The 72,089-nt window shown below is 41.6% G+C and overlaps 1 protein-coding gene across 1 annotated transcript; it reads right to left on the bottom strand.

Annotated features, from left to right (window-relative positions):
• Positions 1 to 23,880: 23,880 nt before the first annotated feature.
• On the bottom strand, positions 23,881 to 68,891 carry LOC306754627 (neural cell adhesion molecule L1.1-like). Its single transcript, XM_079238651.1, has 26 exons — positions 68,702 to 68,891; positions 65,852 to 65,954; positions 64,642 to 64,811; positions 60,522 to 60,644; positions 59,408 to 59,578; positions 58,980 to 59,091; positions 57,033 to 57,217; positions 56,255 to 56,386; positions 54,099 to 54,242; positions 53,899 to 54,010; positions 52,773 to 52,933; positions 51,351 to 51,510; positions 50,254 to 50,381; positions 50,062 to 50,163; positions 49,103 to 49,309; positions 46,764 to 46,834; positions 46,450 to 46,675; positions 38,851 to 38,957; positions 34,847 to 35,096; positions 31,425 to 31,547; positions 31,085 to 31,261; positions 30,466 to 30,579; positions 28,979 to 29,122; positions 27,658 to 27,789; positions 27,505 to 27,577; positions 23,881 to 25,785 (listed from the first exon to the last, which is right to left on the bottom strand). The coding sequence occupies exons 1-26, from the start codon at positions 68,841 to 68,843 to the stop codon at positions 25,527 to 25,529; spliced, it is 3,828 nt and encodes a 1,275-aa protein (XP_079094777.1). The 5' UTR covers positions 68,844 to 68,891; the 3' UTR covers positions 23,881 to 25,526.
• Positions 68,892 to 72,089: the final 3,198 nt, after the last annotated feature.

Below are 72,089 nucleotides of genomic sequence, written 5' to 3'. Positions count from 1 at the left end.
TAATATTTCAAGTTTCACTTTTGTATTATTTATCTTAAACATTGCTGCGGACACACTCCTGCCAGGCCGCTTACCGGATTACTGATCGTCCACACCTGCATTCATTCAACTCCCAGCTTGCTGCTTTGCCCTCACACACTGTCGGACCTCGTGTCAACTATCCTGGACCTTTCTCCCTTCTCTTTCCTGGCTCTGACTTGCCTCATCCAGACCTCTAGGGAACATCTTGCTTTTGCCTTCATTGTGAGATTCTTGCTGATTTCCACAGTTGTGAATAAAATCCTGGTAAAACTTGATCTGTCTGTCTAAGATCCTTCCTTACAGTCTGTGACTTCTGGTTTCTATATGATTCATTTTTCTCAGATAATCAGTTTATATCAATTGCATGTATTTCTACCTTACCAGAAAATGCAGGTAAAAACCTCCACAACTGGTTTTCTGATGTCCAAACAAAGATACTAGTTCACGAGACAGATAGGTTGTTTGTCTGAGATGGTGGTCAGTAGCACCGAAGCACCACCAGGGACTGCACTCTGACCATTTCTCTCCACACTGTAACCCAGTCCTGCCATCTGCAGAAATACTCTAAATGCTCTGAGGGTATGGGGCTTATCAGTGATGGACAAGAAGATGAGTACAGGACATTCGTCAGTGATGGTGAAAATCGACACATTTTAAATGCAAATTAAAAACATTGTGGTAGATTTGAGGGACAGAAATAAACTAAGTGCTGTTAGATCTTGTGGAAGATGCTGAGGAATACCCTGGAGTTGAGTTAGACAGCAGAGGGGAGTGGAAAAGAAAGAAACTGACTTCGTCTTTAAGAAGCTACAGTTCTGGGACTGATGTTGCATATCGTCCTCTATCTGTTGTGTAAAATGCAACCATGTATGCAAAATCTGCTGAAGCATCAGCATCAGAGCCAGTGACAAGAAACCTGAAGGCATTTAGGTATACTGTAAGACAGACAGATGTCTTACATCACCCTGAGCAATATGGTTTGCAAATAATTACATCTTTGGAAACCAAAAATATAATTTTTCCTGATGGGATTAGTAAATATTTTTCCTTATTTCTGATCTAATTTAACCCATCTATCCAGATTTGTCAGTAAAATAGTCAAACTATCATGCTCCATGGGTCCAGTTGCCACAGTGGATTTGCAGCTTTTTGCCGTCAACATGAATAATATATCACACAGCACAGCTGGTTCTCATCAGAAATTTACATCATTAGACCAAAAATGTTCCTACAAAGGTAAAGCAAAATTTCAAAAGGGCACATACTAATGGAGGCACTTCAGACTTTTACATACCTGAACTGGGCATATGACAAATCAAATCTCTACCAGGAGAGAGAAGAATAGCTGTAAGAATACTGTCATCTCAAATGGGTTAGGAGACTTTCTCTAAATAAGCCATCCTTGTGCACTTTAAACCCAATTTCCTCTGACATAAACTGGTTCAGTGACTCCCACATGAATGCTGTGAGGGATATTTTTGTGTTAGCTAAAGCTTAACTTGAAACGCCTCATCAGAGGGTGAATGCTGGAGAAACCTTTAAGGCAAAAGGTGAAATATCCTCAAGAATCAAAATATCAGTCCAGTTGCCTTTGGTCAAGCTTTTGGATTACAATTACAAATAGTTTACACCAACATTATATACTTAATAACATTATGAACTTGCTTCAGTTTCATCCGGACAGAGCAAGCAGCACTGTGAGGGACATGTTCTTTAGTTTCTCTTAATGCATCTCTGCCTGCAATATTATATGAGAAGCTCCAGAAAATGAAAGGCGATGCCTCCAGGATCATGTGGATAATTGACCATTTGAACATTAGACCTATGATCAGAAAAACATGCATCTCATCAGTAGTACTGTAACAACTGCAACTTTGAAAAGATATGGAATTGTGTGTTTATGTATCTCAGGGTTTTTTTCACAAGTGAGGGAAGGATGGAGCGTGAGATCGACAGACGGATCGGTGCGGCGTCTGCAGTAATGCGGGCTCTGCGCCGGTCTGTTGTGGTGAAGAAGGAGCTGAGCCAGAAGGCGAAGCTCTTGATTTACCAGTCGATCTACGTTCCTACCCTCACCTATGGTCATGAGCTGTGGGTCGTGACCGAAAGAACGAGATCTCGTTTACAAGCGGCTGAAATGAGTTTCCTCCGCAGGGTGGCCGGGCTCTCCCTTAGAGATAGGGTGAGGAGCTCGGTCATCCGGGAGGAGCTCAGAGTAGAGCCGCTGCTCCTCCGCATCGAGGGGAACCAGTTGAGGTGGCTCGGGCATCTGGTCAGGATGCCTCCTGGACCTCTCCTGGTGAGGTGTTCTGGGCACGTCCCTCTGGGAGGAGACCCCGGGGAAGACCCAGGACACGCTGGGGGGATTATATCTCTCGGCTGGCCTGGGAACCCCTTGGGATCCCCCCCACAGATTTGGCAGATGTGGCTGGGGAGAGGGAAGTCTGGGCTTCCCTGCTTAGGCTGCTGCCCCCGCGACCCGACCCCGGACAAGCGGCAGAAGATGGATGGATGGACACCATTGTGTGTTATTTTAACCACTTTTCAGGATTGTTTTCTAACTCATTTGTGGCATAATTAAGTCAAAATTAAAATGTTTTATGATTTGTTTTACTATAAGAAATCTTCATTGTTCAACTTTTCAGGGAAGTTTCTTTTGTACGTTGTCTTTTCTAGGGTTCTACATTGTGAACCAGACACAGGAAGGTAGTGCACTTTCCCCTTTATGCAGATGCTGACACTAAAGATCAAACTGCATCAGAGCCCTGCATGCAGGATTTACTAAGGAAGTTATGCAATGCCACCCCCAGCCTGAGCCAGATGCACACTGAAGCATTTTATATGCTGACAGGAAAGAAAGACAAACCAGACAGAAGGACAAAATAAAGGGTGATAGAGGGGAAAGCCAATGAGATGACAGGAGGTAATCACATGAAATGTAAGGAAGAAGGGTAGATAATGACGGTATGACATGCAAACTGGAGACAGATGACTACATGCCAACACGTACTCTGACAAATATTCATCTCTGTTATTGCAGCAGGAGACACAGCAGTGTGTTCTTGTTATCTGAGAAACATGTGACCTTCACTTCTCTTCTTCTGTAGCATTGGTACACTGTGAGGAGGAAGGGACTTATTATGAATGCAATAAGCACAATGTATGAAAACAGAAAAAAATGCTGCAAAAATGCAACACATCAGCGTAACTGACTGAGCAGACTGCAGTGGTAATACATCTCACGACTTGCACTGCATCAGGTCAGAGTGGGGAAGGGAGGAGGTGTGCAGGAATGAAAGTGTGACTCACTCAGCTGTGCTTGAGAATCTCAGTCACATGGACTTACCCCCCCCCCCCCCCCCCATTTATACACATAAAAAGTATTTCAAGAATTTATGCAAAAATAAGTTGATCCTCTGCAGATTATTAAAGCTACATAAAACTGTTTGAGCAAGCTTTGTTTTGAGAATACACAATGCAAAAGTCCAAATCCTTTTCTACAGATTACAGAAGCCACACCGCCAAAACATCAAAAGGTGCAATGCCTGTTCCCAAAGCTTCATGAGCATCTGCACCATGTTTTGATGTAATATGTAATTCATTCCCAAAGATGAGGTTCCAACCCATATGTGGGATGCAGGCAAGCCCGGAGTGGCTAATCGGGAGGACCGGGATAATTCCCGGTGGGCCGGGCCTATGTTTGGGCCACAAGGGCCGGTGATTTTCCTTTTTTTCTTTTCTTTTTTCTTTTTTTTTTTCTATATTTTAAATTTTGGGCCCGGCCGGTATTCACTTATGGCACTGGCTGAATTGATCATGTATGCTGCTACCACTCTCAGTGGGTCGCCGTCATAGACTGTATATAAAAACTCCCTCCCACTCGCCTCCCACTGGGAGCTCAGCCTCTCTCGCGCTCGCTTTTTTTCTTCTTCTCCTATTTTTCAGACGCAACTATAGACCATATATGGACGCAAGGACGCAACACATCCGATCTCGCTCAGCGGGTGGTTTGAAAGATGGAAAGTAGAAAGAGCAAGGGTGGTGCGGAGAAGGTCAGAATTAAAAAGAGGAAAGCTCTAGAAACAGATGCTGCTAAATGTGCCAAAACTGGCAACTTTTTCACCAAAACAAGCTCGCAGTTTGCAATATCAAACGATCAAACGGGTAAGGCAAGATGTTAAACTTTGTCCGCAAACCACCGTTTACCTAATTTATTATCAAGACATTGACACACACACACAACAATGTGGCGTTGTGGGATGTAACATAATGTAGCAATCCCGCATAAACCTTCTTGTCAAGTGACTGTTAAAAATGTTATAAGTTAACGGCTGGAACGCGTGAGATGCGCGAGCAGCGGAGAGTTCTAGAAAGAGTCGTTTTGGTTGTTAAGGTTACAGGAGAGTAACCATTAAAGGTTAAAAAAAAAAAAAAAAAAGCCGTTGGAGAAACAGGCGCCGTCAATTCTTTAAAGCGCCCTGTCGGACGCTACAATATATTAGTTATAGTCTAATTTAAATAGTACTATGATGCTACAACGTCATATAACTGGGAAACTGTCTATGTAGTTGTCACATCTCTGCACCTCCCTGCTCTGCTGCTGCTACCACACCCCTCATTAACTTGACTACTCGCACCTGTTGCTGTCCTGCTCAGCTGCTTCTATCAAGCTGGTATATAAGCAGCTTCACTCCACTCAGTCATTGCCAGATTGTCTTTGCCTATGCCTGACTCTCCAGCGTTTGTTCACTGATTGTTTTCCTGTTGCCAACCCAGTTTGCCTCTGACCTCCGCCTCACATCTCTGCCCCGGTAACCCACCAGCCTTCTGTCTTTGGATTAGAGTTTTTGCCTGCTTGACTCCAGTTCTTGCTCTGTCTGCAGTCTGGATTGTGTTGGCTTGCTGCTGTTAATAAAGATGCTGCTGCTACAGAGGAACTTGATTCTGCGTGCTGCTATTGGGTTCACTCCATATCTGTTACAGTACAATCTGGCCAGTTATGGACCCAGCGCACAGCCCTACACCAGGGTGTCCTGCAGCGTCATGAGGCCATGATGACTGCATCTGCTGCTGAAGCCAGACAATCTGCTGAGATCCATGGACAGACACTAACGGCGTTAACTACACAGATGCAACAGCTAGCAGCTCAGTTTTCCCAGCTGTCTCCATCTGCTGCGTCAGCCCACCCATCTGGAGCATCTGCACCTTTACCAGCACCTCCATCACATGATGCCCCTGAGTCCCGGGTGGGAACCCCTGAGCCCCAGGTGGGAACCCCAGAGCGTTACGACAGTGATCGAGAGACTTGTGCCCCATTCCTCACAAACTGCTCTCTTCTGTTTGCCCTGCAGCCCCGCACTTTTTCCCCTGAATTGGCAAAGGTAGCCTTCGTCATCAACCACCTGACAGGCAGAGCCCGGCTGTGGGGGACAGCTGAATGGGAGAGGCAGTCTCCAGCCTGTGCTTCCTTTGACCTGTTTTCTGCTGAGCTTTGCAAGGTTTTTGGTTTCGTGAGGAGCGGTTCTGATCTAACAAAGGACTAATGGGAATAAAACAAGGCAAACGAACTGTGGCTGATTATTCAATCGACTTCCGCACCAGAGCGAGCCAAAGTGACTGGAACAGCTCGGCTCTCTGTGATGTATTTGTCCATGGTTTGGCTGACTATATTAAAGATGAACTGGTTTCACATGACACCCCCATTACCTTGGACGGAGTGATTGATTTGGCTGTTCGCATTGACCTTCGTATCCAGAGCCGTAAAAGAGAGAGACTCCAAGGGGGTTCAGGGCCTTTTCCACCTCACACCCGTGGCGGCCTGCTGCTGTCAACTCTGTCCCTTTGGGTCAGCAGACCGGGGATTCTGAGCCCATGCAACTGGGTCGCACTTCCCTCTCTTTGGAAGAGAAGGAGCGGTGCCGCAAGTCCAATCTCTGTCTCTATTGTGGGGCACCAGGACATTACATCTCCAGCTGCCCAGCAAACGCCAGAGCTCACCAGTAGCGGGAGAGATCCTGGTGAGCTCAACTATCTCGTCATCTCCCAAAAGCAAAAGACCTTTGTTCCAAGGCCGCCTATTTTCATTGTCTCTGGGGCTGATGCCTGTATTATCGACAAGGAGGTTGTCCTTCAGCTGGGACTCGAACGGATTCTTTTGCCCCATCCTCTTCCTGCTAGAGCTTTAGATGGACACATTTTGGGCACCGTCACACACCAGACCTCTCCTGTTCACCTGCTGCTTTTGGGTAACCATCATGAGACAATCCAGTTTCACATTCTGTGCTCTCCCTGCCTGCCAATCATCCTGGGGTATCCATGTCTCCACAATCCACACATCGACTGGGCCACCGGAGCTGTTCTAGAGTGGAGCTCCTCCTGCCACCACAGGTGCTTACAGCAAGCTTCAGCCCCGCTTCACTCTTCCACCTGTAGTTCCTTACCTGACCTCACTGGCGTGCCACCGGAGTACCATGATTTCCATCAAGTCTTCAGTAAAGCCAAAGCCACATCTTTGCCCCCACATTGCCCTTATGACTGCGCTATTGATCTCCTGCCTGGAACATCCCCTCCCAAGGGGCGCCTGTACTCCCTGTCTGAGCCCGAGAGAAAAGCCATGGAGACCTATATCAATGATTCTCTGGCTGCAGGCATCATCAGACCTTCTTCCTCTCCAGCTGGAGCTGGGTTTTTCTTTGTTGAAAAGAAAGACAAGACCTTGCATTGATTACAGAGGTCTGAACGATATCACAATAAAGAACCGTTACCCGCTGCCACTTGTCTCCTCTGCTTTTGAACTGCTTCAGGGGGCCACCATTTTCACTAAACTGGACCTGCGCAATGCCTATCATTTGATCCGTATCAGAGAAGGAGATGAGTGGAAGACTGCATTCAATACCCCAAATGGACATTATGAATACCTTGTCATGCCGTTCGGCCTCACCAACGTCCCTGCAGTCTTCCTGGCACTAATAAACGATGTTGAGACATGCTTAACCAATTTGTCTTTATTTACCTTGATGACATCCTCATCTTCTCCCGGTCCAAAGAGCGGCACATTCACCATGTTCAGTCTGTCCTCCAGCGCCTCCTAGAGAACGCTCTGTATGTTAAAGCAGAGAAGTGTGATTTCCATGTCTCTTCCGTGTCATTCCTGGGGTACATTGTGGGACAAGGCACTCTTCAAATGGATCCAGCCAAGGTCTCGGCTGTCGTTTCATGGCCTGTTCTGGAAAACCGCAAACAGCTTCAGCGTTTCCTGGGTTTTGCGAACTTCTATCGTCATTTTATCTGCAATTACAGCTCTGTGGCTGCCCCTCTCACCACCCTGACTTCCACCAAGGTACTTTTCCGGTGGTCACCCTCAGCTGCAGCTGCCTTCCAGACCCTGAAGGATCGTTTCACCTCATCACCCGTCCTCCAAGTACCAGACCCGAAACGTCAGTTCGTGGTTGACGTAGATGCCTCCGATGTTGGAGTAGGGGCCGTCTTATCCCAACGCTCTGACAAGGACCAAAAGCTCCACCCCTGTGCCTTTTTCTCTCGACGCCTTTCCTCCTCTGAAAGGAATTAAGACATTGGCAACAGGGAATTGTTGGCAGTGAAGATGGCTCTTGAAGAGTGGCGCCATTGGTTGAAAGGCACCAAGGAGTCATTTCTTGTGTGGACAGATCACAAGAACTTGGAATATATACGCTCAGCTAAGAGACTGAATCCTCGTCAGGCCCGCTGGTCTCTGTTCTTTGCCCGTTTTAACTTCACCCTCTCTTACCATCCTGGGTCCCGTAATTCCAAACCTGATGCCCTTTCCTGTCTGTATGATAGGACTGAGGACCCAGTTAAATCTGAGTCTATCATCCCTTCGTCATGCCTTGTTGCCACGTTGACCTGGGAGATAGAGGACAAGGTGAGAGCAGCCACGGAAGGGCAGCCAGGCCCGAGTTCCTGTCCCTCAAATTTTTTTTTTTGTCCCTCCGGCTTTAAGATCAGAGGTGCTACTGTGGGCCCACTCCTCAAAGCTCTCCTGCCATCCTGGTGTTCAACGGACACGGCAAGTCCTCCTGCAACGGTTTTGGTGGCCTACCATGCAGGAGGATGTTCAGGAATTCATCAAGGCCTGTCCTACTTGCAGTCAACACAAGACTTTCCACCAGCCTCCTGCTGGGTTACTTCAACCTCTTCCTGTTCCTCACCGCCCTTGGTCTCATATATCTTTGGACTTTGTTTCTGGCCTTCCCACATCTGACGGTTACACTGTCATACTGACTATTGTGGATCGTTTCAGCAAGGTGGCCCATTTTGTGCCTTTGCACAAGCTCCCCTCTGCCAAAGAGACTGCTCAGTTGGTTCTGCTCCATGTATTTCGACTGCATGGCCTTCCTGTTGATGTGGTGTCTGACGGTGGCCCCCAGTTTCCCTCTGTGTTTTGGAGGGAATTCGGCAATCTGCTGGGTGCCACTGCTAGCCTATCCTCTGGGTTTCACCCTCAGACCAATGGGCAAACGGAGCGCATGAACCAAGAACTGGAAACTGCATTGCGATGCATGGCCTCCCAGAATCCCTCTTCCTGGGCTTCCCAACTGTTGTGGGTGGAGTATGCACACAATTCCCTTATCTGTTCTGCCACTGGCCTCTCTCCTTTTCAGTGTGCTTATGGCTATCAACCCTTACTTTTCCCAGTCCAGGAACGGGAGGTTTCTTGTCCATCAGTCCAATCCTTCATTCGTTGTTGCCGCCGGACATGGCTCCGGGCTCGTTCCACACTCCTTGCTCTGTGAGTCGCTATGCTGCCACAGCCATCCGCAGGCGGCGGAGTGCACCTTCCTACCAAGTGGGTCAGCAAGTGTGGCTGTCGACTCAGAGTTTTCCACTCCAAGTAGAGTCCAAGAAGTTCATTGGGCCTTTCCCAGTCCAGAAGGTGGTCAATCCAATGGCAGTCAGACTGAACCTTCTCCGTACCTTGAGGGTCCACCCAACATTCCACGTCTCCAAGATCAAACCGGTTCATGACAGTCCTCTGGCTCCTGTGGCTCCTCCACCTCCCCCTCCTCGTATGGTCGATGGCAGGCCTGTATAAAATGTGCGTCACCTGGTTCACTCTCATCGGCGGGGTAGAGGGCTTCAATATCTTGTTGACTGGGAGGGAAATGGTCCTGAAGAGAGGTCCTGGGTCCCTGCTCGCCATATTGTGGACCCTAACCTCGTTGCTGAATTTCATCGATTGCATCCTGACCAACCAGCTTCTGGATCTGCATCTCGGGGGTCTTACGTCTTAGTGGACTGTGAGTCATCTACTGGCCAGTATTTTGCAGAGCTTCTGAAAAAGGTTCTACTAGAGCTCAATATTGATATTGGCACATGTGTTGGCAACTCCACAGATGGTGCAGCCAATATGCAGGGACAGTATCAGGGTTTTTCTGCACTCCTCTCTGAGCAGTCCCCCAATCAGATTCATGTTTGGTGTTATGCACATCTTTTGAATCTTGTACTGGCAGACACAACTGGCAGTGTTGTGGAAAGTGCATCCATTTTTTTGCTGCTTAATGATATAGCAGTTTTTCTTAGAGAGTCATACAAGCGCATGCAGAGGTGGGAGGGGATTAGTCATCACAAGCCTCACAGACGACTGCACCCAATAGGGCCAACAAGGTGGTGGTCTAAGGATCAGGCACTAAGTAAAGTGTTTGGGTGCTTTGGGAAACCTCAGGGATCCTTGTTTCTTGAAGTGCTTATGACTTTACAGAGCATTGTACATGACAACACACAACCGCCAACTGTGCGAGCCAAAGCAAAAGGATTCATAGAAGGGCTTTTGAGGTATGAGACGGTCCTCACTGTTTATAATGTCATTGTGGACAGAGTAACAGACAGTATCCGTAGGAGGTTTTCTGCCAATGCAAAACTTTGCTCTGATTTTGCCTGCCTAGACCCCCGAAACTTTGCTTGTGTGAGAGAAAACAGACTCTCTAGCTCAGCTCTGGAAGAAATAAGCAAATGTCTGCTTAAGTTTGACAGTAGAGCTACAGTTGGCACATTATGTAGTGAACTCTACAGCCTTGCATGTCAGTGGGACAGATTGAAGATGTCCCCTCTGGATAGTTACACTGTTAGGACAGCAAGCGAAATGCAACATGGAGGTGAGGAGGATCCTTCCATGGAACAGCAGGATGTTGAACTAGAAAGCAAAATTTGTTCCTCCTGTAAAAACTGTGTCATTTGTGTTCATGTCATCCTCTCTCAGTACAACCTGCTAACTGATGCCTACCATGGGATTGGACTAGCCTACAAGTTGCTATTAACACTTTCCATCACACAAGTAGCCTGTGAGAGAAGTTTCTCAACTGTAAAATATATCAAAAACAGACTTAGAAGCACTTTGACCCAGAAGAAACTCGAGGCATTCATGCTCATGTGCACTGAGAAAGAAATTCTCATGTCTTTGGACAATGATACTGTAATAAACAAAGTCGCAGAGACCAGCATGATGAAAGCCATTGATGTTTTAGGGTTGGCCATCATTATTTGAAACAACTGTCATACAGAGGAAAAAGGGATGATGCATTATTAGAAAGTTATGTTACACTGTTAATAACAAACGTGCAGAGAGCAGAGCAATTTTTTTATTCTTTATTCATAATGATTAGTTATCTATGGGCACTAATTGGACATTTGATATTTGACATTGCAGAAAGGATATTCTGATGTAAAGTTGGAGAGTTGGAAATTTCCCCTTTAACTCGTGTTTTTATTTTTGTGAAATTTAAGTTATGATGACACTGTTTACTTATTGTGAAAAATAGTTTGTTATTAGAAAGTGCAACTATTTTTATTATGTTTTATTTGATGTTTATTATTTTATGTATTACTTTATCTTTAAGGTTTGGCCATTAATAAATTTTTTTTAAATATCCATATTACATATATATTCCATATCCTCAAAAAAATGTAGATTCTGATTTTGTTCTAAGAAAAAGTGTTGGAGATGTTGAGTTTAAATAAATCTGAATAATGAAACAATCCTTACTTGCACTAAATTGGAGATATTTTAGAAAAATAGACTGGATTAAAAGGAGTCAGGGCAGTGCGCAAGTATAGACTTAAGGTTATACTTCCTTGAATTTGAAAATACTAGGTCATGATCTAAAGTGGGCTGGTCTGAGGCATAAAACTCCAGGGCTGACAATGAGTCCCACTCTGACCCTGGATGCAGGAGATGTTAAGTGTCTCGCCAAATGAAGAACACACATACAGTTTACTGTACTGATCAAAATTTGAATGTGCAGTTAAAGTCAGGGTATGTAATGTTAGAGAGCTAGCAAGATTTGAAAGTGGCGCCCTGTTTTGGCTCCTCCCCCTCTGGTTTTGCTCCTTGCGTGATCAAAGACTTTTTTATTCGAAGCTTTTTCCACCAACAATTTTCTCTTTCTCGGCTGTTTACCAGAAGGAGGCAAATAAGCCGAGCTGGATCAGAGAAATCCTTCCTAAATTTTCTCAGCTATGTTTGACATCCAAGTTTCTTCTTCACTACTTCGTATTTTCATCCGAACACGCTGCTTATATGCAGGGTGTGGCTATCAGGTATGCACTGCTGGAGGGTGAGGAGGGGAGCAGGGAGGAGAAGCTTACAAAATATAAGAAATTAACAACTTCATTTCAAGTTTTTACAGATTTACAGTAATATGAGGGGTCTAACTATATTTCTTATTGTTTATGATTACAAAATGTATAGACTACTATAAGGACGAGGAACCACTTCACCCAGAGTAAAAAAAGTGTGTCTGATCTACCCTAGCTTTAATCTATCAGCCACATGAGGAGCCTTATTAATGTTTCACCATACTCACGCTTTCTGATTTACCCAGAGCTTTAGCCCTGAATGTTTTAGTCTAGCCATGACATGTCTAGCCATGGTAGCTAATGGCTTAACTTTTCATGGCCTTTCTGCTTAGAGACGTAACCAAGAAGCCATGTATCTGACATAAAGATACAGTCGTTGGCTCGATTGGATCCCTTCCACATTCCACATAACTTCACTTCACTTTTGAAACACACTGTTAAAAGCACATGTGTGCATGCTGCTATAACACTCACTAAACTAGTTAGAGCACAGCTTACCTTTGACAGGACCACTGTCTCCCCATTGTTCACTGGTTCTAATATATGAAGCTCCTGCACATATCCATTTGTGGACTAAACACGAGACTCCAATGACTTATAACTAGGCTACGAAGTGTAGGCCCTCTCACCACAAACAAGATATCTGATTATGTCATTTGTGAGGAACTGTGGCAGGAAGTGCTGCTCCACTCTTTAAGAATATAAATTGGATCCAAACCATTATGGTTTATCTTGTTGTTATTCCAGTCCCTGGCTTTCTTCGTTTAACACAATCCTGGTAAATATCAGTTCCTTTTAGGGATTTTAACATTTATTTTCCTTCTCTCTTTCTGTTCTCTGTCTACTGTGTGCCTCTTTGCTGCTGTTTGTTTGCACTGCAGAATAAGCAAATGCATGCAGTTTCTATATACCTGCTTAGTGTCTGCGACAGGCACAAGCTGCACATGGATGCAATCATTTGCTCCTATCACTCTGGGATGTTACTGCAAAAACGCCTTGTTTGGTCTCAGTTAATGACTGCCGAGTGTGTAAAAACCTAATAACCATGGCCATCCAGCGACACATAACATTTAGGACTTGGATAGCACATCTGAAAAAATGGATTGGGAGATCCTTGCTACCATATGCTGCAATGACCCAGATTTAAAAAAAAAAAACTGCAAACTTGAAAGCAGTTTTGTCATTGCAAGTATTGTGATTCCTTGTGGCTTCAAATCCTGAGTTCCACCAACAGCTCCAAAATTGCAATGCTGGATAACCCATATGTTTCGATAATTGTTTTGGCTTTCATCACTAAAATATTCACACAAGGATAAAAAATTGCTTTCTCTGCATCTCCTTGCTTCGTTTCTATGTCTCTTTTTTCCAAAAATAACTTATTTTTATCCATTTGCAATGACTTTGCACACATTTGTATACAAGATCTGACCCTTATAAGTTAATTCCATTCTTCGACACAATATTCCAAATTCCATAAATAAGTTTCATTTGGATTTAAAAATGCATCATTGAACTAAATGCTGCACTATAAATCTCACCACTTGATGAGATGATGGAGTCTCCAGTTTTGACAGATAGTTAGCTACTTCTGTTAGCGTTGTGAGTTGAGAGACAATGATGTGATACACTACTGAGACTAAACAGTCATAGACTTAAGCAGAAATAAGTTGAAACAAAGTTTATATTAAAATTAGGGGTAGGACTTTAATGAGTTAACTACATTTAATTAAATACAGAAAAATTAATGCGTTAAAAAAAAAAAAAGCATTTCATTGTGGGATGTTTTTCAGTGCTCACCCAGTATCCTGGTACACTCTTTACACTGATGCACACGCTGTCAGTCACTGTCATTGCAAACTCCAGATTTTCACTAGTCTGTCTTGATTAGAAGTTGAATGGACCCCTTGAAGCCCTCTTATGGCTCAGGGCCTAAGCTTTTGCCTGGTTTGCCTGTTGGCAACCAGCGCCTCTGGCTCGGGCAACACAGTTTGGTGTTAATGTCATTAATGAAGATTGTGGATGAAAACATTTAAAAAGTTAAAAGTAACACGTTGTAGACTGGAGCTGTTAGTTGAAGTACTTAAAATGACATTTTAATTTTAGGTCTGTTCAGGTTTGGCCTGGGATATTTCCTATTTTTTCATACTGTTTTGAATAGAAATTAAATAAATGCATTTTCCCAGACATAAGTAGACCTCAACTTTATTTGGTAAAATATTTTATATGCAATTAAAATGCAATAAATCAAGATCAATCTACATCCTAACCTGTAAAGCACGCCCTTCAGTATGCCAAAACACTAGCTTACAAATATGTAATCGCCAATACCAATTTCCGCGATTAAAAGCGAAGCCAATGAGAAGTGCCAAATATTGCAGTTCCCCCCTCATCCACTAGAGGCTCTAAAACAGAGCAAATCCCCACAGACTCCCATGTTAAAAAGATTAACTTCACAGCAGAAATAAACATGTTTACTCCCTGTTACAAAAAACATGTTAGGTTTAATAGGTCAGATTTAGAGGAGCTGTGCTCACCTGCTGTATTCCTCTCTTTCTTGTTCCACCTCCTTGCACTCCCAACATGAGCCCTTGGGCAGTAACTTTGATATTGCCAACTTCCTTTTTACTATGTGTGTTATTCAGTCTTTTGTGTTCCCAGTTTCCACTTGGAGCTCCCAGCCCAAGTTCTTCAGCTACTGTTCCCTGGCACCTTTCCTTATATGTTCTTTCTTTGTGTTTAGTGACTCCCCCTTGTGCTTTCTGAGTGAAGTTCCAATATAACTGAGAGCTTAATCACCCCAACCCCAAACCATCAGGCACGTGCCATGAGCTCTATGGTTAGGTATAGACAAGAAGACGAAAATTCAAATTTATCGATGAAAGAAGCTTGACTCAATTAAGACACTTGAAACAAAAGTCCTCAGTCTTAGGAAATCTGAGGAAGTTTCTGAATTGAAAGAAAATCTACTAAAACATTCCAAAGTAAGCTGAAACACCAAAAGATAAAGAAATATTCTACTCTACAGTCATTTAGCAGAAACTGTAATCCAAAGCGACTTACACACTCACTCCTCGGAAAGCAGCTGGGTAGCAGCAGCTCTAGAAATCCGCATGATAGATGTAACTGTCATCAAACAAGTGCAGACCGCAAAGTTTTAAGGTCAAAAAGTTACATAATGCGTCTTTAAAAAGATGGCCACCATCTTGAATTTTAACACCCCCTTCAGGCAGATTTGATCAATATACTATTGAAAACAACCATGCCAATGGTCATGCTTGTATCATAACTTAAATTTAGCTGGTATCCGCTCCACCTTCGTGAAAATTTCAATTTCTCTGGAATTCCAGTTAAAGGGAATAGCCCATTATTTTTTTTACTTGAAGTAACTGAGTAACTACTTTCACAAGTAACTAATCTCTTAAACAGCAGGGCCCAACTTAGAAGATGATGACACAGTCTTGGACACAATAAGGTTTTTTGTTTGTTTTCAAGTCCCAGACGAGAGGGATCTCACAGCCCTTGTGGGTAATAAACACATACAGTTAACATATATATTAAGTCAGAAAATCATTGATACCTTCATTGATACCATTTTTCAATTCTACTGCACATGATGGACCATATAATTAAATAGTAGTATTGAAATATGAAACGTTTAACAGATTGTACAAGATTTTATATTATCCTGTTTATATGTTTGTTTCTTAACGAAGAAACATGCCAAGCTTGGCTGATTGGTTGGTTGGTTGATTGATGCATGATTATTTTTTAGCTTTTTTTTTTTTTTTTGCCTTTTAACTGTGAATGAAGTCATTCAAGAGATTTTATCATATAAGGCTGAAACTTCTTCGGGATGAGCGTCGACTGTTGTGATTTAAAGTTATCATAAGCTTCACAATGTCGGCGTGTGTGGCCGGTACACACACTCGAAGCTGATCTTTTGCCATTCCATTTTAAGTCCATCTATTCCAAATGCCATTAAGTGTCCATTAAACTTAACATGTGTGACAACAGCGATCTGCTGGACATAAACGCTGCTTTCATGACTGTAGCAAACTGTCATTTGAAGAGGCACGATTATCTGTGTATATATATTTTTTATTTATTTATTTATTTCAAACACATGTACAACACAAAATAAGGAAGCACATTTGTGTACCATTATACATTGTGTGAGAAGGAGCAGAAGGAAGCACAAGGCTTGTTTAAATCCTACTCCTATATCCTATATTTAATTTAATAAAGAAAATATATAAAATGAAATAAATTTAAGAAATCATCAAACATCAATAATATACATTTGATTTATTTTATTTTAATTTCAAGGAATATATATTAATTTTTTATTTAATTATGAATAAAACAGCTCTTCATAGTCTGTGATACAAAGTGTTTTACAGAGAAAACACAAAACATATTGAAGCACTTCATGAATGGGAATATTTACCTCCTGGATGGTATTTGGTCATCCAGCAACAGTGAAAGTGCTGCTTCATCATGGCACATCCATCTATATTAATAATGCACTCTACGCAGCACAAGTGAGAGATAACAACTCTGAGGCTTCATCTAATCGAGGTCAAAGCAGCAAAGATGGAAAATGCAGCACTTAGAAGTCTGTTGGAGCTGCATCTGTCCAAATAACACTATAAATATTTTGATTGGGGGTATTTGAAAAATGTACATCAAAGGTGGATCAGACAGTTTGGAGGGACAACTAGGTATTTTGGAAACAAAATGCTAAACACAATATACACATTTAGAATTGTGTATATTGTGGCTGTCAGTCAATTAAAATTTATCATGTTCCGAGTTAACTTGCGATTAATCATATATTAATAGCAGATTTTTTTTATCTATCTCTAAATGTACCATTACATGATCCACTCTTTTAACTGTCCTGTTGGTCTTTGTGTACCCGCAGTTATAGGCACTTTAAATGTATTATTTATTAGCTGAATGACTTCACATACATACATACATGTGCATTTATGCACACACAACCCTTTACAGTCACTCTCTTGCATAGCGCATCCGACAACCTCACCTTCATTAAGAAACAAACATATAAACAGGATTAGGTGTCCTGCAATGCTTCAGCACCGTTTCCAGCTTTAGTTTGTCCAGATGAGCTGCTGAAAGGTTTCTGCTTGGAGAATTATCAGGACGTTTCTGCTGGAAGCTGCAATATTTGCACTAACTGCATCATGTTACTTAATTAAGTTTAACAGTGTTAAAAAAAAAAAAATCTGCTTGTCCAGAGAAGCGACTTTCAGAGCCTTGAAGCTAAACTGTTCATGTAAGGGACCCATTCTGCGTTTGTTACTAACTATATTTAGCATTTTTCAGACCCCTCTAGTGAGTGTGTTTAAAGAAAAAGCGACTATCAACAAGTCTGCCGGCTTCTTTGGTGATACTGGAGAGTTTTTACCCTCCATTAGCCTGGCAGCAGCTGCGTACGCCCCTCGCCAGCTTCAAGCTGCATGCAGAGCAGGAGGTGATCACCTCTGTTGCATGACCAGACTGAAGTTTACACTGACTGATCCTCAGATATTAATGCCTGTTAATTAAATGTGTGTATGAAAACAATTTAAAAGTTAAAGTACTGCAACATCAAATTAAACCGGATCCACTGTGTGCTATTTTTGGAGTGGTACCAGAGCTTAAATTGCCAAAATTAGAATATTAAAATTTTCACTGTAATTGGCTATCTTTCAGTGGAAAGACTCTGCACCACCTTCACATGCACAATGGGTAAAAGACAGGCTTTGTATGGATGTAGAAAAATTTAGATATACAGTCCGTAGATCTGAAAATTGAATTGTGGCACCCTTTTTTAGATTTTTTTTTTTTTAGATCCACTGTAATTGTGTTACATTGTGTAACAATTGTTAGTCACCTTTTTTTCTTTTATTTCATTTATTTATTTTTTTATTTATAAATTATCATTATTATTTTTATTTATGTATGTAGATGTGTATCGTTTGTTTGTGTTATATATTTAGTTGGGAATGGGATAGAGTTAAATATTTGTATTGCACAGTTTATTGATACTTTGTGTTTAATAAAAAGAAAAGTTAAAGTACTGTAAGACGTTGTCTTAAATAGAGAACAGTTAAAGTTCAAATGACGCTTTATTTTTAGGTCTATTCAGTTCAGGGACATTTTCTATTTCTTCTTTTACTGTTTCAAAATTAAATGTATTTTTCCAGACATTAATCGAGCTTTAGTTTACAATAAATGCCTGTGTCTATTATTTGATTTAGTCGTCCACTAAAATCCATGTAAATAAAAGAAGAAAATTGCTTTTGGGGGCAAGCTATGCTTTTTGAGATTCTGCTTTTTATTCTCTCTTTTGTACTGCTTTATTGTTTTTTGTTTTAATGTTTTAATTTCTTTTACTTGTGATTGCTTTTATTATTTTATCTTTGTTTCATTTAACTTCTATTGTTTTAATATCACTGCATGTCTTTAGTGCTATATAGATAAAGGTGAGTTGAGTTTCAAAATGTGATTTATTGAGATTGTTGCACCTGTAATTCACTATGAAAAATGCATCCTCCAGTGAGCTGCAGTGGCATACTGCTGGTCACACGGGGTTTAAACAACTTTGGTAGGCATTCTGTGTTACCCCCTAGTCTGCAGCGAAAGCTGTGTTCAAGATAAATGGTGTGAATTACAACCCACAGCCTTGCACGGACAGAGAGTCAGAAAAACAAAGCAGAAACTGTTGTTGCTTATTCCATGATGCAATATAAATCCAAATGTTTGCTGATCAATAACAGTTTTACTGGAACAGGAAAAACAAATCAGGTTTAGAGATTTCCACACCATGGATGCATCTCAGCAAGCAGGACTGGGTTACCGTGGTGACGGTCAGTCAAACACTTTGTGGAACGTGAGCAGAAGGAGAGCTGCGATTGGCTAAGAAAGCCAGAGAGCAGGATGAGGGAGGGAGTTTGTGGATGACAAGATGGTGATGCTGCAAATAACAAGGGTTCTGTACCCAGAGGACGTTGACTAGCACAGAGCTTTGACTTTGTTGTCACGCTTGTGTTTTCATCACTCATGTGGTGACAAGTAGACTGCAGTGTGGTTCACAAATAAACAAGATTTCAGCTGGCATGATCACTGAACAGACAAAAAGCAAAAGGCCTCGTCAAGTTCTCTCTGGTCAAACGCTTGTAGAGCTGGAAAGTAAACCTGATGATTGCAAGAGGGTGGGACACACACACACACACACACACACACACACGCACACAAAACACAGAAAGGGACGAAATGACGGTTCCGCTTGTTATAAGAAGGTCCACGCTGCAGGAAATGCTACAAGCTGTAACGCTTGTTATTATGGCCCTGGTGTGCTATTTACCTGTTTAACCAGTGCTTTAAGTGGGTTGGTGTGCAGCGGTACCGGCACTTTTAACTTCTATCCCGTTGCACACCGAGACTTTTACCGGCTTTCCTCAACAATCAGTATACCCTCCTACGACTTCACCACATATTACAGCTTATATTTGTTGATAATGCAGTTACGCAACTTTGCCTTTGCAATAAATAGGAAGATAAAATGATACAGCTATAATTTATAGAAGATTTACATCATAAAAATTATGATGATGTTATTCTATAACTATTTTGTAGAGTACATTAAAATAATCATAAAAAATACTAAATATCAATAATTAACAGAAAAAAATGTCATTGCATATTTGTAGAAGTAAAATACTGTTTTTAGAGAAATGTTGCATTGTTTTATTAATTCATGCATGAAAGGGTTAATGAACTTTTAGTTTATGTATTTACTTGCATGTCCAGCAATGAGGCTTGAAGTTCATAAAAGTGTCTCCACGACACTTTGAATTTGGCAAATGCGGATTTGATTTAGAACTTGCTGTGTTTATGTTTAGTCATTTCTGTGCTATAAACTATTAATCTATAGATCAATTTACAGATCTACATATAAGTATCAGCCATGTTTTTGTCCCATATTTGCATGACAAACTGACAGCAAGTCATTAAGGGAGTACCTCCACTTATTCTGTTCCACTTAAAGCACTGCGTTTAAAGTTTCTGCAGCATGAGAATGAATAAACCAACCAATAGATGCATTTTGTATTCATGAAGCTCATTCAACATGAAAGGCAGTGTGACAGTGGCCTTTTCATCCAAACTCAGTCCTTTCTAAATTTTTATTATCTTTAAAAGATGTTGTCATTTCTCATTAAAGCTGGATTGAAAGTCGTTATAACGCTACACAAAGTGCTGAGCGTCCATCTGTGAAGTGCAAAGCAGGCTTTACTGAAAAGCATCTATGCTGCAAGGTCAAACTGCTGCGCCAGGCAACCTGTCACGACTTTGCTGCGCGCTGCAGCCGCCGGTGACACCTTGTGTTGGAGGTACAGGGAACAGTTTGTCTCGTTTCCCCAGCCAGGCCTGAGCCTTTTCTAGCCTTTAAGAAAAGTATAACTAAACATTGATACCGCAGCTGTATCACTAGGGCCAGGGAGGGGATGGTGGGGTGGGGGGGACCACGCTCAGACGCACAGGATGACATGACGCGCTAACATCTGCCAGAGCGCACCGCATACTCTCCCTGCACCAGATGCACCAAAATAAACACACCAGACATGGCCAAAAAAAAAAAAAAAGAAAAAGAAAAAAAAAGCACCAAATACTCCAAACAATCATTAGACTGCATTTCCTCCACAGTGTGTCCATGCATTATCCATAGTCATGATGCACACCATGTTTTCTCCGCAAAATGACAGCTCCGTTGCCGTGACGACAGCGATCATTTCATTCAGGTGGACAATAAACGGCCTCTCTTACCTACGCCCCTTGTTTCTTTACTGTTTGTCCCCTTTACGTTTCCATCGCCTCAATGTCCCACCGCTGTGCTGCGGCGCTTCGCCAGGAGCTCCGCCTGATGGAGCGCTGGGTCAGAGGAGCAGGAGAAGACAACATGGGAGGGGGGATTGGGCAGAGAGGTAAGGCAGGAGCTGCGCTGCATGAAGACAGAGACACACTAGGATATCTGTAGGAAATTGTCTGCGTCACTTTACGTCAGATTTGTTGTCGAAGAGAAAGCTTGAACATCTACGTCGACGCCGTGTTGGTGTCCGCTGACGTCACCACGTCGACATGTTGGTCCTGGCAGGTCAGGTCGTCACTTTACAGCAGGACGGGATGGAGGAGAGACACCCGGATCTTCTGCAGTTTGGGGCTTTTTTAACAAGATCACCAGGAAATGATCTTACACGACTGGAATAAACAGCTTGTTTGTTTTTATTTCTGAACTTGTTAGTCAGATTTCATCCTCAGCTACTGCTGAGTTGACTTCTACAAGGGGATTGATGGTTCACTGGTGCAATACATTACGCCACTTCCACTTCATATGGGACATTGTGTCAAGTGTAAACATCCCTTTTAACCTATTCCATTGCATACACGACAAACACAATATTCAAACTGATGAACTTTATATATATATTTATATTTATATATATATATATATATATATATATATATATATATATATATATATATATATATATATATATATATATATATATATATATATATATATATATATATAAAATTTCATTGAAGAAAAAGTTGAATTTACAACATTCACTCAAATAACTGGGGACTTAAAAAAGGAACAATAACTAAAAATTTGCAAAAATATAGTTTAGTAATAAAAGACACTGTTTTGTTTTGTTTTGTTTTTTATTTAATTGAGTTGAAGAAAGAAAAAAACAAACAAACAAATTGGTCCTGGACAAATTGGAGCACTTTTCTGTTGAACAGTGGGACAAAATACCTGTCAACAAGTGCAGAAGTCTGACTGAGAGGAACAGAAAACACCTGACTGGAGCGGAAACATTAAAGGATTGTTCATCCATCCATCCATCCATCCATCCATCCATGCCGCTTATCCGGGGTCGGGTCGCGGGGGCAGCAGCCTAAGCAGGGAAACCCAGACTTCCCTCTCCCCAGCCACATTTGCCAACTCTGTGGGGGGGATCCCGAGGCGTTCCCAGGCCAGCCGAGAGATGTAATCCCTCCAACGTGTCCTGGGTCTTCCCCGGGGTCTCCTCCCAGAGGGACGTGCCTGGAACACCTTACCAGGGAGGCGTCCAGGATTAAAGGATTGTACAACAAAATATTAGTTCATGACTGATGTAATATGTAATAAATTATCATATTTGTTTGCTTTCTTTAAAAAAAAAAAAAAAATTTCTATTGAACCAGAATTAAAAAATAATGTAATGATTTTCATAGAATTTTTATTTAGTAAGAAGTCTAATGGGTCAAAGTTGAAAGAGTGCTCCGGTGTCCATATTTTAGTAAACTACTGCTTTTGTAGTGTCACAAGGATGAACTGAACATCTGTGCTTCATTCATTAATTCATTTTTTCATCCCACTTAGTCCGATCAAGGGTCACGGGGGAGATGGAATCTATCCTAGTAGCCTTCAGGCGAGAGGAAGGGTACACCCTGGATAAATTGCCAGTCCGTCACAGGGCTAACACAAAGAGACAAACAACCACTCACACACACTCCAATTTAGGGACAATTTAGAGTAACCAGTTAAACATGGATGGTGGGAGGAAGTCGGAGTACCCAGAGAGAACCAACACAGGGAGAACATGGAAACTCCACACAGAAAGGCCACCGTTTGAGCCTGTCGAGGATCGAAGCGACCTTCTTGCTGTGAGGCCACAGGGTCAACCACAATGCCATCGTGCAGCTATATTAGACAACTTATTTGTCTTATATACAGAATTTTTTCTTCAGTGGCCCTAACATTCTTCCATCAGTACATGTTAAACAATATATTTATATTAAATTAATTCTCTTTATCACATGAACACAGGTGAGCCAGCTGCAGCCTCAGTCCTCTCTGCACCAGTTTCTCCTGCCTGTCTGAGTGTCTCCCCCCAGTTCCAGTGTCCTTCCCATCCCAGTGAAGGAGGTGCACCGCGTTGGGTTCAGGCACATGCCAGTTGGCATCATTGCAGAGAATCTGTCGGAATTTTTCTTTTAATCATGCAAAAATATGAAATAAGAAACTTTCTTTAGAAAAAGAAACTGAAAGATTTTTCTTCATCATAATCAGTATGAAATAAAAATAAACTTAAAATAAACTTTCAAATATGTTTACTGTGCTGTTGTTTTTGTTATCTATCTATAGATATAGATATAGATATAGATATATAAATGTATTATCAATTATTTAATCAATGCATCAGGTTGGGTCCACAGAAAAAAATCAACAGATCAGGTTTGGTCCTTGTAAAGGAGGTGCAGGCACTGGATGGTCTGTCTGCAAGTGAACCAAGACCTCCAGCTGTCAATCGGGTGGATGTCCAGTTTGTTGGCCCACATGGAGAGCGGCTGGTGTTTCTAATATGCCAAATAAATCATAGTATCAGTGGAAGCAGCAGCAGTGTGAACAGTAGGATCAAGTGGCCGAGCGTGGTGCCTGTTCAGCCCTGCATGCAGACACCTGTTTTCCTTTATGGTGTTAAGTTATGGAGATAAAAAAAAATCAGATGAAGAGTTGTAGTTTTTTGGCACTGGATGAAGATTTAAAGTGTAAAGTTTGATCACTATCAGACAAGGATAAGGATGAGGTGTCTTCATCAGTAGAACCGGTGGAGTACCTCTGTCAAAGAAGATAAACCTGAGAGTAACCTCGATACACACATCTCCCAGAATCCTTTGTGAAAGTAAAATATTAAAAAACTTAGTGAATACATTAGTTGTTTTTTTTTAATAATGGAGAATTTTCTGAGGACTACGGATGGAAAGTAGCTTCTAGCCAAATCTGGCATATTTACAAACTGTACTAAATGTGTATAAAGTGTTGTGCATTGTCCTCATTAAATTAAATAAATAAATAAAATAAATGAATTTTTACAGGTAGTAACGATTCATTTTAGGAGAATAGGATCATAACTACATGTTAAAGCCAGTAATTCGGGTTCCTCAGAAATTGTTGATAAATCTTGGTAATCTTATGAATGACTGAACAAGCCCTCTTGCACTAACACTGTTAACTTTGCTACAACACACACACACACACACACATATTCATCACACAGAAGAAAACCTGCTCAGGTGTCCTCAGTATATGCAGAGTCCATGTTTATTTATTAGTTTACAGTCTGGGTTAGGTTATAAGCTACAGTACAGCACACATTAGCACATCTTAGCATTGCAGTATTTCACCTTCTCCATCTTCCTCCACCTTTCCTTCCTGATCCTGTCAGACTGGATCAGGGACAGCTGGAGACACTGTGCACAGTCTGCAGTGCAGCCCGTCTGTCGCCGAAAGGTCATGACATTAAGTTAAAGACTGATTTCCAAGTGGCTTTTCTTGGGTGTCAGAAGACCTCACCAAGCCCCCCCCCTCCAGTACCAGGAGCTGGCGTGACACTTCAGCCTGGTGCGTTTCTAAAAGGCTACGGAGAAACTGAACAGATTCTTATTCTCTATGATTCTAGTGTTGTCTAAATCTACCAGCTACTAAATGACACAAGAAGGGAAGCAGAGGATGAGAGGATGCTGGGTGGAATGAAGCGGGCGGGGGTTTGTGTGGTGCAAGGGCTGCAGCGTCAGGTTACTGCAGCACAAAGTCGATCACAGCAACAGATGAAACAAAAATATCAGATTATCTTATAAAAGAAGCAGAAGTAAAAAGGATCATCTAAAGAAAATGATTTTTTTTAAAAAAATGTACATTCAGAGAATAAAAAACAGACTTCTTCTTCGTCATCTCTTTGTTCCCCTCCAGACGGTTTAAAGTCCCCCTCCCTTGTTGCACCACCAGGACGGTTCAGCTGAACCCTGGAACACGTCGCTGCTGCTTTGAAAGGTCCATTTGTTGAAGTATCTGCTTCAAAGATAAGAGTTCAACTTGAGAAGGTAAAGCACACGTGCAAGTGAAGAAAATATCTTCACCCATTTCAAAATGCACACAGAGCATTTAGGAAAAGAAGAAGAGTTCAGCAAGCCGCATTTTATCCTGGTCCTCAGATGACTGACCGAGAAGAGACACAACTGACTCGCAGGACAGCAGATCTCCCTGCAGAGACGGAGCATCAGCTCGTCTTCCCAGTCTTCACACTGGGAGGGACTTTGAAGGCTGCGTGAAACCATTTGGGCATGCACAAACACAAATAAAAACTTATGAAAGACAAACTTCCTAATAAAATAACATTTTCACAAAGAATTCAGTGATTTCAAGAAACAAAATGAAAGTTAAAGGTTCAAATGTTTAAAGAAAATCTTATAAAAGACGCAGTGTGTCATATTTTCTTCAGAAGCTGCTCTCAGTAGCTGATGTTCGGACCTGCTGAGCTCTTCTTAAGCTTTGAGAAACTCATGCATCATGAAAACAGTAGCGGGATGTTGTCATCCCTCTTTGTAAACAAATAAAGTCGACAAATAGATAAAGTTTCAATTGATTTTAAAAAGGTAAAGAAATGAATGTAAACATTATGTAGTCATGGTGAAGGATAACACAGCTCATCATCCATCTCTGCAGCTGCTGACATCAGTAAAAAGAGTAATTTTATGAAGCTGGCAGTTGACTTGTGGAGGTGTCTGCAGTCACATGAAGTGTTGGATGACAATCATGACAAACTGTGCATGTGATGTAAACCTGTTCGTTCCGTCCTGACAAACAGCTGCTCCTGTGCTCCGGCTCCCTTCTTCCTTCCGTACATAAGAGTGAAAGACCACCTGACCGATGTGTGTGTATCAGGTGTATGATCTGAGCAGGCAGCTGGAAAGAAACTGGAATGAACAGTGGACTGTCCCTTTGTGTTTTTGTTGCAGCCTTTCATGTTTGCATCTTTAGAATATATATGTGAGTTTGTCTAGCTGGGTCGGTTGAGGATGCTGGACATAGACGGAGCGATGGGGGGAGGTGGGACTGCGTTCACTGGGGACGCTGGATCAGAGCTCTCGTTGCCATGGGGAATAGGCCCTCGACCACTGTACTGGCCTATAAAGGAGCCGTCTTCGTTGAACTGAATGTCCACGCTGTCCCCATACTCAGCCAGAGAGTCTTCACTCCCCAGCTTACTGTCCTCGCACAGAGACGGCTGGCTGTCCGAGCGCTTCTCATCCAGATCGCTAGAAGAAGACACAGAGAAATACAAACACTTGAAACCTGTCATAAGATACAGGACTTTGATCATGAAAATGAGGAAATCATCACTGAATGGCAGCTCATATAAAGACGGATATGAGCGATGTAATGCAACATAACGTGTTGCATTACAGAGGTCACGTGACATCCGATGTGATAACAGCAAAGGAAAGGAGGAATGAAGCTGATAAACATCAGGAAAACGATGGATTCACTCTGCAGCATTAAAATGTTGGGAAATGCAGTAAAGGAGCTTTCACATGCCTTTAAATAGTGCTCAGTTTGCACCTTATGCACATGATGCAACATCAAAATACATTTTTTATTTATGGGAATCTTAAAAATATATATTTAAATAACATTTTCTCCTGTGTTACAGCGGAACAAAACAATAACAGGAAAGTGCAAGAAAAATGTAAGAAACTGTGATAAATTCGAAAAGTTATTGTCACATTTCAATAGAAGCTGTAAAAAGAAAAAATAATTTAATTGATCTCCTTTTACTTGAGTTAAATCTGAAACACCAGAACAAAAAAGGCAAATAAAAGGTCAATGAAAAGAGAGAATCCCTCACCTCTCCAGGGACCTGCAGGCAGTGCATTAAAGGAGGTAAAAAAAGGGAGTTCAGAAGGAATGACAGATGTAATAACTGATGTACCGTCACATTAAAAAGAAAATTTAACAGCTAACACGACTTGTGCAAAAGAAAAAAAAAAAAAAAAGAAATGAAAGTTGAATATTTGATCAGTTTTGAGTTTTCTCTGCCCTTTCTTGTCACTTCTCTAATAGAAAACAGGAAAAGAATCCAGCAAATAAAAGCTGTGGCGGTCACACAGAAACATGCAGAGTTGTTCTTCTGTTTACACAACAAATCAGCAACAGTTTTTACACACAGATTTTCTCCAGTTAAAGAAACTTTTCCACCATCTTCATCAGAAAGACGTGTCGGCCTGACAGGTTTAATACAATCCTGTATAAAAAATATGCTCTGTCCCTTTAAAAAAAAAAACCTTACAGTTTTGCTTTGATAACTTAGTAAGTTTAGTGTAAAACTGCTGAACATAAAAGTTTATAGATTTATACATTTAGAGTTTATTTTGTTATATGTTTGTTTTTAACTTTTTCTCCATCAGAAAACTCCTAAAATTGACAAGACCTGTTTTATATTAATGTGTACATTTTACTAGTCCTACAACTTGGACTAGTTGACAGTTAACAACCATATTTCTATTGATTACCAACACTAACCTAACTAACCCTGAGGATTACTTAAACTACATAAATATGAAAGATCCATGATAATTAAACTTGCTTTATAATTCAGGCCCTAGTTTCAGCATTCAGCTTTAAGTACTTTGAATTGTTTAGGTTTTTTTTCAGTATTTCTCCTTTTTTCCTAACAGTTATTGTAGAAAAAACATTAGATAAATGAAGACCAGAGCATTGCATGGAAGATATTCTCCAAACAGGACCGTGAAATATGTGATATGGGAGAAAACCTGATAAGCATACTACTTAAATATACATACATGTAGTAATATAAGGGGATAATGACGCATACTACTGTTGTCTTGTAAATGGAAACTAGAGAACATAAATATATACGTAGATGTGTAAATTTCAGTAAAGATTGTTTGTTTTCAGTCTCCCCTGATAAAAATACAACAAATAAATTCTGTAATTTCATGTGAGAGATGATCTACCTGTATTCTCCAAAGGTCTCATCTTTCATTGGGCGAGCATCAGAGTCGACCTGCTTTTCCTCTCTCTCCTTAACTGTTGAGAAAAATTCCTAGTCATCAATAACATATCAAAGTTAACATGGATCTATTGTGCTAGCATGTGTGTGTCTTTACCTGCATATTTGCCTCCCTTGCTGTGTTTGATGAAACAGAGGATGAGCAGTATCAGCACGAGTAGCACAACAGCACTAATGAGTCCTATCAACCAGCCTTGGGTGGTGAAACCACCGGGCATCTCTGATGGTACTGGGGAAAAAAAGAAGAAGACCACTGAATATGCAGAGAATCCTTTGTTTGTAAGTGTTACTGCTCTTCTTACTTCTGTTTACTGTGATGAGACAAAACACTGGACTCTGACTTATCTGATTACATTAAAGAGAATGGAGGTGATTTTACAAAGTTACTGAAGAACGTGAGCAAACACCAGAAGTAGAGTCTCCGCCATCCTGAGGCGGCATCTCTGAGCACAACAAAAGATTTTCTTTACAATGTCCAGGAAATCTAGAAGGACTTGAACATTTCTTGGCCGTTGGAGCATCAGTGGGAAAACTGAATGTGAAGAACACAGAGGTTTACTCCATGAAGCTGCTTTCTGCATGACGTGGATGGGACAGGGGTTGACACTGTCCGCTGATGGTGGTGTGTTTGCATTGGGGTGCGACGGCAAACATACAGAGAATAGAAGAGAAATGACATCGTGTCGTAGCAGAGGAACCATCGGATTTTAATATAAACTGTCAATTTTGATGAGAAATAGTCAACCTGACACAACTTTCAATGTATCCCTGTTGCCGTCCAGCTTCATGTGATTCAGCGGATAACGGCTGTTATGCAAGTTAATACTACTAACAGATTACAACACATGGGGATATTGTTAAATGTTACATCATTTGCCCTTAAAAGGGCAACGTTGTAACCAGAAAATAAAATGAATTTAGTCAATAACATTAACCGACCACTCACACGTCATCTGTTTAGGCTGCAGGACACGTCTACAGTAGTTATAACAAAACGATGCCGGATATATGACTGAATAGAAAATTATCAGCCTTTGCAAACTTTTTAAACTATTTATTGACCTGCTTTTGATAAATTATAACAATATTAGTTTTATATCCCAGTGCAGATTGTCAGTTAATAAAATTAGTTTGTATCAGATGAATCATGATTAGACATTATAGATGCACTGAAGTGTAACTAAACTGGGAACCAGAATAACTCTGAGATCTTATGATGCCCTGACCAGTAAATGTCGGCCTCTGTTTAATGTTTTTGGTCCAGATATTCATGGTGCGGTCCATGTGATAATAGATAATAGATAAATGCATCTCGCCACAAGATGGTGCAAGACACAAAACGACCGCCAGATTTCTTCATGAATACTTTGACATTCAGCTGAATAAAATTCAAAGGTTTTACATTTCCAGACAAATACCTGGTCCCCTGGTCCAGACTGACTCCTCCCACTGAGTGCTGTTTTCATGATGGATCTTTAGATAGTAGCGCGCTCCAGGCTGGAGGCCGGTCAGTGAGTAGAAGCCTTGCGTAGAGTTTATGACCTCTGACTCCTGCCACGTTCCTTCAAGTCAACACAAAGATACACAGAAATGTTAGAAATGACTGGAATGATTATTTATTAGAGTCTTGACTGGGTTTCTCCATCTGGATGTGTTTTCTAACAAACAGCTAAAATAAAAACGGTAATAATACCAAAACATTTGTTGTTGCATTCAGTCTGAAACATCTGTCTTCATTTCTTAGAAAATTTTCAGCCACAAATCTCCTGGTTAATGAAACCTCTGACTAAAAACATTATGGTTAATAACACAACTAACCTCGTAGTTAATAACACCACTAACATCCTGAATAATAACACCACTAACATCGTAGTTAAAAATATAACTAACATCGTAGTTAATAACACCACTAACATCCTGGTTAATAACACCACTAACATCGTAGTTAAAAATATAACTAACATCGTAGTTAATAACACCACTAACATCCTGGTTAATAACATTAATAACAGCCAGGTAATAACATCTTAGTTAATAACACTGCTAACATCCTGGTTAATAATACTGACACTTACCTGGTAATAACACCTGGTTAATACCACCACTAACATCCTGGTTAATAACATTAATAACAGCCAGGTAATAACATCTTAGTTAATAACACTGCTAACATCCTGGTTAATAATACTGACACTTACCTGGTAATAACACCTGGTTAATAACACCACTAACATCATAGTTAAAAATACAACTAACATCCTTGTTAATGACACCACTAATGTCCTGGTTAATAACACGAGTAACATCATGATCTAAAGTACCACTTAATAACCCAGTAATAACACCACTAAAATCCTGGTTAATAACATTAATAACAGCCTGGTAATAATATCTGGTTAATAACACTACTAACATCCTGGTTAATAACACTCTTACCTTGTAATAACACCTGGTTTATAACACCACTAACGTCCTGGTTAACAACATCACTAACATTCTGTTTGAAAACACTACTATCATGATTTAAAGTACCACTAAATAACTGGTTAATAACATCACTAATGTCCTGGTTAATAACATTAATAACATCCTGGTTAATAACACTTATAACATCATGATTTAAAGTACCACTAAATAACTGGTTAATAACTCCACTAACTCCTTGGTTAATAAAAATCCCTGACATCCTGGTTAATCAAACCACAAACATCCTGAAGGACAATGTCTCGGTATCTCGGAGATAAACAAACTATTTAACCGGGTAGCAACAGCAGCAGCCTAAACTGCCTTCAGCAATCACTCTGCTGTTTCTCCAGGAATGAATGATCACTGATATCAGTTTACCGCTCCTGTTACCAACCTGTGTTGTTTTCCTCAGCTGAAACAGTAACTACTGAATACTTACCAGCCTCCCTACGATAGTGGATGTGGAAACCATGGTTACGCTCTCGTTCTCCAGGCACCCAGGTAAGGTTGAATGATGTGTTACTGGGGTATATGGTGATGTTTGTTGGAGGAACTGGAAGCGGAGATAAATGGGATGAACACAATACAATAGTCTGCATTCTTAAAAACACCTTTTTAATCCCACTCAAATTACTTTCCAGTAAAAAACCCACAGAGATGTCAATCCAGTAGCAGTCAATGAGAGAGATGCAGTTTGGTACATCATCAAGCAGAAATAAAAACTTTAGAGGGTTTTGTTTTTGAGAAAAGCTAAATTAATAAGTGAAGATTTCTATTTAATGATTCTTTCCTCAATCAATGGTTCAATTTTCTTTCTTTTTTTTTTTTCCCCCCAAATCTCACCTCCAGTTATGACATCCATAGAATGACAGTGGAAATCTTTCAAACACTCTCAGCTTGTCATGAAATATTTCTACACATCTAAACTTTTTTTTTACAGCCTTCTCACAATTTGGTTTAATTGTGACATTTTTTGGAGTCTTTAGATCTGCTTGGACAGTCCACTGGAACGTAACTGGGAAGAGAAGACTACTCCAAACAAACCACCAGAGTCTCACCTCCTTCAAACAGCGTGGCTCCCCTACGCGTGATAGGAGGTCCATCTCCAGCAGCGGTACGTGCTATCACCTTAAAGATGTAATAACTTTTGGAGTCTAAATCTTCCAATGAAATGTGATTCACGTTGGGATCGCCGATCATCTGCATCTTCACAGGGCTGTCTCGACTCTCCACCTCTAAAGATGAAAACCAAACCAGAGAGATGTAAACGCAGAACTTTAATTTTTAGACTTCATAACTTTGCAGGTTGAAGTTACTGATTTGCAACATATATGCAAATGATGTTTGATAAGTTAGCAAGAATTTTATTGTTCTTACAGCTTCTTCCTGAAATCTTACCTTGCTGGTACTGCACCACATAACCCAGTAGAATACCATTGGTTTCAAGTGGAGGAGTCCAGAAGAGAGTCAGCGACATCTCTGTGGGGCTTTCAAACCTTAATGATGCAGGAGGACCAGGAGCTACGGGGAAATGGAATGAAAGTAAACAATTCTGTGGCTCATGTGTTATAAAACTGAATTTCAGTGCAGAATAGATACAATCTTATGTTTAAAGGTTCTGTTTATTTGTTTTCCAGTTTACAGATATATACTGGGAAATGAGTTCCAGAAAGTGGGTTTTGTTAAAAAGTATGTTGGGGAAAAGTCTGTGTTTTCTGTGTTCCAGGGAGAAAGGTAATCTCACCCAGAGTCTGTTACCATGGTAACGTACTCCCTGTTAACCTCCTAACTAGCAGGGCACCATATGGAAGCAAGTTTCTACCTGTCTCCTCCCACCTGAAGCAGCTGTCACTTATGTTGTCTGCACTAACGCCACTCCAAAGATTTAGAAGCTCAATTATTAATTATTATTAAGAACCATCTACAATTTTCTGCGTAAAAGGAAATTTTTATCTTTTTATCTTTATCAACGACTGATCAAAGAGCACCGTTTTGCAGTTACTCCGATTCTCCGAAGTACCCGACATAAGATGATGTTACAGCATGATTTGTACTTTACATGCAGTGACACTTCTTAGAATAATTCTTCTGTAAACGGGACTTTTCTTTACAGAATTGGAAAAGTCTGGAAACAGGAAAGTCTTCACATGTCTGAAATCATCGTTTCATATCTGTGTGATGGTGAAAATCTACTGTTTTGCTCTCTAGATCCCAGCAGGCAGTGACCATCCTCTTCCTCCTCCCGTGATGAAGCCGAATGATGCCGTCATTCTGCTTCAGTATACTTTATCCAAGCAACTATGACAAAATCTGTGGTTGGAGTCACAGTTAAACACTATCTGATACAGACGTGTTAACCAGTTTATCAGGTGGGAGAACATGGACTGAATGGATTAAAACAGCATTTGTTGGTTTTAAAGGACTTGATGTAGAAATAACCACCAAACATTTGATTTATTAACCTGTGTGAAATAAAAGTAGATGTCCAGTCATGGTCTCGTACAATACATTATTTTGCTAAAAGATTTATTCAAATTGAACTTTTAGTTTTACTTCAGTTTAGTTTACTTCAGTGGGACTGAATCTTATCATGAAAACTCTACTAATGTGATGCCAGGTCATGTGTTTGCTCGTATTTGGTCTGTTTTCTGTCTCTGGTTTGGGACCGGTCACTACTGTTGTCATACTGACTGAGTTTTTCATTGTTTATAAACTTTTGTAAATACCTATTAAATGCACTTGTTTATGACAACCATATGTTGACTGTTATTAAGATGAGCTGACAGTGCATCGTAGCCAAAGCCTGTTTTGGGGAAGTAACCTCTCAGCATGTACCTGTGAAACTTAAAAAAAAAAAAACAACAGTTCATTTCTTACTTTGTAATTTGTTTATTACCTCTAAATATTCCAACGCAAAATGATAAAAATAAATACTGTGCTTACTCTGAGTACAGTTGAGGAAGAAAAGACCCACAAACAAGAATAATTTCCATTGCCCTGTATAATTCCTCCTGGTAGCATTTTATTTTTATTTGTTTAGATTTATTAACATTTATTCATTTTAATTCTGAGTTAAGGAATAAAAATTATATTCTCCTTGCTTTTTGAATACAATTGTTTATATCAAGTTATCTGTGACTGTTTTATCAGTCAGTGGATCCTAAATCTAATCAAAATCAGCTTGTGTCTAAATTTCCATCAGCAAAGATCAAATCACTATTTATTAAATGAATCTAATATTAAGTTGTGCTAAAACTGGTGATTTACACCCCTTACAACCCCAATCTTGGTCGCCAAGAACTGGTGTCCTGCAGGTTTTCCAAGTGTCCCCGCTCCATCACACCTGATTCAAATCAATGTGTATTCAGCAGACATGCAGAGTGTCATGATGTGATGTGTTATGTGTTTTTCTCAGTTATGTTTTCCTGCCGCCCTGCGATGGAGTGGCGAGCTGTCCAGGGTGTACCCTGCCTTTCGACCAAAGCCAGCTGGGATAGGCGCCAGCTTCCCCGCCACCCTGAACTGGATTAAGCGATTTGGAAAATGAATGAATGAATGTTTTCCTGCCTTATTTTGTAGTATTCCTTGTTTAGTTCAGTTTTGTGTCGTTTCCTGTATTGATTTCCTGTTCATTAAGTTCACCTGGTCTCGTTTAGTTCGTCCACCACACCCGTGTCTTGTTAGGTGTCCCAGTATTTATGCCCTTAGTTTCAGTTCTGTTTGCTGCTTCATTTTGTTTGCTTCCACATGTTATTTCTGCCCTCAGTTTGTTCTTGGGAATTTAAACATCCTCATTCTGCATTCCTGCCTCCTGTCCTTGCATTTGGGTCCTTACCTCCACCACCAATCGTGACACAGAGCTAGTCTGAGTCTGAGTCAGGTGTGTTCCAGCAGGAACACTTGGGAAACCTGCAGGAAGACCAGGATTGGGGATCCCTGCCTTGGACCAATGGTGCCAGGAAATCAGTCAGAGAATTTAATCTGTCTTGACTCCAAATTGTTCTCGACTGAGTGAAATGAATGAAAAATGGTTTAATTTTCTCTTAAAAGAAATTATAAGATTTGGACAGGATCTGCAATATCTTGCTGTTTATAGCTATATAAGTTTTACTTTACCAAAGTTTATTTAAAACGAACAAACTTTACTGTTGTTGTGTTTCAATTAACAGAATAGCAGGAAACTAATTCTGTTTCTGATGGAACACGTCGGCACTAAGATGTTTTTGTCCACAGTCTACATGAACAAAAAATAAGATCTGACAATATGCCAGGGCAGATCAGCTGGAAGCAACTTACTAAAGGTGAGATTCATTTTGCAATGACTGCAGTTGGAAAGAATCGCAATACATAAATGTGCTAGATTTGTCAGTTTAAAAGAAAACAAAAGTTACTTAAGGAGACTTGCTTACTAAACATAGGAATAGAGTTATTAAGTTAGCTACATGCAAACGCTGTTTTTTGTTACATGCACAGGTGCAGCAGTGAAAAATTAGGTGCACCACATCAGTTTTACATGATCAAACTTGTACATACATGTGGTATTTTGAGATTTGAGAACCAAGCATCAGTGGAACCATTCTAAATGAAAACATGATGTGACATTTCATACGGTGCTCTTTTGATGAGTTGACTGTAAAATTTGTTTTGTTGTTGAGGTTTTGTTGATGTTTGTTGTTTCTTTTGTGTTTGTAGGCTTTAATGGGCTTAATTCTCTAATAGATTTTGTGATTGTAAATTAATATTCACAAATAATATCAGTTTGTAATTGAAAATCAGGTTTTGTTAAAACCAAAGTGACTAAATTTTCATGTTGAACTCACCTCCCTCTGGAGTGTGGAAGTGGTAAGGTAAGGAGTGAGGGCTTTCCCCTTTGCTGTTGAAGGCGGTGACCAACACCATATACTTAGAGAAAAGACGCAGACCTCCGACTTGCTTTGATGTGGCCGTGCCTTTAACTTCCACCATCCAGCTGTCCTTGTCTTTGTGCTTCTCTTGCTCCTCTACATGATGTTTCTTACGAAGAGAACTCCAGACCTTTCCACTCCGGGGACTCAGCCTGCTGAAATAGATCTGACAAAAGGGAGGGCAATATGTAAATATGATCCACAGTCGCTCAAGTACAAAATGCCACAATTACAGCTAAAGGTCAAATAACTTGTCAAGGAAAAGCATTTATCAACTCTGTTTTTCTAAGCCTTGTTGTCCACTCAGAACAATTAGAGTAAATGTTCAAGTTAACAGGATCAGAAAGCCATTTTGTGTCATCATACTATAAACAACGCGATTAGGGAGAATACCATTTTCGGTACATTCAAATAATTAAAAAAAAAAAAAAGAACATCCAAAAACAGAAAAAAGACGTGAAATATAACATTAAAAGTGCAACAAAAGTTAATATATTTTAAAGTTTTAAAAATGTAGGTGAAATTTAAAAATGTATTGCACGAGTAAAACTGTACACAATATAAATAATATCAATAGGAAAAGTAATCCAGAGCTGCAGTTATGACAGGGTCCAACCCCTGAAGCAGTGTGCTCCCTGACCAACACCACCCAAGCCATCGCCTCAGCCATCGCCCCAGCCATCACCCCAGCCATCACCCCAGCCATCGCCCCAGCCATCACCCCAGCCATCGCCCAAGCCATCGCCCCAGCCATCACCCCAGCCATCGCCCAAGCCATCGCCCCAGCCATCGCCCCAGTCATCGCCTCAGCCATCGCCCCAGCCATCACCCCAGCCATCACCCCAGCCATCGCCCCAGCCATCGCCTCAGCCATTGCCAAAGCCATCACCCCAGCCATCACCCCAGCCATCGCCCCAGCCATCACCCCAGCCATCGCCTCAGCCATCGCCTCAGTCATCGCCCCAGCCATCGCCTCAGCCATTGCCAAAGCCATCACCCCAGCCATCACCCCAGCCATCGCCCCAGCCATCACCCCAGCCATCACCCCAGCCATCGCCTCAGCCATCGCCTCAGTCATCGCCCCAGCCATCACCCCAGCCATCACCCCAGCCATCACCCCAGCCATCGCCTCAGTCATCGCCCCAGTCATCGCCCCAGCCATCGCCCCAGCCATCGCCTCAGTCATCGCCCCAGTCATCACCCCAGCCATCACCCCAGCCATCGCCTCAGTCATCGCCCCAGCCATCACCCCAGCCATCGCCCCAGCCATCACCCCAGCCATCGCCTCAGCCATCGCCTCAGTCATCGCCTCAGTCATCGCCCCAGCCATCGCCTCAGCCATCGCCTCAGTCATCGCCTCAGTCATCGCCCAAGCCATCGCCCCAGCCATCGCCTCAGCCATCGCCAAAGCCATCGCCCCAGCCATCGCCCCAGTCATCGCCCCAGCCATCACCCCAGCCATCGCCTCAGTCATCGCCCCAGCCATCGCCCCAGCCATCACCCCAGCCATCGCCCCAGCCATCACCCCAGCCATCGCCTCAGCCATCGCCTCAGTCATCGCCTCAGTCATCGCCCCAGCCATCGCCTCAGCCATCGCCTCAGTCATCGCCTCAGTCATCGCCCAAGCCATCGCCCCAGCCATCGCCTCAGCCATCGCCAAAGCCATCGCCCCAGCCATCGCCCCAGTCATCGCCCCAGCCATCACCCCAGCCATCGCCTCAGTCATCGCCCCAGCCATCGCCCCAGCCATCGCCTCAGCCATCGCCCCAGCCATCGACCAAGCCATCGCCCGAGCCATCGCCCCAGCCATCGCCCAAGCCATCGCCCGAGCCATCGCCCCAGCCATCGCCCCAGCCATCGCCCCAGCCATCGCCCCAGCCATCGCCCGAGCCATCGCCTCAGCCATCGCCCCAGCCATCGCCAAAGCCATCGCCCCAGCCATCGCCCAAGCCATCGCCCCAGCCATCGCCTCAGCCATCACCCCAGCCATCGCCCCAGCCATTGCCAAAGCCATCGCCCCAGCCATCGCCCAAGCCATCGCCCCAGCCATCGCCCCAGCCATCGCCCCAGCCATCGCCCAAGCCATCGCCCCAGTCATCGCCCCAGCCATTGCCTCAGCCATCGCCAAAGCCATCACCCCAGCCATCGCCTCAGTCATCGCCTCAGTCATCGCCCCAGTCATCGCCCCAGCCATCGCCAAAGCCATCGCCAAAGCCATCGCCCCAGCCATCGCCCCAGCCATCGCCCCAGCCATCGCCTCAGCCATCGCCCCAGCCATCGACCAAGCCATCGCCCGAGCCATCGCCCCAGCCATCGCCCAAGCCATCGCCCGAGCCATCGCCCCAGCCATCGCCCCAGCCATCGCCCCAGCCATCGCCCCAGCCATCGCCCAAGCCATCGCCCAAGCCATCGCCCGAGCCATCGCCTCAGCCATCGCCCCAGCCATCGCCCAAGCCATCGCCCCAGCCATCGCCCCAGCCATCGCCTCAGCCATCGCCCCAGCCATCGCCTCAGCCATCGCCCCAGCCATCGCCTCAGTCATCGCCCCAGCCATCGCCTCAGCCATCGCCCCAGCCATCGCCCCAGTCATCGCCTCAGCCATCGCCCCAGCCATCGCCCCAGTCATCGCCTCAGCCATCGCCCCAGCCATCGCCTCAGCCATCGCCCCAGCCATCGCCAAAGCCATCACCCCAGCCATCGCCTCAGTCATCGCCTCAGTCATCGCCCCAGTCATCGCCCCAGCCATCGCCAAAGCCATCGCCAAAGCCATCGCCCCAGCCATCGCCCCAGCCATCGCCCCAGCCATCGCCTCAGTCATCGCCCCAGTCATCGCCCCAGCCATCGCCTCAGTCATCGCCCCAGCCATCGCCCCAGCCATCGCCCAAGCCATCGCCCCAGCCATCGCCCCAGCCATCGCCCCAGCCATCGCCCCAGCCATTGCCTCAGCCATCGCCCCAGCCATTGCCTCAGCCATCGCCCCAGCCATCGCCCCAGCCAACTGCGCCAGCCCCGCGTACCCAACAGTCCACAGAAGAGATATTGGTCACAACCTTGTTCAGCATTAAATCCAAAGCCAAACTGGCCATTTTGTGTTATTTCTTAACCTGTAAAAATCATACTTTCATTTTGTTATGAACTACGCCCACATTGGTGATGTAACATTTTCTTTATGACCAAGACACAAATACTACACAATGCATTGAAAATAACTTACTGAAAATAATCTTAGTTTATAATGTCTCTTTAACGTCCAATGTCCCCAAAGGGAAGGATTACGCCAATTTCCCACAAAGTCATGTAGAACCAGACTGTGTGTGTGTGTGTGTGTGTGTGTGTGTGTGTGTGTGTGTGTGTGTGTGTGTGTGTGTGTAACTCTTGAATGATTTCCCCCAAAATTCAATAAATAATCTAAGCTGACCAGTGAGGCATCTGGTACCAGATAAGTGTTTCTGTAAATATTTGCCAAATAAAAATATTTTTGTAATTAAGGATTTTTATTAAATGATTATATTTTTTTTCTAAAATTCAGGGAAATATTCACACATGATCCATGATGTATTTGATCTTTTTTTAAAATGTTGTTGATACGAAACTCAGATTGATACTGAATTCAAATTCTTTACCTTTCATCTACCTTTTATCACAAGCACTGGCTATTAAACACTTTTACTATTTTTGCTTCAAATAACTAACCTTTTTTTTTAAAATTAAAACTACAAGCACCTCTGCACACAACTGTCACCTGTCCCACTGTTAAATCGTAACATGCACACACACATATGGATGCTTGGTTGCCATTTATTTGCACCACACACTAACACACTGATCCAGGTGTAAAAATGAACAAAGGAGGATGTCATTGCTTGAACTTGGCAGTGAGAAGTTTTTGACTTCAGGTGTTGGGTAGTAGTAGCTGGTACCTTGTATCCCAGCAGCAAACCTCGGACCTTCTGGGCTTGGTTCCATGTCACCATAACCGTGGTGTTCATCACCGTGGCTGAAACTCCACTGGGTCCCTCCTCTGGCTCTGAAGGAGAGAAACAAAGTGTAAATGAAACATTAGGCAAAGCATCACAGATGCAGTTTGAATAAAACAGAAACAATCTCAGACATGAGTTTTTTTTTACAAAGAGCTTTTATGAATCACAGTCAAATATTTATACCTTGTTACTCTTTATAAAAGCTGTGGAGCAGGAAACCTAAAACTATCATTCATGTAAAGAAAATCAGGCAAATAAAATCTTGCCATTTTTAATCATCTCTTTTAAGCATTTTCTGAAGTTAGGCTTTCTTTTTGGTTAATAAATTATATACATTTTTGTTTTATCTGGGATTTTGAACTGAATAAGCAGCTTCCAGAAGTGGAGATGCTGCATTGTTTTGTCTTTTGTTGTTTGATTGTTTTTTTTTCTCCCTTTTTGTCTTGTACAAGTGTGTCTGAGATGGCTATCCTGTGTTACGTAACTCTTTTGTTTGTATTTAGTTTTTGGTGGACGTTGTTTTTGGCTGCTACTCCATGTGCTAGTAGATCAGATGTGATTGGCTGCTGATGTTATGACAGTTATTCATGGTGTTGACCAGCAGAAGCTTAAGAAAGGCCAGAAGCATGTACAAATTTCTCTCCTCTGTAACGTCTGTCAGGACTTTACTCTTTATCAATGGTTAGTTTTAGTTTAGAAAGTTTATTTGAACATAATGAAATCTAAAAACAAAAACAAGAAAAAAACAGAAATAAAACATGACAAAAATGTTTAAAAGGAGTGGGTAGATGCATAAGCTTATACATAATCCCACCCGAGTGATGAGAAATACAGTATCAATAACAACAATAGTAACCCAATAGAAATAAAACAGTACCAACCCAGTATAGTAGTAATACCTGTATAATAATAATAATAATAATAATAATAATAATAATAATTATTATTATTATTATTATTATTATTATTATTATTATATTCTTTATATGTCATAATCTATATGAATAATCAGTGATGGAGCAATGCTGTAATAATAACAATAATAATATTAATAAAAACAATGGTGACATTTATATCAACAATAATATTAGAACTACTCAGTGTATGTAATATGTCTTCATTCTAAACTTTTTCTGTTGTGCACAGTTATCATGTCTTTATATATAGACTTAAATTTTTGGACATTTGGACACTGCCTGTGATTTTCTCTCAGCTTGTTCCACATTTTAACCCCACAGACAAACACACAAAAACTTTTCCTGCTTCTCACCAGGGGCATTTTAAAGATGATGTTCCCTCACAATCTACACCCCCCATCTCTCTGACAAAATGTTTTTGTACAAGGTGTGGTAATAAGTTTCTGCTAGCCTTATAAATAAGTTGTGCTGTATGATACTTAACCAGGTCCTGGAGTTTTAGTAACTTGGACTGTAAAAACAAAGAACTTGTATGATCCAAATAAGCAGCTTTATGTGTAACACGAACTGACCTTTGTTGTCGTATTAATAGTGAGTGAAGTGTGGTTTTTATAATTGTTGGCCCAGACCTCTACACAGTACTGTAAGTAAGGTAATATCAGTGAATAATAAAGAATGTAGAGTGACTGGTGATCCAGAAACAGCTTTATTTTCTTTATGATTGAAATATTCTTTGCCACTTAGTTTTGTATGTGTCTGACGTGGGGTTTCTAATTTTATCATCTAATATCACCCCTAGGAGTTTCATTTCTTTTACATATTCAATCCTTTCATTATCTATATGCATGTGTATATTTCTTCATTTTTATAATTACCAAAGACTATTACCTTAGTTTTTCCTAAATTCAATGACAATTTATGTATTTATTTATGTGTTTATCATGTATCCATTTTTTTTTCTTACTCATTACTTATAGTAATAACTAGCTCTTTATAATCATTTCCGGAGTAGAAACCATTGGTTTAATCAGCTAATAATAATAATTTTAACACTTTAGAGACTCGAAATATATTTTTTATGTATATATTAAACAATTTGGGGTCAAATACCAACCCTTGAGGGACACCACAGGCAATCGCCATACATCCCAACACATGATCTCCCATCTTCATATACTGTTTTCTGTCACACAGATAACATGTAATCCACCTCAGTGCCACTCCCCTAACTCCATAAAGTTGCTTTTTTTTTTTTTTTTTTTTTAAATATAGAATGATTGATTGTATCAAATGCTTTCTTGAAATCTATGAATATGGCAACTGCATGTTTTCCTTCATCTAATGCGTTGATTATTTCTTCTGTTGCTTCTATTATTGTGTAAGATGTTGAACTCTTTGCTCTAAATCCATATTGTCTCTGGTTTAATAATTCATATCTATTCATAAAGTTTTCCAGTCTTTTGTTAAAGTGTTTTGATAATATTTTTGAAAGTTGTGGGAGGAGTGATACTGGCCGGTAGTTTGCATACTGATGTTTGTTCCCTTGCTTGAATAATTGTATTACTTTAGCAATTTTCATTTTCTGTGTATATGAACCAGTTTGAAACGATAAATTAAATATATGAGTTTGTGGCTTTAAAATGCAATCAGTAACTCGTTTTACCAATCTCATGTCTATATAATGGTTGGTTGAACAGCAGATCATGGACACTTCATCCCAACTAAAACGTGTGATTGAAATATCTGGAAAAAGAAATGCATGGCACATGCGCTCAGACAGCCAGGTGCACATCCTACGAATTCTACTATTTCATACAGGAGTCCAACTCCGGTTCTCATGACCTACCATCCTGCAGGTTTCGATGTTTTCCTTGTAAAATAAACTTGATTAAAATGAAAAGGTTCTCCAACGCTTATTGGCATCTTCTGCACCTACCTGTTAATGAGCCATTGATCTGAGTCAGGAGGGCCACAGCAGGAAAACACTAAAACCTGCAAGATGGTAGCTCACAAGGACCACAGTTGGAGACCCCGATTTCGTACAATAGCCAAACGAGATTTTTCAGATTAGGCTTTTATTGGAAACGTATGCATTGCTCAAGTATATTTTTAAATTACTTTTATGTAAAAAATCAGAAAACACAGAGATAACAAGCTAAAACACAGATCAAATACTCCCAGACTCATCCTTATGAAGTTAAATATAAAGCCCAAAACTCAACATAATCAAAATGAAGGCAAGGCAGGTTTATTTGTACAGCACATTTCATGTACAAGACAGTATAAAGTGCTTTGCATTAAAAAAAATTAAAGCATTACAGTGAGATGCAGAAAGCATAAAAAATAAAATGAAATGTTTAAAATAAAAAGAAAGTTATCAAATAAAAAGAGTGGGAAAAATGCTTCAAATAAAAAATGAAAATGTGATAAATTAAGTGTTATTTTGATGAAAGGCAGCACATAAAGGTTTTTATCTTGATTTAAAACAGTCGAGAGATTCAGCAAACCTGCAGTAAACCTGGGTGTTTGTTCCATGTATGGGAAACATAAAAACTGAACCTTCATGTTTAGTTCTGACTCTGGGAACAGAAAGCAGACCTGGTCCTGATGACCTGAGGGATCTGGTTGTTCAAATCAAATCACAAGATCCTGAATGTATTTTGGTCAGAAACCAGTGCTTTCTCAACTAACAGTAGGATTTAGAAGTGAAATAATTGAAGACAGGAAGTCAGTGTAAAGATCTGAGGACTGGACTTATATGATCCACTTTCTTGGTCTTAGTGAGGACTGGATCAGCAGCATTCTGGACTAACTACAGCTGTCTGATGGACTTTTAGGGAGACCTGTAAGGACAGCGTTACAGTAGTCTGGGCTACTAAACACAAATGCATGGACCTTTAATCCTCGATAGGGTCCTTAAGCCATAAAAGTCGACTCCACAACTGTCTTAATGTGGTGCTGAAGTTCAGGTCTGAGTCCAGGACTAGACCAAGATTTCTGGCTTTGCCATTAGTTTTTAACGGAGTTGTCTGAAGCCAATAGCAGACTTTAATTTTTTCTTCTCTAATTCCAAAAACTATTATTTCAGTTTTATCTTCATTTAGCTGAACAAGTTCTGGCACATCTGGTCTTAAATACAATTGATCAGAGTTTGCATCGGACTGTAGTCTCCGTGTAAGATGGTAATATAGACTTGTGTGTCATCAGAATAACTATGGTAGCACTTTTATTTAGTTGTTTTCATAATTTGAATGAGTGGGAGCATGAACAGCGGTGGCCCCAATATGGAGCCTTGGGAACTCCACAGGTTATTTTGTTCACTCAGATTTCTAGTTGATTATGGACACAAAGCAGTCCCTGTCCTTGAACTAAGACTCAAACCACTTAATTGCAGTGCCATCTAGTCCTACCTAGTGTTTCAACCATTCTAATAAGACGTTATGGTTGACCTTGTCAAATGCAGCACTGGGATCCAGTGGTACAAGGACTGTAATTTAAGATGTTAACTGGAGCAGTATCATTACTGTGATGTGCCTGAAAACCTGACTGGTAGAAGTCAAAACCGTTATTTAGTGTCAGGAAGTTGTGTAACTGTTGAAAGACAGCTTTTTCTATAGTCTTACTAAGAAAAGAGCGGTTTGATATCGGCCTGTAGCTGCTCATGAGGGACAAGTTTTTCTTTTACAGTAGTTGGTTGATGTGGCTGTTTTTAGGGCCTGAGGGAAGAAACCTGAAAGCAGAGACACCTTTACAATCTGTAAAAGAGATCTTGCATCATGAAACATTCTAGAGAAACCCTGTTGGCGGGCATCAAGACTACAAGTGATGGTTTTTTCAGATGGCAAATGATCTCATCCAGGTTTTTCAGACTGACTGGAGAAAAGGTTGTCATGTGGTCTAAGTCTCCTTTCAATGGACGCAGCGAGGACATTTGTCCTGACCCTGTCATGGAAGTACTAACTGACTGTTGGATTTTCAGAATTTAGTTGGTAAAGAAATAAGCAAGCTCATTACAGGCCTGGTTGGGTAGAAGTTCTGGAGATACTGACACAGGAGGAGTAATTATTTTGTCCACAGTAACAAACAAGGATCGAGCATTATTGCTGTGAAAAACATACAGAACAGAAGAAAAGAAACACCAGAAAGAAAGAACCACTTCTAGAAAGTAATTAGTTCAACATCTACAGGTAAATCAGCAGATCATCAACCAGCCATCCGACAAAATGTCCATCCCAAATCAGCAGCCACCATCTGTGAGATATGGAGGACTGAGGGCGGACCACATCTCTGATAGCTGAAGACATGATCCACCAGTTTGGTGGATCCTGAGCAGAGTGTCTGCTTTAAATGTTCAACTCTATTCCTCACTAAAGGCATCCAGCAGAAACTACATCAAAAACAGAACTTTTTTGAAAGTATGAGGCAAATAGAAGAATATTTAGAAGTACAAATGTATTTTTAAAGTCTATATAACCATAGACATTAATTTAAGGTTATGTAGTCTGAATAAATGTAATATAATAATAAAAGATAACATTACATTTTTCAAATTTGTTTATCAAACCAAACATGATGAGCAATTTGAAGAGGAGAACTGAGTTCTTCCACGTCAGGATTGTACCAAATGACAGGGTTGTGATGATGCTTTTGATGCTGAATGAGATGTGGGACAAGGTCATAGGTGCACATAAACCGATGCAATTAAGACATGCTGGAGAAGCTGATCTCTGAAAAATAAAGTAGTTACAAGAAACACTGTGATGACTGAGATGATAAAAAACAAGATACAAAAGAAAATACAGGCGACACACAGGTTGAGATGCTTCCTGGCGTCTGATTTTAGATAGCGTGCTGTCCGCTGGGAGAAGAAATGAGATTACTAAGATCTGAATCAACTAATTACTACAAGACATCCATCTACTTTATCTGAAAACCTCCTACTACATGTGTAATGGAAATGGAATTAAAAATCACAAGACTGAGACACACAAGTGTATATCTAAGTAGCTTAATTAGCCTTTGGTTTTAATACGGAGGAATAATAAGCAGGTTTTCAGTGAGTAATTTAATCAGAGGAGATGTTTTTTTTATTGTAGTAAAAGAAGCCACTGGTTCTCAGAGTCCTTTTAAACCTTCCCAGAAAACCTGGGAGCTGCAACAAAATTCCTGCTCAACCCTGACAAGCTACCGGATCACCAAGATGGCTCTTTATTACATCCGTTTGGCTCTTTGTTTCTGGTCTTTGTTTTTTCTTAGTTTAGATATTCCCAAGGGGGAGTTATGGCAAGCTACATTATTCTTCTAGTATAAAACTCCCCTCATGATATCAAATAGGTGGAAATGCCATCTAAATTTCACCTGTTTATAACAATTACTGTTTGACCCTCATGTTTACTTATTTTAAAAGTATCAGACACCGGTAAAAAAAAAAAAAAAAAAAAAAAAAGATCAACTTTGTTTATGTCTCTTTCTGAGCTTAATCACAAACTATTTAAAACAATATTTAGTTCATTAGTGGTTTTTCCTCCTTCAGATCCAGTGGCAGGTGGCAGGTCCTCCTTGGCCCACACAACAAAAGTGTTTATTTTGTTCATCCAAATCTGCTTATTGTCCAATCAGCAGTCTGAGTGTCACTTTCTTAACAGAAGCCCCACCCCCTTGAGAGCAATCTCAGACAAATGGAAAATTGCATGTTGAATGGGCTCCGTTCAGGTTTGACTTAAATTTTTGGATTTTCCGTTATTTGCATGGATCCATGCTTGGACAATAGTACAGCACATGCACACATTGCAGCTCACGAGCTGCACGCATTGCACATTTCCTTCCCACTGTTGCCAGTGTGCTTGCTCAGGATGGGAGATTGAGTTGGACTCAACTCAATCTGTTGGTTTCCTTATATAGGCTATTATGAATTGGCTTTCATTATGTTTTCCCCTCTGTCTGTAAAGCGTCTTGAGATGGCATTGCCGTGATTTGACGCTATATAAATAAAGTTGAATTGAATTGAATTGAGAACACCGAACCAATATCATGGCCAGCAACTTGATCTGAACTGAACGGATTTAATGTTCAGTCTTCAAAGCAAGGTTACAAAAGAATGACTACCTCGACCAAATGTAAACCTCAAGTAGTGTCAAGTAGTACACTTGTGGATTCTTCCAGAGCTGGTATGAGTGGTAAACATGGCTAGCAGGATGTAAAGTGGCTGATGCTCTGTTTTAGTACTCCAGTGTCCTAACTCACCCTGATGCCAACACAGACACTGCCTGGGACAGGTGTCACTGGTATGCACCATTTCTTGGAGAAGGTAAAGAAACATGAAGCAAGGATGCATATGGACAGCTGCCTAAAACATGCAACCTTTAGGAGAATAAACATTTCAAAACAGTTGGGTGAGAGCTTCAGGATAGTTGTGCGTTGTCACAATGATAAGCTCAATAAGAACCGGCATATCCTCGGCTGTCTTATTGAAGTATCACAGCTCTTACGTAGAACCACCAGATGTGAATCATCTGCTTTGACTGTCCCACTTTTAATCATAGAAATCACTTTAGATTTGTCGGCCAGTACAGTTCTGGTTCTGTGGCAGGAATGAATGACCCAAAATAATCAGATGACTTACTATCCTCTCCAGAGTGACCAATTGTCTTGTTTGGCTCTGGTCCTTTCCCAACTGCATTGACAGCCTGGACTTTGATCTCAAACGGTGTGTAGGTACCCGTGTTGTTGACGAGAAGTGGGGGAAACTTTACAGAAGTACTTTGCCATTGCACATTTTTCCCCTTCACTTCTCGCCAGAACACCTTGTAGTGGAAGTCATGACCATTATGCAGACGCTTTGCCATTTCCTGCAACCATATTTCACAGATTAAAAACAGACCTGGATTAATGACGATATCAGACAACAATCACACAGATGCAAACTTAACTACTCACATCCCACGTGATGACCAGAGTCCCTGGTTGTGTGGAGTTGCTGCGTACACCGCTGGGGTTTCTGTCAGGAGCTGCAGGAAGATGAAAACAACTAAAGACTTTGAAAAAGACAGTTTGTCTAATGGACACTAAAGCAGCAGATTAATTTCTGTCTCCTGGATACAAACAATAGTTTTCCCTCAACCACTTCAGTCTTGGTTTGTTCCAGAGATTTTCCAATTCTACTACTACTGCTACAACTACGACTACTACTACTACTACTACTACTACTACTACTACTACTACTACTAATAATAATAATAATAATAATAATAATAATAAAAATAATAACATCCATCCATCCATTTTCTTAACTACTTCGTCCAGTCAGGGTCATGGGAAGCTAGAGCCTATCCCAGGAATAATTTGGCGGAAAGCAGCATGGATAGGTTGTTAGTACATTGCGCGTCATAATAATAATAAATTTGATCTGATTGGCCAATGCCCACCATCATCAAATATTCTTGCATAAAATATTCAAACCACCAACCTTCCAGTTATTGGATGTTCTGCTTTACCACCTTAGTCATTAGGTGCGTTTCCATAACACCTAGAAAACTACATATCGCTATAAAAAAAAACTGCTAATAGAAATAGTCTCAAATATTGCTAAAAGGTTTTTACACACTCATGAGGGGGGTTTTCAGACGTTTCCATGAGACACATTGCAAAAGTGTAATGAAAAACACTTTTTCGCATTTATGTGTCCCCGGACGTGATGTGGAGAGTCGTGCCAAGTTTATTTCTGGCAACGATGGCGTGTTATGAAACAAACAGTGAATTTCAGAGTTTTATAAAAGAAAGTAAGGAAGAAAAGCTTCGAAAAGCCGTAGCAAATTCTCCACAGCAAATAGAAAACCCCAAAATGATGCTATGTGGCTACCCTGCATAAGCCGCAGTTTTTGTAAAATCTCGTTCTTCTCCTCTTTATGAGACATGAGGCCAATGCTTTAAATACAGTTCAATGGAAACACCTGCAAATCACAATTGTTGTTTATCAAAATTAACAAATATCACTTTTATTTTGCAAAAAAATGTAATGGAAATGCAGCTAGTGCCATCTAAATGCATCTACTGTACGCTAACATGGATATAGCCTCCCCACAACCTCCCACTCCCACTGTTTGGAAGATAAGGCCACAACTTGGTGTGGTTAACCCTCAGTACTGGAGACAGGCATCCTTAGAACAGCAGGTCCTGTCTGTGAGAAGGTGGAGTCAGTAAACCTGTAAAAGCTCTGCAGGACAGCTCCAATGTCATAGCGTGGGCTGCTACTTCAGCCAAATGGAGTGGACATTAATCAGATCACAGACTGTATCACTTGCATTCAAGTCTGTCAGGATATCACCATCCCAACCAGGACCATCTACTGTTTACCCAACAACAAGCCTTAGATCCCTATCCACGGGACATCATGTCTCATTCCATCCACCCCACCATGCCACACAATAGATTCATTGCCTGATCCAGGTCTGCGATGGATCCTGAGAACATCTGTGGAGCATGTCCAGACATAAACTATATAAAAGATGGACAGAACCTCCGTGACGTCATCCATAGCTTTCTGAAAAGCTGAAATGAAGCTCATTGTGTGATTCCCACCGTTGCTATCTCGGCAGCGTTACGCATGCTGTCGCTCCCAGAAAATACAATAATAGGCAAAGAGATAGAACTGAGAGGGGGGGGGGGGCTGTGAACGTGGGGCTGTATAATTGAAACCTATCAAACTCTGACCTGCCTGTAGCTAAGAGCTAACTGAGCTAACCCTGGAGCTAACCAGGAGATGGAGATAGCCAGGTTAAAGCTAAGTCACGCTGTTAGCTGGCTGAAAACTGTGGTTGTGTTGCACTCTGCTTGCTTGCAGCACGGCATCTGTCAATCAAAAGAACTCACCCCAATAACACGGTATAAAGAGATTGTGTTGCCGCTTGGTCCAGGCATGCATGCAGGCACATGTAGGCCACACACACTACTGGATCTTATTTTGAGTGTCTTGAAGAATTTCCACAGAAATTTATATCAGCTTGTGATCTGATTTTTATCAAGTATAATTCTAAATCCAGAATTATCTGGAGTTATCTGGAACACAAACAGATAAACGCCGGTAAAAACTTAACCTCCTTGGCAGAGGTAAGAAAAAAGGCTTGGATAATGCAAGGAGCAAAATCAAAGGGGGAGGAGCCAAGACAGGGTGCCACTTTCACATCTTGCTAGCCCCCCAACATTACCTACCCCAGCTTTAAATGCCGGTTAAGAAAGCGGCTTAAGCGGTTAAGAAAAAGGATGGATGGATGAAGTACCTGCAGGTGGCGTGCTGTAGTCTTCCGAGGGTTCACTGGCTCTTCCCCGTCCCACCGCATTAACAGCAGTAACCCTGAAGCGGTAGGTGCAAAAAGGATGGAGCATCAGCTGTACGTGTTTGAAGTTTCCTGGTACTTTCTTCCACTCCATCCAGCTCTGCTTTCCCTTTTCCAAGTGTGGCTCCTCCTGGGCCTCAATGATGAACCCTGGAAAAAAATGTCATAATGTAGATAAGTCAATGACAACAGCGGGAAGCCGATGACTCATCACCTATATAGATAGTTTCAGAGCAAATATGTCATAAACCAGATGGTTCCTTTCTACTCACTAGATATGAACTCCTAAACACACTACAGTAAAATATAATTTATTGTGGTATCATATTTTATCTGAATACTACTAAATAGTTAAGATTAAAACCCCAGTTCAAAAAGAAATGTAAATATAATTATTTTGTTCTCATCAATAACATAACAGATACACATGCAAAATTAAATAAATCATTTAAAAACTGCATTTTGTACTTATTGGGCTTATGTTTGTCTAATTTTAAAATAGTGTGTGATGATCTGACACATTTATGTTTGATAAAATTGCAAAATAGAAAAATATCAGGAAGGAACCAAAAGCTTTTTCACCGCTCTGTCATGTCATATACTCATGTCTGCCATGAATGTATTCAGACCTGAAACTTGTAACAGGTTGTTGCAATAATGTGACTTTTGCACTTAGAAGGTTAACACTGATATTAAACTCCAGAAATATTTATTTTATTGATTTTTGGAAACTTTGAATACAAGCTTTGGTGCAAGCTGTATTACCTCCTTAGTTCTTTCTCATATTAATGAAAACTTAAACTGAATCTGAGGCATTGAATCGATGTGCTAAACCAGACTGAAGAACAAAAACCATGTTTATCATCTTGAAAATGTCTGATTTCAGGTGTTTTGGTCAGTACCTGTGATGTTGCTGTTATGAGAGGATCCTGGCAACCAGCTGAGAGTGAAGCTGTGGTCTTTAATGTTGGACAGGGACAGAGAGATGGGAGGGTCTGGTGGAGCTAAAAGCCAGACAGAAAACTGTTAGTCCTGAACGCAAACTCTAAACCCCCAACATGTAGTTTCCTCCTACAGTACAGACGAATACATACCAACTACAGTGATGGAGCCGGTGGACTCTGCCTGGTCCAGTTCAGTTTTTACCTCGCAGGAGTAACGTCCGGTGTCCTCGGGTTGGACATTTGTTACTTTTAGTGTACCGTTCTCAGAGATAGTGTACCTAAATGCAGACAGACACACACAGAGATGTAGTATCAGCCTGCTGTGATTTGGATGCCTCATGGTTCAGCAGTGTGAACTGGGAGGCAGAACTAGGAGGCAATTAGGACTTATTAATGGAAGAACAAAAGATGCTCCAGAGTCAGAAAGTTCCAGAAAAAAAACTCAGGTAAAAAAAAAAAAAAGAAAGTATGGATGGACAAGCTATCTGGAAAATTAAGAGAAATGAGAAACAGGGAAGAAAAGAAGCCAGACAGAGGATAATCTGAGAGATTAATGACAAGGAGCAGATAACAGGAAGCAAACAATAAGGAAAACCAATGAACTGAAGTCTGTACGAAGGTAGAAACACACGGAAACAAAATCCACAACCTGAACACAAAGACTGAAAAATTACAGGACATAAATCCAACAAGGACTAAACAAGAAAATAAAACAGATCTGGTTCCATCTACCCTGACTGTGGCTGAATGGTTGCAACCACCTGCAGGACTGCGGCCCTTAACGCCGTCCCTGGTCTAAGGAGAGTATGGTCCTACCAGGCGATGTTTGTTTTGGTGCCTTTAGCTGATTGTATTTACAGCACTTGAGTATCGTTATTGCTCTGCGATGGACTGGCGACCTGTCCAGAGTTTTCCCTGCCTCTCGGCCGAAGGCTGCTGGGATAGGCTCCAGCACCCCCGCCACCCTTGATCGGATTAAGCGGTTCAGATAATGAATGAATGAATGAATGAGTGTTGTTGTTATTTTCAGTTGTTTTGATTTGTTTGTTACCATTCTGTGGCATGAATCAGATGGTCTTTCTGACTTTACAAGACAGTTGGAATGATAATATGATAACTTCTGCTGTGTTTTATTTATGTTTGTTTGTATGTTTTTTCCTAATTTTACAGAAACCACATCTGTATACACAGTAAGGACAGTAAAGGACATGCAAGCAAATAAGAGTCATTATATATTGTGTTTTTACTTGTCATCTGGAGATGACTCCTGCAGATCGTAACCATCTTTCCTCCAGACGACCCGGTACACATGCAGCCGTAGATCTTTGTAGAAATCACAGTCCAGAAAAACAGTGCTTCCTCTGACAACACGAACATGTTTGGGAGCAGCACGTATCACAGTCTGATCTGAGAGAAATAGAAAAATTCAAAATATTCTTAATTCTTACATATCTTATAATCATACAGGTCTCACTTTTCTCTGTGGCCTCGGATGAGTTTTACACATCATTAACAGTTTTTAAATAATATAAATATTAAATCAAATAAACAAAAAATATGGAGGAATGAAGGGAAACTATGAAGAGAATGGAAGGAAGAATAAGACTAATGCTGATGAAGATGGAAGACTTTTTTCACATGTATCTGTTAGTTTAATAAGAAAGATTGTTTAAACATCCTGCTGGATAAAGCAGAAAACAGTTGTGCTCATATGTTTTCATCCCCTTTCATTAAAGAAAAGGCTGAATTTACAACAGTCACTCAAATAACAGGAAACTTAAAAAAGGAACAATAATTAAAAATGAGCAAAAATATAATTTAGTAATATAAGACGCTTTTTTTCATTTAATTGAGTTGAAGAAAGAAAAAACAAACAAACAAGCAAACAAATTGGTCCTGGACAAATTAGAGCACTTTTCTGTTGAACAGTGGGACAAAATACCTGTCAACAGGTGCAGAAGTCTGACTGAGAGGAACAGAAAACACCTGACTGGAGCGGAAACATTAAAGGATTGTTCAACACAATATTAGTTTATGAGTGATTTAATATGGAATAAATTATTTTATTTGTTTGCTTTAAAAAAAAAATAAAAATTTGTATTGAACCAGAATTAGAAAATAATGTAATGATTTTCATAAAAATTTTATTTATTATTACTTTAGTCAATTTCAGCTTATTTTACAGGCAGCTGTTTTTTTTCCTTCTTTAATGAAAAGGTATGAATAAATATGAGCACAACTGTATTAACTCAGGTTAAAACTAACTTAACTCAGCTGCTGTTCCTCTGCAACCTTAATCCTGATGAGTGCAACCAGAAAGAAGCTGCAGCTTTAATTCCCCCATAATCTTTTTAATTCATGCCCAACATCTGGTCAGCCAACAGAGGAGGAGGTGATTTCCAAACTGTTAACCAAGTAATCGCTGCAAACTGACATAATCTGGTTCCTCCAGATTCCAACCTAAAGTTCACAAAACATTTTGCTTTTCATTTTTACAATAAATCCTCGACCTCTCAAGCAACCTCAAATGTTCCCTTCAGGACTATTTTCTCCTGCCTCTTTCAGAGTTGGGATGGATGAAAAGAGAAGTTTAGGAATTTAATGAATGGAAATGATCATGTCAGGTCCACTTTGAATCTTTGCTGCATAAAGGTGTGTGTGTGACTTACTGAAGACGACCAGGTTAGCAGTGATGGAGATGTTGAAGTCTTTGACAGAGCAGCTGTACTCTCCAGTGTCTTTATGGCTGACGTTCAGTAGCTCGATTGTTCCGTTGGTCAACAAGAAAGCCCGATGATCCAGCATCAGAGGAGACCCAAACTCATCCCTCCTAAAGACACACAAGGATCAGAAATGATGAAAGAGAAAAAGTCAACGCCAGTATGATCGAATCCAAAATAAACCAGATTGAAGAATAAAAGACATTTATTCTGGAATGTTCTGTGTGATGTTGGCAGCCTCTCCAATCACATGTAGTTTCTGTTTAGTTAGGATTTTTTTTAACATGGTTTTTTTTTTTTTTTATCTGTGCCACTTTTTCAAGTTGTGGCTCTTGACTGATTTCTTTATTTATTTCTAATATTTTCAGAAACTCTTCTGAAGATTCAGTGAGCTGATGGGAAAGCTGCTGACAAACAGGAACAATTTTGTTTTTCTAACCCAACTAATTGATCTCCATCTCCCACCACATCCGACACTCCTCTACCGCAACCGCTACACTGTGTCCCACAGTCTGGTGAAGAAACAACCGGAGAGACTGAACCAGAACAAGACTGCAGGTCCAGACGGTGTCAGTCCAAAATGCTGGATTTTTCAGCACCTGTTCAACACCAGTCTGAGTTACAGAATAATTCCTGTGCCGTGGAAAATACGCTGCCTTGTTCCAGGACCTAAAAAATCCCGACCATCTGAAGGAAAACACTACGACTATTATTAGCTCACCTCAACACGACACATCAATGATTTCAATGGGTTCTGAAAAGACTTTATCTTAATGTCTTTGGGGTTGAAGATCCCATCATCTACCTGCTTCAAAGAGCCCACTCTCATCTGGACCAATCAGGTAATACTTTGAGGAAAACATGGAGATGATATATGAAATGTTAGCATCCCCAACAAACATACTGTTAATGCTACTCATTCAATCCTTCTTTATAAAAGAAGCTGCAAATAATACATTTTCCATGGCAAACAAAAAAACGTGCCTCTGTTGCATGTATAGAGTGGTGTATATATACGTTACTGTAACTTTACCTGCGTAAATGTACTTTGCAACGTTCACACACTGCATCTCACCATGTAATTTGTGGTCGTGGGGAACCAAAAGATTCACAGTGTAATTTGATGTTTCCTCCCTCGATGGCTCTGTACACGACTCCATCAGAGGACAGAATCTGAGGAGGGAGCTCTGAAAGACATGGCATCACGTAGAGAACTGGTCAAAAAGTGTCATGGGAGGAAAGAGGGGAATGTCCCCCGCTGAGCTGTGTGCATACCAACAACAAAGAGGTAGGTGTTTAAGAGGATGGAGCCGTGTTTGTTGGTGGCTTCACACTGATAAACAGCTGTGTCCTCGTATTCCACATCCCGCAGTATTAAAGCATTGCTGGTAAAACTCCGGCGTGGGTCGGCGTCCACATCTGCAAGCAAGTTTAGAAAACAGGAGGAAGTTAAAAAAGAAGAAATCACACTAAACTATAGGTTGGTTACATCTGTAGCTTTTCCAGACAAATTTCAACCCTGTTTATTTTCTTGTATCTTCATAAGTGTCTTTCTCTCCTTGTCGTTATCAATTGTATGACGTATATCTTCTGTACAATTTAGGGATCCTACATTTGGTATCTCACCCAGGCATCTGTAGGACACTTTTCTCTTATTGTTTACGCTACGAGCTTGTTTTCTGTGTAGTTTCAAGCTGTTATAAATGATGTGGTTGCGTAGTCAACATGAGAAATTTCCTTTGTTTTTTGATTGCAATTTCCACATTTTATATTAATCTGTTTTAAAATGGATCAAAATTTAAATAATTAATCTAGATTTTTATTTATTTGTTAACTTTTTGTCATAAATTTAAAACAATCTCTTGATAAAAAGCGCCCACTGCTTGACCTGTTATGGTGTTCTGGTGCCAGAGTGTTAATATGTCCTACTTTGTCAAAGCGCATATCACAGGCTGATTTCATAGGTGTCAATCTGTGCCACCCAATCAGAATAGAATACTGCACATATTTTTTATAGGCTACGATTCAGCTTTGTACAATAAAAAAAAGAAAGTTACTTAGTTTAACGTTTACAAGCTCAAGAAAAAAATGGTAAGAAAAGTCCTTTTTATAGCATGTTTTTATTTGTCCCTTTCACAAACTGTATTAAAAAAAGGAAATTTTTTGGGATATTTACCATTTATTACCATGAAATATGTCAGACTTCTGTAAAGCAGAATCTTCTGCTTTCTAATGTTTATTAAGGAGCTAAAGACTAAAATCAGGCCGTGTTCCACAGAATTTCCAGCAAACTTTTTACCATAAACTGATGCCAAATGTCTCAGAAATTATATATATATATATGGCTTTTATGTGTTAAAGAACATTAATCAAACAGAAGGAATCTACTCATCAAAGTGTGCAACTTTTTATATTCATGGAGGTGAGGTGATTACACACAGTAGACTAATGAATGTAGATATTCATGTATAATTTTATAAAAGACTCAATATAGTTTAAAGAACTTATCATAGACTATTTCCAGGAATTTGCATATTAAATATTAATATCACCCTTCAATTCTATGACAATATCAAAAATACATACATGAAAGTTATTTACTAATTTATTTAAAGAGCTACAGTGTCATGATTGTGTTGGAGGTGAGGACCCAAAATTCAAAGACAGAAGAGAGATGCAGAATCTAGACATTTATTTCAAAAGAAACCGAGGGCAAGTAAACAAAGGAGGCTAACAGAAGTAAACACAATGGACCAGCAAACAGAACAGAAACCGAGGGCTCGAAATACAGACAGAAACCAAACAAGACACAGGTGTAATGAATAAACTAACGAGACCAAGTGAATCTAACTAACAGGAACAAAGGAAACACAGGAAACAAGACAAGGGAACTAAACAGGGAAAAACTGTAAAAGAAAACAGGAATCTTGAACTGAGAAAACACATGAAACAACAAGACATGACATACAGCTGAAAATCTAAACACAGGGGTAGAGCTGTTACACTCCAGGGTGGCATGGATTTATGGTCCTTATTCATGTCCCCACAACATACGGAAATGACATTTTTGTGATATGTGCATGAGTAGACGTAGGTAGAACGTCTTGATGGGCAGTTTGAAATGTTAGAACACCTGGATGTTCTACTCATGTCTCCATTTTATTGCATTTTTCTGTTGCATGGGGTCGGTGTTGCTGGAACTGTGGAACCTCCTCCCTGAAATCCATCTGTGGCCTTCAGCACATGTAATCAAGCCAACTTTAAACCGTGTGATATGTTTAGCAACATAAATATTCTATTGGACACAATAATTAAAGATATCCAGAATGTTGTTGAAGCTGAACATTTCTTTGATTTGTTTTTCTTAAATTTATGTTCCACCATTAAAACATGTGAATGCATATCTAAGTACAATAAGAAACATGTCACACCTGCTAATGCCTGTCCGTTGATGCTCCACTTGATGGTAGGAGCTGGTATGCCGTCAGCCACACAGTCCAGTCGCACCGTTTCCCCCGGCGAATACATCAGGTTTTGGGGTTCCTTCAACCAGTACGGAGCCGCTATAAAGGAAGGAAGGAAGAAAGAAAGGATGGATGGATGGATGGATGGATGGATGGATGGATGGATGGATGGATGGATAGAGCAACAGTCATTTTCTGGTCATTTTATGTGGTTCATATTCTTATTAGTAGTAGTTGTCATAAGTACTTAAACATGGAAACATAAGAAAATGTGAAATTGGTCAAATCAGGTTAACCTGTAAAGGTCATTTCAGGTCATTTCTAGCATCATACTAAAAGCTGAATGTGCGTAACTTTTTGTGAGTAGTGTACAATTAGTTCTCGATGAAAATTTATGTTTTAGATGGTGGGAAGATGGCCGTGGTCCACGGGGACCCTGTATGAACAGGGAGAGCAGCATGCAGCTGAGATTTTTAAAAGGGCCTGCTTAACTGCTTCACCATTTCTATCTGCACTATAACACATTTAAATTAAAATTCCTTTTACTTTTTAAAATAATGCAACATATTTTAAAGGCATAAAACATATAAAAACTTGAGGGTTTATTTCAGTAGACTCCAAAAAAGCTAAACATTGTCTTTCCAAGCTAATCTAATCTCTGCTATGAAGGACAACACATCCAAACTTAAACGGCAGCAAGGTCACACACGATATAATACAATCACATGAGTGTTGTGCAGCCTACCTTCTACAATGACAGTAAAAGAGTGTGAGGTCCACCCATGGATGTTAGAGGCATTACACTGGTACTCCCCATCATCAGCCAGGGTGATGCTGCTGAAGTTCAGCCAACGGCCGTGTTTCTCAACCTTTGCACTCGTTTCATCCAGTCTGCCGTCCTTCTTTATCCATTCCACCTCAGGGGTGGGGCTGCAAGATAGATAGATAGATAGATAGATAGATAGATAGATAGATAGATAGATAGATAGATAGATAGATAGATAGATAGATAGATAGATAGATAGATAGATAGATAGATAGATAGATAGATAGATAGATAGATAGATAGATAGCCACAAGTTACAATTACTAATACATAAAAATGTTTTTCAATATCTTTATTGTGATTGCAAGAAATTTAATGTGGTAAACTACCAAATTTTTACCCTATCGTTACATTTTTTTAATGTGTGTTTCCTTCTCTCGCTTTCTTTAATAAAAGGATTTTGAATTAAACTTGTCTGCTTCCTCATTGGTATTTTTTTATTAATGTGATATGAGAGAATCATTTAATTTGACTCCAACAGCTATTAGTATTGATCAGTAGAACACATAACAGCGTATTTTAACGATGTCCAGCAGCAAAAAGCAAAGAAAAGCAGACTTTGCCTTTTCACAGCTGCTTATTCCAGCTCACCTGGGGGGATCTGGATGCATTATCGCCCAACAATGCCCCTCCAATGTGTCCAGGGTATTACACTGATTCTCCCCCCAACCTGACGTTCCCAGAACACCTCACTGGGAAAGTGCCCAGGAGGCATCTTATACAGATGTACCTGCTCTCCCCATAATAACAACATTACAAAAGCTTTACAGTCATAATCAGCGAGACATTTGCCACAGTGGGTCTTTAATCCAGGCTTGTCTGTGAGGCTTTTCTTCCTCTGCCTATTGGCTGCTCTTGCTGTCATTTACAAACATCACATTAAAGTGGTAATTCACCAAATATTTAGCTAGTTTATCGAAAATAAACCAACATTTATACTTTTACTCACAACAGACCATTTAGTTGCTGAGTAATTGACAGTTTCGCTATAAAATATGTTTAAAATATGGAGGAAACATCATTTACTGCAGTATTTATGACAGGCTACACCCACTTTATTTAATAAAAGTTTAAATAAAACATCATATTCACATTTTGTCAACATATATCATCTACAAGTAGCATCATCTCTAGTTTGGCTGTACGAGGTATCTGAGCTATGTCACAGATAGTTTCATCACCTTTATTTAGAGCTTGTTGTTAATGACTGTAAGAACTGCAGTCATGGCATTGATTTGTTTTCAGCTGCCGTAAGGAATTTTAGTTTACATAACAGAAGCATTAACAACAAAGGGATAGCCTTTGTAGGCTATTATGAATTAGCTTCATTATTTTTTTTTTTTTAGCTGTCTGTAAAGCATCTTGAGATGGCATTGCCGTGATTTGACACGATATAAATAAAGTTGAATTGAGCTGAATTGAATTGAATGCAACCGTGGAATCAAATTCATTCATTCATTCATTATCCTAACCACTTAGTCCGATGAAGGGTCGCGGGGAAGCTGGAGCCTATCCCAGCAGTCTTTGGGCGAAAGGCAGGGTACACCCTGGACAGCTCGCCAGTCCATCGCAGGGCCACACGGATTCAAATTTTGACAATCTCAATAAATATAAATGAACTGTATTGATATTTTACAAAACTCTTCACCAGAGATGTTATATCTAGTCAAGAGCTTCTGAAACAGCTGATCACGTGTCTTTCGCCCTTTCTTGTTAAATTATGAGGCTTCAAATATGCGTTGAGTCAAGGTTCAGTGTGAGCTGATAAGACTTAAATGGAAACACACAAGAAGAAAGTTTTGGAGAAATCTGAAACAAACACAAACACACATGCACACACTTCTACTAGTGGATTAAGATCCTTACAGGCCCTTGGGGATACATTCAAGGGTGATGCTTTGACCCCTCAGTGCCTGGATGGGTTTGTGGTGGCCAGTGGGACGTAAGAGATGAGGTTTTACACCGGGAAGATCATTAACTGGAAAGAAACACAACATATTCAGTCAACACACACTGAACAATGCAGGTAAACTGCAGATTTATATATATATATATATGTATGTATATATATATATATATATATATATATATATACATATATATATATATATATATATATATATATATATATATATATATATATATATATATATATATATATATATATATATATATATATATATACATTAAACACATCTCACAAAGCCTGAATTAAACTTGTTTCATATTCATATTTACAGTCTTTACTGTAAATAGAAACTTACATGGTATTGGTATGACGGTATAACACTTACTGGGCTGGACGTTGAGACTGATGGCAGTATCGGGAAGGATGGTCCTGGCTTCGGTGTACCGAGCATTGCAGATATAGTCATCTCTGCTGTCACTCTTCAGAAGATTAGAAAAGTACAAGTGTCCATCCAGGCCGGTTATCACTCTGCTGTTCTGTTCAATGTGTACCATCTCTGAGGAAAACACCACAACGAAAAATTTACTGTGTGACCATGACAAGGTGAAAAAGGCATTATGTAACGGAGACTTGTTAGACCTGGTTACACTGAGTTGTACAGCTCAGTTCAGGTTTTTATGGCACAGTTTTGATCTGGTGGGTACACTTAGTAATGGTTCAGATTGGTATAGTACAGTACTTTATGATACTTTACGGGACTTTTTGGTACTGTATGATGCAGCACAGTACATTATGGTTCAGGTAGAAACCGTATGGTACTGTATAATATCGTACGATTTAGGTGAGAACAATACAGTACTGTATGATAGTGTATGGCACTGTATGGATGATGATACTGTATAAATTACACTGCCTTTGTTGCTAGAAGGGATAGGGATTGTGTGAGAAGCTCCATCCTAACTGTACTGTACTGGTATCCTGAAGCCCAGAGAGACAGCGGGAGCATTTCCTCTGTGTTCTCCTGTATTCATGACCCCCAAAATAATCACTTCACATCATCTTATCTAAGCTATAAAACTCTGGTCACAAAAAATACATCAATGTTAAACAGAGTTTAATTTAGATTTAACTCTGTTTTCTGATAATAATAACAACAATAATAAATAGGTTTTGTGTTTATTATTATTATTATTATTATTATTATTATTATTATTATTACAATAATGTCTTTCAAGGAAAGTGGTGCCCTCATATTTTTATCAATAATTTTTTACTTTTTTTTTTTTTTTTGCATAACCGTTAAATACTAGACATTTATTAATGATTAATAAATGCAGATTCATAATTAATCTGCTATAGAGCTTAGTGAGGCTTTAAACTGGAAAGATAATAGTTGAAATTGTGGTGAGATGGCCATATGAAGAGCAACAGACTGGAATAATAAAGGTATATCACTGATATACTGAGCAGATAAAAACTATAGAAGAAGACAGACTCACTATTGTCCATCCAGTGGATGCTTGGAGGAGTAGAACTCTGAGGAGGGTTGCAGGTCAGGATGATGCTCGATCCTTCGTAAGCTTTCTTACGCACTCTCTGTTGTTTTAGAAGAACTGGCTGAGCTGCAACAGAAAGCAGGAAGATAGAAACATTCAACATGAGCAGCATTGGGAAGTATCTCAACATGAAACTATCACAACCATGATAATAAAAAGAAAAAAGACTGATGTGCAGGCCGCTGTGTCTGTCAAACCTGAGTTTAATGCAAAAGCTAACACAACGCACCACCAGAAGACTGGTGAGTCTGATGGAGTCTTGTTGTTTAATCGTCCTGTTCATTTATCATTTTCAACAATAAACAATAAACCTCTACGATGACGACCAACCTGGGCATGAATGTTCCCTTGCCCGGACGCGGGTTACCGGGACCCCCCTCTGGAGCCAGGCCTGGAGGTGGGGTACGAGAGCGAGCGTCTGGTGGCCGGGCCTTCGCCCATGGGGCCCGGTCGGGCTCAGCCCGAAAGGGTTACATGGGCCCCACCTCCCGTGGGCTCACCATCTGCGGGAGGAGCCGTAGGGGTCGGGTGCAGTGTGAGCTGGGCGGCAGCAAGGGGCGGGGACCCTGGCGGTCCGATCCCCGGCTGCAGAAGCTGGCTCTAGGGACGTGGAACGTCACCTCTCTGGTGGGGAAGGAGCCTGAGCTTGTGCGCGAGGTTGAGCGGTTCCGGCTAGATATAGTTGGACTCACCTCGACGCATGGCTTGGGCTCTGGAACCAGTACCCTCGAAAGGGGCTGGACTTTCTTCCACTCTGGAGTTGCTCATGGTGGGAGGCGCCGAGCAGGTGTGGGCATTCTCATCAGCCCCCAGCTTGGTGCCTGTACGTTGGGGTTTACCCCGGTGGATGAAAGGGTAGTTTCCCCCCGCCTCCGGGTGGGGGGACGGGTCCTGACTGTTGTCTGTGCTTATGCACCGAACAGCAGTTCAGAGTACCCACCCTTTCTGGAGTCCTTGGAGGGAGTGCTGGAGGGTGCTCCTTCTGGGGACTCCATTGTTCTGCTGGGGGACTTCAATGCTCACGTGGGCAATGACAGTGAGACCTGGAGGGGAGTGATTGGGAGGCATGGTCCCCCTCCTCTGAACCCAAATGGTGTTTTGTTATTGGACTTCTGTGCTCGTCATGGATTGTCCATAACGAACACCATGTTCCAACATAAGAGTGTCCATATGTACACCTGGCATCAGGATTCCCTGGGCCACAGTTCGATGATCGATTTTGTAGTCGTATCGTTGGACCTGCGGCCACATGCCTTGGACACTCGGGTGAAGAGGGGGGCGGAGCTGTCAACTGATCACCACCTGGTGGTGAGTTGGCTCAGATGATGGGGGAGGAGGCCGGTCAGATCTGGCAGACCCAAACGTGTTGTGAGGGTCTGCTGGGAACGCCTGGCTGAGTCCCCCGTCAGAGCGAGCTTCAACTCCCACCTTCAACCATGTCCCGGGTGAGGCGGGGGACATTGAGTCTGAATGGGCTGTGTTCCGTGCCTCTATTGCTGAGGCGGCCGGCCGGAGCTGTGGCTGTAAGGTCGTTGGTGCCTGTCGTGGCGGTAATCCCAGGACTAGTTGGTGGACACCAACAGTGAGGGATGCCGTCAAGCTGAAGAAGGAGTCCTATCGGGCCTTCTTGGCCTGTGGGACTCTGGAGGCAGCTGATGGGTACCGGCGGGCTAAGCGGCATGCGGCTTTGGCTGTTGCCGAGGCAAAAACTCGGGCATGGGAGGAGTTCGGCGAGGCCATGCAGAAAGACTTCCGGACGGCTTCGAGGAGATTCTGGTCCACCATCCGGCGGCTCAGGAGGGGGAAGCAGTGCTACATCAATACTGTGTACAGTGGAGATGGGGAGCTGCTGACCTCAACTCGGGACGTAGTGGGTCGGTGGAAGGAATACTTCGAAGACCTCCTCAATCCTACCAACACGTCTTCCGATGAGGAAGCAGAGCAGGGGGTACTCCGGGAGTATGGGGTACCGGACCCCCTTGTAAGGGCTGTCCGGTCCCTGTACGACAGGTGTCAGAGCTTGGTCCGCATTGCCGGTAGTAAGTCGGATTCGTTTCCGGTGAGGGTTGGACTCCGCCAAGGCTGCCCTTTATCACCGATTCTGTTCATAACTTATATGGACAGAATTTCTAGGCGCAGCCGAGGTGTTGAGGGGATCCGACTTGGTGGCCTCAGGATTGGGTCCCTGCTTTTTGCGGATGACGTGGTCCTGTTGGCTTCATCTGGTCGTGATCGCCAGCTCTCGCTTGAGCGATTCGCGGCCGAGTGTGAAGCGGCTGGGATGAGAATCAGCACCTCCAAATCTGAGACCATGGTCCTAAGCCGGAATAGGGTGGATTGCCCTCTCCGGGTCGGGAGTGAGGTCCTGCCTCAAGTGGAGGAGTTTAAATATCTCGGGGTCTTGTTCACGAGTGAGGGAAGGATGGAGCGCAAGATCGACAGACGGATCGGTGCGGCGTCTGCAGTAATGCGGACTCTGCGCCGGTCTGTCGTGGTGAAGAAGGAGCTGAGCCAGAAGGCGAAGCTCTCGATTTACCAGTCGATCTACGTTCCTACCCTCACCTATGGTCATGAGCTGTGGGTCGTGACCGAAAGAACGAGATCTCGTATGGGTTTCCTCCGCAGGGTGGCCGGGCTCACCCTTAGAGATAGGGTGAGGAGCTCGGTCATCCGGGAGGGGCTCAGAGTAGAGCCGCTGCTCCTTCGCATCGAGAGGAACCAGTTGAGGTGGCTCGGGCATCTGGTCAGGATGCCTCCTGGACGCCTCCCTGGTGAGGTGTTCCAGGCACGTCCCTCTGGGAGGAGACCCCGGGGAAGACCCAGGACACGCTGGAGGGATTATATCTCTCGGCTGGCCTGGGAACGCCTCGGGATCCCCCCCGCAGAGTTGGCAAATGTGGCTGGGGAGAGGGAAGTCTGGGCTTCCCTGCTTAGGCTGCTGCCCCCGCGACACGACTCCGGATAAGCGGCAGAAGATGGATGGATGGATGGAACAATAAACAATGAATATATTAGTTTTGTATCATCTATATCAATCAACATATTTCAAATTGTAACAGACTGTGGCATATTACATGTAACTGTCATTTTAAGACTGTTACCGTGCTCACGAGATCAGCTTAGCTAAAAAATACTCTGCTCCTGCTGAAGTGACATTGAAGAAAGTATCAATGAACACATCAAGAGTTGAATCAATACAATAAATGATGAGACGTCTAATATAAAATCTGATTGGCTGAAATGTAAGGACGACAGTTCACTGCATGTTCTCCGTTCTCTGTTTTTGGAAAGAAGGTGGAGTGACTTGGCTTGATGCTACAGCTTTTAGCAGAGCTTCTTGACATCATAATAATCAACAGCTGTTTTTGTCTTCCCAGCTCAACATCACTGGATCCCACTTTGCCATTCAGAAGGATGCAACTCTTGACTAGGCGTGATTATGATTAATCTTGCACCCCATGTGTCCTGGGAATTTGCTGCTCTTCACACAGTGTGTGATGCAGATCATGGTGGGAACACCATTGGATTTGTGATAAGTGGGTTTCTGCTGTTTTTTTGGAAGATCTGTGATGGACGATGCCGAGCAACTGGCAGCACTCAAACTCATGCGGTCATAGAGCTGAACCGTAAACTGGATGCCAGTCTGGCCTGAACTGGCAGGCTGGATGCAGTTCTGGAGCTCATCCATAGGTGGGAAACATCATGGAGAAGCTGATGCTCGGTTTGCTGGAAACTGATCCCCGATTCGGCTGTTTCGAAGTCCGACTGAGACCACTAAGGACTCAAGGCTGAGCCAAACGATGCTCAGCCTCACCCAAAACAAAGCTGTTATCTGAATCTGGCTCCCTGCTCTGGCCTTGGGAGGCTGGTGATCAAGTCTCCTGGAATGTAATGATGTCTGTCACCCTGCATTCTTTAAAATAAAAAACAAAAACCAAACAAGCCAGTCTTTTGAATGGCTCTTAAAAAGGAACAGCTCCTCAAGCTCCAGATCCCTTCAAGGAGCCATAAATCCCATCTCTGGTTTCTAGTCCATCACAGGACCTGGCTGTTTATTACTCACGCTCAACTATGACTTCTACGGTTTGTGTCATGGCGGTCCCCAGAGTGTTGGAGGCGTAGCAGCGGTAGCTTCCTGCATAGGACTCCAGGGACTCGTTGTCTTGGGCTGTCAGTGTCCCAGATCCTGTCAGCTCCACCCCAAACTGCTCCCCATCCTTAACCCAGCGGAATCTAAGGAAAGAGAACAGAAAAGAAAACAGATAAAAAGATAAAAATTTACCAACATATTAAAGAAAGATTTGCATCTGAAAATACTATAAGTACTCTGAAAAGTATTGGCAACATTATAACTATGAACCTTTATTCAGATCCATCAAACTGTATTGAACAACATTACAAAATTGGACGCGGGCCAGTTGCAGTAAGGACCATATCTACTGACCTGCAATGCATCTGTATGATTATAAAGGAAAGGGAAGAGACCCCCAACAAGCAGCTCATTTCCACCCAGACTGTGATTTCCACCCTATTGTAGTCCTACATTCGTTTTATATGTAAACAATATTAGATTCTTCGACACAATGATCATAAATCCACAGAGTCTTGGCTGTATTGCAGTGTTTGTACAAGTTTTTATCTTCATTCATTCTTCATTTTTCTCTCATAAAGATAACATATATATTATATATTATATATATATATATATATATATATATATATATATATATATATATATATATATATATATATATATATATATATATATATATATATATTCATAAAACCACACTTTTGCGAAATCGAACTATCCACTTAGGAAGCAACACTGATTGACAATCAATTTCACATGCTGCTGTGCAAATAGAATAGACAACAGGAGGAAATTATTTTATTTTGACTTGTTCAAAGGACATTACATCAAAGTTGGATCAACCAGCAGTGTGTTTTTCCACTTAAATTTTGAGTATAACTCCAAATTCAGACCTCTGTGGGTTGATACATTTGATTTTCATTGATCATTTTTGTGGGATTTTGTTCTCAGCACATTCAACTATGGATTGAATTAAATCTGCAACTATATATATATATATATATATATATATATATATATATATATATATATATATATATATATATATATATATGTATGCTTTCCATCAGTGATAATATACAGCACTCCTGGACCCCAGGACGAGTAGTCTTCACTATAATGAAGGATAATGGGAATCCATAATTAACCAAACTGAACTTATCGTAGCAGGTGTACATACACGGGTGGGGGGTTACCAGAGGCCTCACAAGGAAGAAAGATGTCCTCTCGAGAAAAGGCTGTGAATGATTTTGGCCACTCCGTCAGCACTGGTGGCTGAAATACTAAAACATCCACGCACAGTGATGAAATGTTAATTTTTTCAGTCAAAATAGCAGATCCAACAGAAAAGTCAGAATATACTTCAAGTCCAAATATGTCTAAATCAATCCACTAATATACACCAACATATGTGTCCATAGTCAGATGTGACGAGTCTCCATCAGTTTACGTTCATTAATTAATTCATTGTTATTTATTATTTAAAACCAAAACAAAGTGCATGTGGTACATTAATGCCAGTGTTTGTTTAAATGTTTTCCCACCACCATCATCATCCCCTGATGGTTTGGATTTCATCTATTAAGCCCCTTTTTCATTCAAATTGAATTTAATTTGTTGTTCTGGTCTCACCCACTTTAAATGAACAGCTACTGAATTCACCGTTGCTGATCATTTCTTCCTTTCACTGATGTCAAACTTTGTCTTCTTAATGAGCATGACCCCATGTCTCATTTCCATTAACATGGTTACCTTCTCTAGTATTAATACACACTCAAAAATAGAGGTACCAGCTTATACCTGAAAAGGTACAAATGCTTGTCGCTGGGGGTGTACTCTTTTGAGAGACATTTCTGTACCCTTCAGTTCTGGTCTATTTTTGTACCTTATCAAGTTCAACCTCACCTTTTCAAGTTATGTTTTTTATGTTTTCCACAGCATTAGGCCTGGTCCATGCCACTTAGCAATATTATCTTATCTTTAATCTAGAAATAATCTTCAAAAACTCAAAATACTGACCAGATATACACTTAGTTTGCAGCATCTGACCTTCATTGTCTGGTGCAGTAAATGACTGTTAAGTAGTACTACTGTCATCACTCAACTCTGCTCTAGTTTGTAACATTACAGCCATTAACATTACATTTTTCAATGCTGCAAATTTGGTACAAATTTGTACTTTATGTCACTTTGAACCCTTTTTCGTACTCTGAAGGTGTGCTTCTGGTCTCTTAAAGACCAGTATTGTACTTTTGAGAGAACATTTCTTTAAAATGTACCTATAGGTACAGAAATGTCCTTATCTTGTACCTCTATTTTTGAGAGTGTACCATCCTGATTTCCAAATCTTTTATGCTCCTCAGATGAACTGGTTGCTCATTACAACAATAAAACTGGGAAAATTCGTCATGTCTCCGTCTCTCTAACTGCACCCTTTTTAAATCCCTGAATTGAAAACTTGAACATCTCTGCAGAAAAACTGGTCTCTCTATCCACAGGTAAATGAACCACACCCATATAAAGCTTTATAAGGACTTGATTGCAAAAACAAAAGTCAGCTTCTATTCTGGTATAATCTGTTCCAGTAAACAGGACACAGTTTTCACTGATCAACAGAATTCTTTCACCTCCAGACTCTCTCGCCTCCCACCTGCACTCCCATTTTATGTTCCTTATTACGAAGAAAATCCACAAAATCCTCCAACTTCTCACGTTTGATTTTTCACCCGAATCCTTCAAATGTTTCACCACCTGTCCGTTTTTCTCGTTTCCAGCTCCCACATGCTCAAGAAATCGTTCCGTCCATCAAATAAACAGTTCATTTTATCCAGTGATAAATAATCTACTCTTTCCATTGTTACAACGCTGTTACCGTTCCTGATGATAAACTGCAGCATGTTGCTATAATTCTGCACACTGAAGCTGTCTTCATCTGACAGGAAGCTTAGAGGGACCGCATGGCCTAACTGATGATGACTGACTGAGGAAGAGTAAACTAAAGGACCAGGAGGTGCACACAGCAACAGCGAGTCCAGAGAAAATAAAGGAAGAGTTTTAAACCGGGATCACATCATTTCTCTCTTACCGAGATGAAAGACCAGAACGATGTGAGAAACGTTCATTATGCCCAGAAACAAAGTGTGTTTTTATGGTAGCTGTAAGAAGTTAGAGTCCTCTGCTGGGAGGAAGACGGAGCCACAACGACTTTATTATGAACAAAGCAACATGCAGTTAAATTTAATCCTTTCAAGGAAAAATATTTAAACATTTAAAAAAAAAAAGACTAGACAATAGTTTCTTTCTCGAGTAACTATTTTTAAAATAACTCATAGTATTACAGATAGTAACTATAATTAATTACTCTTTTAAAATGACATAAAGTAACACTGGCAGAAATGTCTCATGCCTTGCTGGGAAATCTGAAAGCTCCCAGTATGTCTCCCACTTGTCTGACTGGACAAGTTAGGGAATAAATATCTGCGATCAATTAATTCAGTTCCCCTGCAGGAAACCACTGGGGAACTGGTTTCACAAACAATCTAAAGCTGAGTGTTAGACATCACACACACACACACACGAGTCAGAAGAAGGAAAGCCACTCACTGTTATGTGTTTTATCTGTTTGTCCGTGGGAAAGCAGGGAAAAGACATCAGAGAGGAAGCAAGCTTAAACTACTGCAGACTCACTTTTCTCACAGCATCATTTGTCCTCTGGGATCAGGGACCATTCTAATCCCATCGTGTGAATAAACAGATTTATTTCTGATAATTGTGACAATAAAACAGATGAGAAATGTTGTCGTTTTGGTGCTGATGACATTTTCCAGGATGTAACACAAGGATCGTTAGTAATGAAAAGGATGAACGGACATGCCGGAAGGGAGAGAGGGTGTAAATGTGTAAAGAGAATTTATCAAGTCAGATGAGCTTTGTTTGGGTAAAAAAGTTTCTTTACTTTTGAGTTTCAAGACATAAAATAACCCGATATGATGTGGAGAGGAGAGGAAAACGGGTGCGAAGCAGTACTCACAGTGTGTGGGAATGTGGATAGCTCCCTGAGCGATCAGAGGCACGGAGAAGAGGAAGGCCAAAGGGAGGAGGAAGAAGATCACGGGGACAAGTGGGGGGTAAGCCCCCCTGTTGTTCATCCTATGATGCTGCGACACACACATCTTTCAGTGTCCCATCCACGTCGGCACAAAATGCCCACACACACATCAACACATAAAAACACAGCCTTCCTGTCTGGAACACACTTCAGGGATGTTGTCAGGAGAGCAGAGATGGGAAAACACACTGGGTTGGAAGTTGTTGGGGGGTGGGTGGGGGGGTGACTTGCTTTTACAGGCTAGTCTCTGAGTGAAGCTTCGTCTCTGCAGATCCACAGTCCGTCAGTGGCCAGCTGTGGAGAAAAGACAAGAAGGAAGAGGAAACATACACATAAACCTGCTGAACAAAATGAATAAAACAGATATGAACATTTAAACAGATAAAACGGAGCAGAATGGATCCAAATAATAGAGTCTGACTAAGTTTATATCAGATCAAAGCAGTGTATGAAGTGATGTCAGAAGCCCTTTTCACACAAGCAGAGTGCAGATCTCCAGGATTTCTGCAGTTTTTCCACAGCTGGAGGTTTCATGAGCGGGTATCACCATGGAAACAGATTCTTTCTGAAGACCTGGAGGCAGAGTTAGGTTGGAGTTAAAGGCAGGCATGCAGACGCTGTCGTCTTACGATAAATTGTCATTGATGTAAACATCTCCTCCATTGTTCTTCCCTGACAACTGAACACCGTCCCATGACAGCTGGGGTGGAGGGGTCTTTATAACAGATGGTCCCCCCCACCACACACACACACACCTCCCAGTCCCCGCCCTCATTTTTTTGTTCCTCATATTAAAGGAAGTGAGGATTAAACTCTGACTGACTCATGTTTGTGGAAAACTTTCTCATTCTGCCGTCAACTCATAGAAATTCATTTAGTTCTAATCGACTTCAAAATCCTGGCAGTTCTTTTCAGATGAATAAAACCCATCAGTACATATAAAAAAAAAGAAAGATTTTATTATAACATATAAGTTTTCAAGATGTATGATGTAACACAAACATGCAGAGGAAGAACACACACACACACAGCGTGAACCAGTCCCTGACCGCCAACGTGTGACGGCAGACCGCCAGACTCACGCTGGGGGAGAAAAGGCATCCTTTCACAACAATCACAGCAGAATCATAATGTTTCCTCTTTTTGAAATTTTTTAATCACAATTACAGCTGGAAACCCCCCAGGGGAGGAAGGGGTCGGTGGGGGGGGCAGCTTTCTCAGAATGACGACAGCAGATGTCACCATGAGGCTCTAAGTGGCTGTATGAGGGTATCAGCTGGTTGATGCAGGCTTCATACAGCGTCTGATAATGACATAACCCCCTCCCACCCCTCACCCCCCTCCCCTCAACACTTGCTTTTCTTTGTGGGAAAAGTCAGTCAGTCCTTTGTCCCAACGACTGATTCAGATCCCATCATTTCCGGGCTCCAGAACACACCTGAATGTGAGCCTGAATGTGAGCCTGAACGCTTCGCCGAGCGTTCAGCAGCGTTCCTTCTCCAGCAGATGCATCACGAGCATTTCTTCACCTGTCTGAAGACGATGACACTTTAGCAGGTAAACATCCACAACAGCATCGTTGTTTCAGCCCCAGGTTACAAATAACAAGAAAACATTACCGGCCGGAAGGCAGAAAATCACAGTACCTGACTTTTAACATTCTTCATCATCATCATCATCATCATCATCATCTAACAGAAACACACATAGAAAGTCTCTCCTCCAGAATCCTCCTCTTATCTCTCCTCCTGGCTCCCTCTATCAGTCCTCCTGTTTGTCCTGCTATCTCTCCTTTTATCTCTCCTCCTGGCCCCCTCCTGTCTGTCCACCCATCTTTCCTCCTGTTTCTCCTCCTGGCTCCCCACTATCTCTCCTCCTGGCTCCCTCCTGTCTGTCCACCCATCTTTCCTCCTGTTTCTCCTCACATCTCTCCTCCTGTTTCTCCTCCTGGCTCCACTATCTCTCCTCACATCTCTCCTCCTGGCTCCCTCCTGTCTGTCCACCCATCTTTCCTCCTGTTTCTCCTCCTGGCTCCACTATCTCTCCTCACATCTCTCCTCCTGGCTCCCTCCTGTCTGTCCATCCATCTTTCCTCCTGTTTCTCCTCCTGGCTCCCCACTATCTCTCCTCACATCTCTCCTCCTGGCTCCCTCCTGTCTGTCCATCCATCTTTCCTCCTGTTTCTCCTCATATCTCTCCTCCTGTTTCTCCTCCTGGCTCCACTATCTCTCCTCACATCTCTCCTCCTGGCTCCCTCCTGTCTGTCCACCCATCTCTCCTCCTGTTTCTCCTCCTGGCTCCACTATCTCTCCTCACATCTCTCCTCCTGGCTCCCTCCTGTCTGTCCACCCATCTTTCCTCCTGTTTCTCCTCATATCTCTCCTCCTGTTTCTCCTCCTGGCTCCACTATCTCTCCTCACATCTCTCCTCCTGGCTCCCTCCTGTCTGTCCACCCATCTTTCCTCCTGTTTCTCCTCCTGGCTCCACTATCTCTCCTCACATCTCTCCTCCTGGCTCCCTCCTGTCTGTCCACCCATCTTTCCTCCTGTTTCTCCTCCTGGCTCCACTATCTCTCCTCACATCTCTCCTCCTGGCTCCCTCCTGTCTGTCCATCCATCTTTCCTCCTGTTTCTCCTCCTGGCTCCCCACTATCTCTCCTCACATCTCTCCTCCTGGCTCCCTCCTGTCTGTCCATCCATCTTTCCTCCTGTTTCTCCTCATATCTCTCCTCCTGTTTCTCCTCCTGGCTCCACTATCTCTCCTCACATCTCTCCTCCTGGCTCCCTCCTGTCTGTCCACCCATCTCTCCTCCTGTTTCTCCTCCTGGCTCCACTATCTCTCCTCACATCTCTCCTCCTGGCTCCCTCCTGTCTGTCCACCCATCTTTCCTCCTGTTTCTCCTCCTGGCTCCCCACTATCTCTCCTCACATCTCTCCTCCTGGCTCCCTCCTGTCTGTCCACCCATCTTTCCTCCTGTTTCTCCTCATATCTTTCCTCCTGTTTCTCCTCCTGGCTCCCCACTATCTCTCCTCACATCTCTCCTCCTGGCTCCCTCCTGTCTGTCCACCCATCTTTCCTCCTGTTTCTCCTCCTGGCTCCCCACTATCTCTCCTCACATCTCTCCTCCTGGCTCCCTCCTGTCTGTCCATCCATCTTTCTTCCGGCCTCTCCTCTGGTCTCCAAACCCACCTGCTTCTTACTCTTTTTCTCCTCCTGCGTCAGTATCTCCTCCTGACTCCTCACCTGCCCATCTTCCTTCCTCTCCTCTTGCCTCTCCTCACGTCTCCCTTCCTTCCTTTCCTCTGGTCTT

This window comes from Telmatherina bonti, assembly GCF_933228915.1.
Source record: "Telmatherina bonti genome assembly, chromosome: 4".
NCBI classification, from domain to species: domain Eukaryota; kingdom Metazoa; phylum Chordata; class Actinopteri; order Atheriniformes; family Telmatherinidae; genus Telmatherina; species Telmatherina bonti.
The sequence above is the reverse complement of the archived record's forward strand: the minus strand, read 5'-3'. Positions and strand labels throughout refer to the sequence as shown.

Excerpts from the sequence above, each read along its gene's own strand:
- LOC306754627 (XM_079238651.1), bottom strand. The coding sequence starts at position 68,843 with ATGTGTGTGTCGCAGCATCATAGGATGAACAACAGGGGGGCTTACCCC. Across the intron at positions 57,218-58,979 it reads GAATGTATCCCCAAGGGCCT|CCCCACCCCTGAGGTGGAAT; the intron begins GTAAGGATCTTA and ends TCTATCTTGCAG. Across the intron at positions 49,310-50,061 it reads TCATAACAGCAACATCACAG|GGTTCATCATTGAGGCCCAG; the intron begins GTACTGACCAAA and ends ATTTTTTTCCAG.